This window comes from Leuciscus leuciscus (assembly GCF_965113295.1).
Source record: "Leuciscus leuciscus genome assembly, chromosome: 5".
NCBI lineage: Eukaryota > Metazoa > Chordata > Actinopteri > Cypriniformes > Leuciscidae > Leuciscus > Leuciscus leuciscus.
In genome coordinates this window covers 39,853,741-39,925,829 of record NC_138729.1, presented here as the reverse complement: position 1 = coordinate 39,925,829, position 72,089 = coordinate 39,853,741, and the positions used below count along the sequence as shown (strand labels likewise).

Sequence of the window (72,089 nt, the reverse complement as noted above, 5' to 3'; positions counted from 1 at the left end):
CATGCATCTCTTTTGTTTTGTTTTAAATTAATCAAATAATGCAAAACTATGCATGATGTAAAATGTTGGGAAACCACAGATTTACCTGTACTTCATTAATAGAAAGGCAGTTAACATAAATTATTTTTCTAATTATAATTTTAATAGTATTTTTGCGTAGTGACCATGGTGTGGAATCATTTATGACGAAGCCATGTGCACTTAGACTGTCTCATTCTTGCATTTAATGCTGTGGACTCTAATGTACAAGCCTCTGAAGGACTGGACTAAGGACACAGCCTCACTATGGGTGCAGCCTTTTGTTTGAGAAGCACCCAACATTCCTCCTCAAAGATGGGCTTTTGTTGATCTGCTTAGACAGTGTCCGTGCAGTCTGAGATGTGTGTGCATTAACAGACACATGCATATTTGTCAAAGTTCTGTTAATGAATCATTAGCTGAGACAAATGATAAGTAGCTGAGATTTTGAACACTTCTCACATTTAACACTGCCCCCTACTATTGCTCAAAAGCTGTGTGTATGTTAATGTTTTTATTATGTGTAAGTTATTCATATGTGGTTTTCTCCTGATATTCCTCATTAGTCTACTGTATAATCCAAAGCAACAGAAAGTGGGGAGTTGCAAAGGTAACAGCAGGTGAAGAGCAAATCAATCTACACACTAATTCTTTCAACAGTCTTTATAAATGTTTTTTTTTTTTTTTTTTTTTTACCTAATTCAAGACTGATAAAAAGTATATCACGTGTTCTTTTTCTGGGTGGTTTTCATGTATTTAAACAAGTTATTGTGCTTTCATTTGTTTTGTAAATGTAAACACCATTATTACAGATTGTATATTTAAAAACACAATGTGTGTATTGTGCTCTGCTACAGTTGTAACCTTTTACAGGTAGGATATATATATACATACATACATAGGCTATATATAGGCTATATATGTATGTGTGTATATACAATAACTACTTGATCAAACATGTACACGTGTTAAAATAAATTCTAAAATCCATGTTATAGCTGGTTTTAAGATCTAGAGCTCATTTTCTTTAGTTTTTTTCTTTTCTTTATTCAAACAAGAACCAAATGGGCTTTTAAAAAAAATAAAATATTTTTTTATATTTTTTTAAAGAAAATGTAAAAACATCATCTGAAAGACAAAATGTTCAGAAAAATTTGATGTGTTTAAGAGACCTCTGTAAATAGATTGCAGGATGTGCTTAAAAACATCTTTGGTTAGCATTTATGTCCATAAATGGCAGAATGACACTTTTTCTGACAATTTGTTTTAAAAACCTTCCTATAGCGCAAACAATATATAGCACATGGCACTAGCAACACCAAGTTTATGGGTTCGTTTCCCAGGGAATGCATGAACTGATTTAAAAAAAACTAAAAAAAAACTGTATACCTTGAATGTGATGTAAGTCAAAAGCATCAACCAAGTGCATGTAAAGTTAAAATAAATGTAACATTAAAGAAGATAGTACATACTGGCTTTATCATAAGCATGAGATTATGACTCAGACATTGCGTGGAGCTCCCCCTTAATTCGTAATTATGGCTGGGAAGCTCTGAGATCATTTTGATTACCAAGTTGATAGAATCCTTATCTTTAAAACATGGTTGTATGGTTTCTGTACTTAATGCAAAGTTTTATAAATGTTTTCATGCACAGATATCTTGTTAGCATTTGCTGTTTCGGTCATATACATTTTTATATCTTAACAACTATTTGATGCATATTGAATTTTTCTTTCCTATTAACAAAAATAAAATAAATAAATAAACAGGACTCAAAGGGTGATTTCGACTGCAGAAGTGGGAAGCAGGGTTGTTCTAAAAGCACATGATGGCAGAATATTTATTCTCTACATTGCACATATGACAAAATATATGGTTTCATGTGATTTTCCCATTAATTACAGTATTTATTATTTAAACCATTTTTAAACAATGTAATGCCAATATCAATTCCTATGAGTGCGCAATTTATTTGTGAACAAATGTGAAGAGTATGGGATTACTCGTGTTTCCAAGGGTCATTCACTCCATTTAAAATCTAATTTGAGTAAAGTAAGAGGTAACCACTGATCTATATAATGACTGGATAGCTCATGACGTTCTAAACTGCCAGCAGGCAGTGAAGCCACCGGAAGTGTTCGAGCGGCCATCTTACGATTCCTTACCAGCAGAGGGCTCCAACGGCCGTTATCAGAGATTGGTAGCTCCAACGGCACTTTTAAGATTTTTTTTTATTATTATTTTTTATTGAACAATATCAATTTACAAAACCAAACAGGGAACAATAAAATGCCTATTACAAAATATACACTTTTCCAATCATAACTCCATCATAAATGTCGATGTGTGTATATATATCACATACAATAACAAACAAAACAAACATTCTTTAACCATTTTAGAGGGGGTGCAAGGAAAGAAAAATAAAAAAATAATTGCAGGTATAAAATCTTACCAAACTTAAAAGGAAAGAGACTCATACATGGATTTATACAATTGTCCAAGGGAGATTATCTATTTGATTATCTTTGGATAAGTGTTTTAAAGATTCTAAGTATTTTTTACATTCATTTTTAAAGTAATTTAAAGAGGGTTTACTATTATTCCACTTACTTTTGTGTACATGATATTTACCCATTGTAATAATAATGTTTAAAATGTATGACAACTTTTCCGAAAGACCATCTGCATAAACCAAAACCTGAAACAAATTTAGTTATGGATTATCAGTGTTGATATCAATATTTAACCACCTGAAAAGATCCTGCCAGAAGTTCAATATTACTGGGCAAGAAAAAAATAAATGATCAATAGTTTCAGGCTCTTCTAAACAAAAAACACAAGGATCTACCTCAAAACGGAATCTTTTTCGTAAAGCCTCAGCAGCGGGATACACATTATTAATAATCCAAAACTGAATATCCTTCATTTTAGGTAGAATTGGCTAGTAAAGGTAATTACAGAATTTGTTTTTAAATATTTCATTTTCAAATTGTTTTAATTTTGAAGGTTTATTGAAAACTGAAAATAACTTACATTTTAATACATTCCCTATTACTTTGTTATTACATTTTTATCTCCAATATATACTTCTCCAATCTTTAACTCGGGCAGTTTAACAGCTACCTTTGAATATGTAAGAGTGTTTTGTATTAGTTGTTTTAAAGCAAGAGGGATGGCTTTGCACAATGTATTAAATTCTCTAAAGGAACATTTTATCAAATTTCTCCATGAATGCATTATGCTGAATAGTTTGACCTGTTTCATCTAAAAGATCAACAACATATAAAACATTTTTTTCATACCACTCTTTTTTGAATAGTGTTTTTCTGTTTATTATAATGGTTCTGTTATTCACGGCACTTTTAAGATGATCCGCTGTGCAGCATACAAGAGTAAAACGGATGTAGAAAAACTGCCCACAGGTTGTAATTCAAGCCCTGTAAGTAGTAATTTATATGCACAATTGTCGCTATTCCCGTGTTGTTTTCTCCGAGGCAAGAGTAGGCCTAATTCTTCTTCTTAAAAAACAAACAAACAAAAAACACGATAAAACAGTCAACAGTAGCCTATAAGAAACCTCAGAGCAGCAATAATCACAATTAAGTGTCCATTAGCGACACCATTTGACAGCTTCAAAAGAGCTTCGTGCAGAGTCCGTTTACCATTACTTACATTAACCCATACAATTTGTATTTTCCATTTCCTGAACATGTACTTGCTAACTAATCAAACACTTTATTTGAACAAACTTGGTCTCTCTCTCTGCTCGTTCTTATATGCGCCCTGTCCACTGATCTAAATAATTTGTTGTTACGACGACTTGTTCCCTCGTTTTAAAGGGGTGGTAAAACACGATTTCACTTTTCTAACTTTAGTTAGTGTGTAATGTTGCTGTTTGAGCATAAACAACATCTGCAAAGTTACAACTTTCAAAGTTTAAAGCAAAGGGAGAAATTTGCTTTTAAAGAAATCAATTTCTAAGAACTACAAAAAACGGCCAGTAGGGACTACATGACATTCCTGCGGGCTTGCTGACATCACTAAGCCCAATATTTACATAAACCCCTCCTCCGATGAAGGATTCGCACAAAGGCTAGTCCTGAAAGATGGAGCAGTTCCAACTTTAAAAACAGAAACTGTTTACGGGCCACAACCTGTAAGTATGATTTATTTTTCGTCGTTGTGTTTTCCTGTAATAGTTCGTATTGTTAATTGTACGTTGTAGCAAGGAAGTAAACGAAGGACAACGCTGTTTGGCTCCACAAACCAGTTTGTTAAATGCTAACGTTAATTCATACTTATCCGACAAACATATCACCAGCGCAGCGATCTTGGAATGTTCGTGGTTGTTGTCGTTTATGTGATCAGTGTAAATTATTCTTTGATTATAGCTTATGTATTGTTTATCTACATGCTTGTTTATCTACAGGCATGCTAAACATGGTTTTGTGTTTGATTTGGCTACTGTTGTAAAGCCAATGTTTAGTGTTCGTATTGGATTAATAGTTCAGGCGACAGATATTTAGCTAAAATCGTTCTAAATATACAAAAGTAACAGTGTCATATAGCGATATGCAGTCTTAAAAAACATACCTTTCTGAAACCTCCTTTAATAGCCGTTCTTGAACAGTTTCTGCTCGATCCTCTCCACTAACATTCTCTGGGTCTGATTCGGGCTCAAACTGGCAATATTGACGCCGTTGTTTACTGAAGCACAAACTACCGGTAAAGATAAGGGGGCGTGACGTTTCCGAACAACGTGCACTTGGCGGTTAGCGAATCACAACACACTGGGCCAGCTAACCAATCTGAGCCCATTGCGTATTTTGAAGGGGGGGGGCTTCATAGAACGCGGAAATCATCCGACCGTTTTTACAAGGAGGGACAGAGCAGTGTAGAATAATGGTTAAATATGTGAAAAATAATGCAAATTTTTAAAAACGAGGCATGAACACATGTTACAGTGCACCCCACAAACACAATCAAGCCTTCGAAAAAAGGCGTTTTACCACCCCTTTAATAAATCTTGGACACGTTTAACTAATTCCATCCCTCATTTTGATTTAACTTATTACAACGTGGCCACAATATAGTAAAACGAGGGAACAAATTAGTAAAACGTGCTGAGGTAGCCTATTATTAATTCGTGGCCACAAAACAATATTGACCTGAATATTCACCAATTCACAAAAATATAAGTCTTTAGCATTCACTATCTAATTAATAGTATCAAATAGTTTTTCTTACTTGTGAAGATAGCTCTTCAGTGAAGGCCGACTAGTGTTCTAGTACAGCTTTTTATTCCTTTTGCAAAGAAATTGGCGTTTTTTAATTTTTTAATGAGCAGGAAAAATTACCGACTTTAAACAAATACCCATTTAAATGCTTAGGATGTTTGCGTTGTAAGAATGTACAGGGAGACTTTAGATTTTAAAACGGTGTCTCGTTAGGCAATGTTTTCTCAGTCAAATCATAAAATTTCCTATTGATTCAATAGAACGCATGAGCTCACTAGGGAATACCAATATGGCGGCGAGGTGGCTTCACTGTTTATGACGTAATGAGCTATCCAGTCATTCTATATAGATCAGTAGAGGTAACACTTTATTTTAATGGTCCAGAATTCTACTTACCATGAGTAACTTTGCAAGTTAACTTATTCTAACACCTAAAAACCTTGAGAAATTGACATTGTGGTTTTTGTATCATTCTATTATTATTATTTTTTTAAACCAGTGAATGAATCCCAATTTAAATCTCTGCATTACAAAGTGCCTCTTAAATTTTCTGATAGATGTAAAATAATAATAATAATAATAATATAGGGGGACAAGGGTTAACTGTCACTCCCGTTTGATTATTTCTCATTTTATTTTTGAAAGTCATTTTGACATACTTTCCTGCTGTTAAAAAGCTTATTAGATTATTTTCAGTAACATTTAAAACATAAAGAATGTAATACATAAATACATACATTCAAATAATAATAACAGTTTTTGTTCAAAAGATTTTGTTCAAAAGAAGACAAAAAGAAAAAAAGAAAAAGAGGAGATTAAGGCGTCTTTATTAAGCCCCTGAGGAGGAGAGAGATAGACAGACGAGATCCCCTGAGAGACAGCTGAGGAGGAGAGAGACAGACAGGAAGGAAACATTAACATGTATGTGTATGTGCGTTTGTGTATGAATAATGGAAGAATCTGATTTATAGAGGTGAGGCAGTATTTGCTTGCATATGCCAGTGAGATACACTACACAGGGAAATGATACTGATATCTTGATATTTGATATCTTGATATTGTTGACTACAAAACATTGTGCCCAGGGGCATCTGAATTCTTAATCCGCTGCGTCCCTAGAGGGCGCTATGAGGAACAGAAAACCCACGCCGCCATGCTGTAGGGATGAGTGCCCTATTGACTGAGCTAAGTCGAAGGACTCAAAGGAGTCCTCATCCCTAAGGTGCACACCCGCAATGTGATCCCAATTCCGACAGTATGGAAAATGCAAAAAAACAAACAAAAAGAGTCATTTGAAAATTCAATTCACCCTGTACTATATTGAAAACACATTATTTGATGTTTTACTTTGTGAATTTTATTTATTTTTTAAAATAAACACTCATTTAAAATCTGATGACTGCAACACGTTGCAAAGAAGTTGGGACAGGGGCAATTTAGGACTAATAGCGATGTGACAAGTTGAAATAAGGTGAAGTGAAACAGGTGAGGCAATTGTGTAATCATATATAAGGAACCTCCAAAAAAAGGCCTAGTCCTTCAAGAGCAAGAATGGGTTGAGGGTCGCCAATCTGTCAACAGATGCGTCAGCAAATAATCAAACACTTTGAGAACAACATTCCCCAAAGACAAATCGGTAGGATTTGGGGCATTTCACTACGAATACACTACGTCCTACGCCTGTCAAGGAAGCTACATAACAGGGCTAGCAGCCTGACACAATGGGTGGTGCTCAGAGGAGCGGAGGTCTCTAGGGCCTCGTTTACACTGTCAGTGAAATGTGACCCAATTCCGATTTTTTTGCTCATATGTGACACAGATCTGATGTGTTCTATGTGTAAACAGGAAAAAAACGCATGCATTCGGATATTTCGATATCGGTTTCAGGCCTCATTCATATGTGGAAATAAATCGGATATGTGCCAATGCGACTGTCATGTAAACAGGCAGATTGGATTTTCTGAGGCATTAGGCAACGTCTCCGCGGTTTAATGACGAGAGAAACCCCAACGTGCATCTGCAAAGGTACGGATGGCCCGACGAAACGTTGTGTCGTCGTAGGAGAGGAATGTAAACAAACATTGACACAACATATTGTTGTACACAACAAAATTTCGGACCCACTGCTCCTTGTTAAAGCCAATATTTAAACACAATATGCTCCCACCAGTCCTGAGATCTCTCTCACACACAATAACTGAAGCATAGCCTATGTGCAATGATGGCACTTTTCGTCCTCCTTCGCCTAAAAATCATCGTGATGTTTGGGGAAGTTCGCATATATCGCAGAGCTAGCATCAAGCATATTTCGCGTCCGCCCATCTGTGCAAGAGAATTTAACCCTTTAAGCATGCACAATGTTTCAGATAGTATGGCAAGTGTAAACACATGAATTGGATATGGGTTGAAAGAACGTGTAAACAGACGGTCAAAAAAAATCGGATAAAGGTAACAAATCAGAATTGGGCATCAAGACCTGCAGTGTAAACAAGGCCTAATAGAACAACTCTCTTTAGAGCTCTGAGGATGGAGGCCTTATGATAACAACTCTTCCGAGAAAGAGGAGGCCTATCTACATTCAGCTTCTGTCAGGGAGGCCTAAAGAAGGCCTAGCAACTTGACACAGATATAACAGATGGAGCTGAGGGGAGGGAACAAACAATGGTTAAAAAAGTACTCCCAACCTAGATGCAGGAAAAGAGTGCTATTACAACTCAGTGCTACTGCCCAATTCTGGCTCCTAACAGAGGCCTCAATATGCTGACTCTCTAAAACGAGAGGAGGCCTAACTACGTTCTATACTCAGGGCAGCTCAAAGGAGGCTCAAAGAGAGCCTACAACTTGGAATTGAGTATAGGGTGGAGCTCTGGAGGAGCAGAGGCCTAAATGTACAATTCTCTTAGAAAAGAAAAGGCCTTGCAACTTGTTATCAAAAGAGCAGCCAAGGGGGCTTAAAGGGAGCCTAACAACTCAGCAAAGTTACCACATCAAGGAGGCACGTAGTGCACCTAACAACTTGATACTGCTCCAGGGGGAGCAATGAGAAGCAGTGTCAAAAAAAGCTGTTACCAAGGAAGCTCAAAAGGAGCCTAACAACTTGACAACACTACCTACTACAAAGCAGGGGCCCCACAGGAAGATTCTCATAACAAGAAGAAGCCTAGCAACACTCCAGACCGAAGCAATAGCTAAGGAGGCTCAGAGTGCCCAAAACAGCTTCCAGAGGAGGCTTGATGGAGCTTAATCAACTCTTAAAAAAAAAAGAAGCCCTAACTCGGACCCGCTATTCAGGCAGAGTTCTAGGGAGCGGAGGCCTGAAAAAAGTGACTCTCTATAATGACAGGAGGCCTAACAACGCTCAACTACTGTAAAGGCAGTAGCCAAGGAGGCTCACAGAGAGCCTAACAACCTAGCATACTGCCTAGCTGAGCTCTGAGGACAGAGACCTCAGCATAACTCTCTAAAGCGAGAAACGGCCTTACAAAGTCCAACGCTCAGGACAGTTTAACAAGGAGGCTTACAGAAAGCCTAATGACTCAATACTGCTATCCAGGCGGAGCTCTGTTATTTACAGGAGGGGGGCAGTTATGTCCACACAAATATGTTTTTCATAAAGTCTGTCTCACAATGTACAAACCAGATCTAATCTGTCATTGGTACAGGCATAACTTTCCATAACTCCTAATTGTAATAATAATAACAATTACTACACTCTTCTGTCTCTAATTCCTCAGGATTAGAAACATAGATAGTTGACAATAGTATAATTTGAGCCAAGAAGAGGAGTCAAAAAAGGAAACTTCCGGTTCGACTCATCCCTGCTCAACCTACAACGCCCACACTCAATCCCACCTCACCGTAATGGCGACCACGGGGCCCGAACCGCAGAGTGCAGGTGCTCAACTCTCATCCCTCAGGAGAGAATCAAGCCCAGGTGGAACAATTACTGCAACTGCATTGTCATAGTCAATCGCACTAGTTCAAACATCAGATTCTATCACTCCGAAAGGAATCATACGAGAACAGACACGAATGCATCGCTATGAGTGCCTTAAACTCCCTTCAGATGAGAGCTGAACGCACTCGTGCAAACGCTTAATAGCCTACTATCTCTCTGGAGAGAGCAGAAAGGAAAAAGCTCCTTACCTGTCTCTTGTTGTCAGTTTTTGAATGCATCATACCTAGCACATCCACCTTAGGAGAGTCGACAGAATTCCCCTTGAGAAAAGGGAAGGCGTGAACGGAACTTTTCATTGAGAAATCCTCACAATGCTCGCATTCAGCTCCCTCAGGAGCTAAACGCATGTGCTCCTCATTCATATACAAACAAACAGTCTCCTGAAAACAAGAAAGAGGATCAAGTATTTCACAGGTGCCCTTTTATACTCTCGGTCGCACCAGTGGTGACATCATAGGCTGCCGCCTGCCAATGTCAAGTTCATTGTCGTGTTAAGACTCGCGGTGCGTCCCAATTCGCATACTATCCGTCCTAAATAGTATTCGAAAACAGAATTAGTATGTCCCAAATCGTAGTGTGTTGAAATGAGTGTTCCAAAGAAACCCGGATGGTCTACTATTTCCGGTCAGAATCCAAAGTACAGATCAATGCGCACTCTAACGGCTAATATTGCCCACAACCCATCGTGCGTTGGACGAGGATTCGGTTAGAACTACAAACACGAGTGAAAAGTGTTAAAAAACTACAGACACGGAGGACACGCGAGTCCGGCGGTTGTAGCTCTAGAGGTTTAGATAAAGGGGTTTGGGTGATTAATTATCAGTATCTAACCTGACGAAAATGTATTTATTCAATGTTGTTTACATTATATTGCATCTGCAGCAGCATTGTGAACTTTTGTAAAGATACGTTTAGCCATTAACTTTTAAATGCATCATTATATTCAAATTGCAAACACACGAGGAGTGTCCGCAATCTCCGCATGAAAGACCCATGACTGGCAGATGAACGTGCTACTACATTTCTCTCCGAAACGGTAGGAAATTAAATTAGATTGAATGGAGGATTTGAACTGTGACAAGATGATTGACGGCAGTTTACGGTGACAGGATGCACGCGACAGATCTGTCCGTTAAAGATGACGAAGTAGTATGTCTCAAAGCTTGCCTACTTTTTTTGCTACACTCTCAAAAGTATATACTTTTTCTTCACAAAAAGAGTAAATACTTTTAGGGCGTAGTACAAGTAGGCGAATTGGGACGATTGGGATGCAGCATCAGACACTGCTTCAGACACTATCACACTGGAGGTATTCCCCATAGTGCCCTCTAGGGGACGCAGCACGAGTTCCCTTTCGAAAGAGAACCTAGTGTACATAACTGATTACAAAAAAGTAAAACTAAAAAGAACCAGTTATTTCAACAAAATACATCAAATGTGAGGTGTCACGCAGGGAATTCTGGGAATGTAATTTTATGGTTTTCACTGTAAATTATTCAGTGACTTGTTCTTTTTCACTACATTAAATGTATGGTTAGATCTATTAGTTATTCGCTGTATGTAGTACGGAAACTTTCTGTTAACCAAGTAACTGTTTTTCAATGTAGCATTAGGTCTTTTACCATTAAAATCACGATAATTTTTTACAGTGTCGAGTATTTGTAGACTGTCTGCTTTATATCTGCTAAAACTTTAATGTGATGGCCCCCCAGCAGACATGCTACTGACTATATAACTTTGCAACTACATGTCATCTTATTCTTATAAGATTAACCCTAACAATTAACCCTAACCTATCAGTCTACTAACAGTCTATTAATACTCTAATGAGTTTAGTTGATATGTAGTTGCAAAGTTACTTATAGTTAGTAGAATGAATAAAGTGGACCATTGAAATAAAGTGTAACCTTTCATTTTCCGGACAGAATTAGCATATGAATTAAAGCACATACTAGCACACATTTTGGGGGGATTGGAATGAACTCTGATTAATTGAAACCTCCTTAAGTACACACTCCAAAACATGCTGTCCCTCTTATCTGAATACCAAACAGTGAAGAGCTACTCTTTCATAAGGATGTCATTTGAGGTTATGTCATGAAAGGCTCGAAAAATAGAATGTTAAAAGAAATCTTTAAAAGACCCAGATTTTATATTATTTAATACAGAAGTCAAGTATCATCATGGGGTCAAAGCTATTTGAACAGATTTAATGCTTTTATGAGCATATATTCTGTGATTGTATAAATAAATAAATCACGGAAATGGGGCACGACAGGGCATAAGTGACTGAATTTAAGGCTTAGATCAAACCAGCAGTTGGAGATGAGAGCTTGTGTGTATTGTTTTTTTTTGTTTTTTTGGTCTGATTTGCCTCCTGGGGTGTTTCCCAAAAGCATTGTTAGCCAACTGTGGTCACTGTCATTACTAACTGTGGTTCTGTCGTAACCAACATAGTTGAATGATTTGGCATTTCCTGAAACCATAGTTTCAATAACCATTCGCAAACACTGTTGCAAACATACGTGGTTAGAACTGTTAGAAGCATCGTTTCTTGTTAAAATGACATGTGATCTTAAATAGATCATGCTCTTGAGCACAATAAGCAAGCTAACATTCAGTACATTGTATATCTTTCATCCCATTTAAATATACACATTTTAAAGGCACAATATGTATTTTTTTTTATTTAAAAATATAAAAAATCACTATATCTATGTTATATATTTTTTAAAGTTGTGTATTTACATTATCCCGACAGTTCCAATTAACTTCTAAATCCAGAGAAATTAATATTTTAATTCGAAGACACGGACCGTGTCTTTATTTCCGTTTTGTCGCCGTCAATGCCGTCATATCCGTGTTGTCTCTGGTTTCCGCTCGTGCTGCCATGGCAACCAGAGCTATGAACCAGAGCCCTCTGATAGTAACCAAACTGACGCGGACAACTGTGTAGTTCGCAATGTCTATTTGCACGCTGTTGTTGTTTCGTTCAAACATTATGGACCATGGCAAGCAGTGTTGGGCAAGTTACTTAAAAAAAGTAATTAGTTATAGTTACTAGTTACTTCTCACAAAAAGTAACTGCGTTAGTAACTGAATTACATCATTACAAAAGTAACTAATTACCAGGGAAAGTAACTATTGCGTTACTTAAAAAAAAAAAAAAAAAGTTTAAATATAAGAAATTTCTTGGATACCCCCAATATGAAATGTTAAATGAATGAAATTGACATTAAATAGAACATCTTATTATTATAAAACATTGTACACTAATATACACTATTTTAATGTTGCTGTGGGACAATGTGAGAGACACCTATTAACTTAAATATTAAAATATTATCATTACTATAGTGCAACAATAAAACAATAGATGGTTTAGAACTTTTAATATTTATTGCACAGACCACAACTGGCCAACAAATAAGTCTAAAAATAAATTATGCTTCTTAAGAAATGTACCAAAAATAAATAAATAGTAGCCTAATAAAAATATACATACACATACACTAGTGCATATAATTAAAATGATAAAACTCACACCTTTACAACTGGTAGACATTCTGTATAGCCTACTTGAAGTATTTTCTTCCTCACAATAGTAAGTTTAACAAAAAGTGCTTTCAATATAATACTGAACAATGTATCAACATACATAATAATAATACAATATAATCTTTTGGGGGTTTATTTTTATAACCTACAGAGAATGTCATCATTAGAGGTTATTTTAGCCAAATTCTAGTCGTGTTTGCCGCACGTGCACACAACCGTCAAACAAATATGTTTGAACGTTCCCTGCAGGCTATTTTGGAGTTTATGTTATATAAACTAATTAAAACATTGCATATGATACCAATATGCTACAGAGATTATTCAAATGCTGATATGTGTAATTTATTTATAAATAAAGTATTTGCTCGGACACATTCGGTCACTGTCGCGCACTGTCGAGCGCGTTCTCGGACATACTCGGTCTCTCTCGCGCACTGTCGAGCGCGTTCTCGGACGCACTCGGTCTCTCTCGCGCACTGTCGAGCGCGTTCTCGGACACACTCGGTCTCTCTCGTGCACTGTCGAGCACGCTCGCGGCATTCGCCTCGTTTTTGTCGAGTCCCGCGCCTCATAAACACTCACACACCAGAGAAAAAACGTTGCAGTTCCTATGGCTGAGAGAGAGCCTACTCGGATGAAAACCGCTTCAGTGAGCTCAATTAAAGTAACGCCGCATTTTTATTGACAGTAACGGTAACGGCGTTGTAATGGAGGAAGCAGTAATTAGTTAGATTACTCGTTACTGAAAAAAATAACGCCGTTAGTAACGCCGTTTATTTATAACGCCGTTATTCCCATCACTGATGGCAAGCATACTTTGGAAAAAAAAGGAGAACTAAACCGAGAATCAATATCAGCGCGGTGTTTTCGAGATGTCGAGAGCTCCCATGGACACTATATAAACGAGAGCTCCACGTCCGAGACTTCGACAACTCCTACATGTACTTTATTAAACAGGTGAGCACATTTACATAAAACTAATCAAGGTTATATAGTTCAACAATGATAAAATGTTAGAATATGATCTGTATGTTATTCTAATGTTGATCTAGCTAGCTTACTGCTAGTCTCATACAGACAAACTAACGTTAACACATACATTTCAACACATTCAAATGCAGTTTAGAGTGATAGTGTAATGTTAGACCAAGTGAAACAGCGTTGCGTTACCTCTCAAGTTTAATTTGTCTAATAAACTGACCTGTGAGTAGTAATTCTGCGTGTAGTTCGGTAGAATGAAATGTCCATATTCCTTTTATATCTGCGGGACTCGCATCGCGTTTGGAGCTGATAGCTGTCTCTTAGCAATCCCGAACTGCTTCATATCACAGTCATGATAAAAGCATCGATGTATTCAGTAATCCATATACATTATTAGATCAGTCGGCTTGACGTTGACGACAAAATCCATAATTCATAGCAAATGTTGCGTCATCAATCTACGCCTTTGTTATTGTAAATAGGTTAGCGACCCCTAGTGGAGAAAAAATCCCATACTGTACGTTTAATCTATATATTTTAGCATGTCATTAATCATCGTTTTTGAGGACTGCATGTAGCATGTGCATACATGTTTAAAGGAACCCCGGAGTATGATGTAGGAGGGAGTCCGTGATGAATCAAACATCAAATAAAGCAAAATGACACAGAACAAAACATTGAAGTAGTCTTCAGTTCATGCAACAGCATGTCAGAAAAAGTACATTACTTGGAGAAAGCAGCTGAGGGAGTAAAGTGTCCGCCAAATTCTGCATGATGTATACGGGAGTAAAGTGTACACTAAATACTGCATGTCAATGTGAATTAAATACAAAGATCTGTCATTAAACTCCAGATGGTGCGGGCTGATAAGTCCTTAACCCAATCTGCTTGCAATCACATCATTCTCTATAGGGCAGAGCTGATTGATTCCTTCTGTATCATTAGCCAATGCACTTGCTGCTGAACATTCAGATACTTCCTTATAGTTTGCTGTAGAAGTTTGCAGTGTGCTTTCAGAAACCCTACATCTTCCCCAGCTCCACCTGTATAGATCTGCTAAAGGGGTGATTCGTGCATGCTTGTACAGCAGCAGCATGTCGTGTGTGTATTGGCAGTGGCAAGTTCCATACTTGCTCTGCAGCAGCAGCAGTTATAATCAATAGTAGCAGCAATAAAAGCAGAAGCAGCAGCAGCGTAGCATATTCATTACCATGCCAAACTCTCAGAGAGTTGTCATGACAGAACTATTGTAAGACTGAAAATACTGGTTGAGGCCTGATTTATGGGACAAAAGGGCCCGGCTGGCTAATTAACATTTGAACTCACAGAAGCACATGAACTAACAACAAAGAACTCACACAAGAACATGGTTTAATGTGAATGTTTATCATTGACTGTTTTGCTTTTGGTGTCATTTGAAATGTCTCAAAGTGAGTGGTACAGATATCTCATATCCAGATAGATAAAATAAAAGGAAATAAGGTTTATAGAAGTTCATAGAAAACTGGTTTAGAGATAAGGCCAGATAAGGCAACCCCCCTTCTGTGGGATAGAAGCCATTTGAGGGTGGTCTCACCCCATCCCCCTTGTCACCTGGTCAGAGGATAAAGGAAGGTGTTCTGGCTCTCTCTGTCTCTTCTTCTTGGCTGGACGTGGAATTGGATAGGTGGTTTCTCTCTCTCTCTCTCTCTCTCTCTCTCTCTCTCTCCCTCTCTCTTTCTCTCTCTCTCTCTCTCAGGTCAAGCTGGGTAAGACTATTTGATGTAACCAATGTATAACCATGTTTTAGATATTTGAATTGATTGTGGAATTGATCTCTGATATCTGAAATATTAAATTGTTACATATGATTATTATAACTGATTTTGACATTGTTCATTTAATGGTTAAAGGAATAGTCAAACATTCGTTCACTTTTAGTGAGGCAGATTATTAAAACCTTTCATTTATGGAGTCAGATGAATTAACGAGTGAGTACATGATTAATGTATTGCAAATTTAACCAACCAATACTTTGCATGAGTGAGGACAGAACACGTGACAACCTTCCCCGTGTATTGGCGAACCGGCAGATTGGGCCAATATAGCGGGCCTTACACTATTATAATGTTAAATACATTAACTGCAATCTCAAAATGAATAATTAGCAGAAGTTATTTCTCCACCACCAGCACATGACGTCATTAACGACAATTTTCAACAAACTACACTAAGCTAAATTAATGTTAAACTAATGACAATGTTGAACTACCATGGTTCAAACGCTAGTGGTATTTTTAAATGACATGACCCTAATATGTCCTAAATTGAATATGGTTCACATGAATATGGTTAACATAAAAATCTTGTCTATACACTGTAAAAACTAAAGGTGCCTCAAATATCCTGTCGGATACTCAAGGAACTTCAAAATGTATTTTAAGTGCCTCAAAGCTCTTTCTCCTATAGGGTTACTGGTCGAACCATTGACTGTCTTTGCGGTTCTTTCAGGAACTTATCTGATTCTTTAAGCACTTTGTATTCAGTTTTGAGGTTCTGGAGGCACCTTTTCATTACCGTGAGACGTCGAAGTGCTTTGGGGGATAGTTAGAGGAACTCATATTCTATGAAAGGGTTCTTGTAAGACCTGTAACATTTAAGTGGTTCCTGGAGGATCTGTTTTGTAAAAGCCAGCATCTGGAGGAACCCAAAAGTTCTGTGAGGCCACGATAAGATGTAGTAGCCTACAGCCTTTCAGATGCACAGTTTATGCCTATTATTATTATTGTTGTTGTTATCAATTGTTGTTAATAATTATTAATTAACACACACACACAGACACCCTCAGAGAGAGAGAGAGAGAGAGAGAGAGAGAGAGAGAGAGAGAGAGAGAGGGAGAGAGAGATTGTTTACCAGTTAGCCAGAAGACATGAGGTTGAGATCAGATCACACATTTTTGTTCATTTTTGTTACATTTTTATTGAATAGATTATGGGTAACATAAAAAACAAAAAAGCAACTAGGAATTTTACAACCCAGTAGATTTATATTAATATAGCCTAGACATCTAGTGGTTAGCTATCATGCCCACAAAATACGTCAATAATAAAAAATAATTTTTTTTATTTATTATTTTTAACATTTCATATTGAAATAAACAGTGCATTATTAAAAGTGAAATTTGGTTTACCATGAAATGAAATATAAATTGTACATTCATTTAATAGCTTAATAATAATAATTATTATTATTTTATGCATTTAACCAACAAAGAATAGCCTACAATTGTGACCCTCAAACGAACAGCAGTAGCCTATATGAAATTTTTCATATAACAGGCTATGCTTAAACTGCTGCTCAACAATTAATACAATTAGTTATCTTTATGTTGTTATTGCCATAATGAAACCTATTACAATCTTTGAAAAAATAATTTATTATTATTAATATAATTATTAATCGGAAGAAGAAGAAGAAGAAGAAGAAGACGTCCTGCTCGCGCGCAACGCAAGAAGCGGCGATTTCAAATTTAAAAAAAATAACGGCTCATGTCATTTAATCAAAATAACTCCTTCATGTGACCTCCCCATTAAAGGTGAGTAAAGTCGCCAAAATTAGTATTTAAAATATATACTATGTGCAGGGGCGTAGCACCAAATTTTGGGCCCTGGGTACAAACCATCTTGCTGGGCCCCCATACCAAATACCATAGTGATACCAATGGGTGGGGTATTGCATTTTTATCATAAAAACACTTAAAATGTAAACAAAATAAGCCACACTCTTATTAATATATTTTTGTTTTATTGTCAAAAGTACAAGATAATTGATGATTATTTGTCTGTTTAAAATAAATGCAGACTATAGAATCACAGGGTACACTAACCGCCAAACTAGACATTCAGTCTTTGGATTACGTTTTTAAAATAAGTCATTTTCAATCATTAAGATGTGCATTAAACTGAGAACAATCCTGTACTGTAAGAGCGTGCGCGAGCTAATTTGCATAACATTGCGGTAAAATAGGCGCTAACAATCTGTGTTTTCGCGGGTGTTAGATTTTGACAATGGAGGGAAATATACCGTGTTTTCATGTAAACTTCTGACTCTGGGGAGAACTGCAGCAGAAGAGGAGACAAGCTGCGCAGCTGCCTGGAGTGGCAGTGTGTTGAGCTCCCAGCTCCGCCTCCGTCTGCTTCTCACTCCATTATTTACCCAGAAACATTGTTTGCTCGCTATGTAGGTTGTGATACTATAAAGTATTGATATATAATTCAAATAGAGTACGAACATAAATGTATGCTATTCTACCTGGAGTAGATATTTATGTTAAAACAATGTCAATGCTCGATGATGCATTTGGAGCTCACCTTTCTTTTCAAAAAACTGAGTGAGCAACTGCTTGCCCTCATTTGCCTTTCTCTCTTTAATCTTCTTTTCTTTTCGTTTTTGAGCCCCTGATTTTCCTTTCTTAAGGAAAGACATGACTCTTCCCCTGTCTTCCTAGTTCCTATCACGGCTCACTCCAGCTCCTGTCTCATCAACTGATTCACCGACCGACCGCAGGTCCGCAGCAGAAGCACCTGAACTGCGGGTCGTACCATTTACATTGATTCGAGAGGGGTGGTGGGGCCCTGCACAGCATAAAAATGACTTTTTTTATACCAAACCAGTGCCTAACTACAAGTTTAGTTTTGCACAGGAACTTTTTTATTTGTACATAAATGCTATACAAATGTTAGTGCATATATATGTATGTATAGAAAACTGACTTCTAAGGCCCCCCCCCCCCCTGCCTCGGGCCCTGGGTACTCGGTACCCTTTACCCCCCCTTTACGACGCCCCTGACTATAGCTGTGTCCCAATGTGAAGACTGCATCCTTCGAAGGCTGCGGACTTCAAACGATGCAGCCAGAGCCGATCAGCCCTATACGCACACTACGCAAGGTGCGTAGGGCCCCGCAAATTACTCAAGGCCCCGCCTCCCCTCGTGTCAAAGCGCGTCAATCAATGTTTACAATATCGATGAGAAAATGAAGCGGAACTATCTTTCTGGTCACGAAAAGAGAGAGAAAAAAACACCATGAGAGTTAATTGCGGCAACAGTTATCAGGTAGACTTGTGTGCTCTCCTCTCAAAGTTTGATGTCAGCAAAGAACAGTAGGCTAAAGTTAAGTTGATGTGCGTTGATTTATTATGTTTAATAAACGACAAAGGACAACGGTGTTTGTTTATAAACTGCAGCTCGGAAAAGATAACCGCGTCGCGCGTTAACATGCGATCATATGCGCGTGCATGAAATGAAACGCGCACTTTCCAGCAGAAACATCTGTTGTGAGTTGGGACCAGTACAATATGGGCGTGATGGCACTCCTCATTATAGTTTTAAAACAAGACGATGATTATCTAGTCGCTAAGTCAAGGTTTAGTTACAACTCTGCACTAATGCAATATGGAAAGCAATGTATTGACATTGACTATTGATAGGCTCCATTGAATTTAAAATGTTGATTGGCTGGAGATTCTGGTCAATATGGATGCACATCCCTCAGTAAATAATAACCATCAAGAATCAAGAGTATCAAGAATTACTTTTATCATTTAAAAACACAGTGACATGCTATGGCGCCATTTTAGCTTTTATTCATTCACATGATATGCATTTTTGATATCAATAATTCAATTTGTACTATTTAAAATGTGAATTCTTGATATTAAGAATTAACTTTTTACTAGTAACAATGTCTTCTGATATCAGGAATTACATTTTCACTAGAACTAGTTAAAGGAGGGATTGTAGTGGGAACACTTGGGTGTCAGGTGTGACTGTGTGGCAATGGCAAATAGTTCATGGCTCACGGGTCAGGTATGAGGGCCCCTAAACAGAATTTTGCTTAGGGCCCCAGGGAGGTCAGGATCGGCTCTGGATGCAGCCTATGCGTCCTCCGAACGACACACCATGTAGCCTTCGTAGGATTTCCTAATTGTGCAGCCAGGTGTTCCCGATTACCGCTCCAGGCGCCAAGCAACGGTGCGAGAGTATGCTGCCATCCTGACAATTCATTTGATATAATTAAGTAAACAGCTATGGAGCCAGAATTGGCTATTGTCATTTTTATGTTTTATATTTTACTGGAGGACCAGGTCATGTAGGCCTACTTTCGGCTTAGCCGAAGATTCAAATGTTCATTTATATCTTACCTTGATGCGATTTTGTAGGCTAGTGTATTCTTTTTATTATGCACATAAATGGACCATGGTAAATATATTTACACAGGTTTTCAACCCTATTTGAATATAAAACTCAGTTGAATATAAAAAGTCCAGTGCGAATGTTACTCCCACTCGTCATCGGCAGCTGTCAGTCACTGTTGCTAGGCGACAAGAACAATCCTCCTTCGCTAGACCGGTCCGAGCGCTTCAGATGCGCCCTTTGAAATGGGACGGTGCTGTAGTTAGCAACAATTTGTTAATATTGTGACAATAGGCCTACATTTTGTTAGTTTAATTTTCAAAATAACCAGTGGTGGTATGTAAGGAACTACATCGTTAATACTCGAAGTGATTTTCCCACACAGGACAGCAACACTACAAAATTATTTTACAATATGATGCATTGTTTTACAATAAACTACACAAAAGTATATAGTTTAAATGTATCAACCTTGAAAATATTCAGAAGTAAAATGCAACATATGCAGTAATATAAAAGCAGAACCATCATAAAAACCCTGACAAGGTTTTTTTTCCTCCAGAATTCCTTTACTTTAATGTACTTAAGGTATCAAGAGTAAGAGTATGCAAGATAAGTTTGCTTAACTAAGGTTTGAAATATATGACTAGTAGTTTTTCCCCAAAGCGGTATTAGTGGTTATTTAAAGTACTTCAGTGTAATAAAGTATCTCAATATTTATTCCATGAGTCAGCCCTGCAAACCTGTTGGTAGACGTGGATAGTGTAAATATGCAGTCAAACACTCTGGAGAGCATCCCAGATGATGTCCCACCAGCAGGAGGCCTTACCAGGGTCTCTATTGTGGAGCCCATCCCGGTCCAGCAACAAACCAGGGTCTCCCACTCAGCTGAATAAAAGTCTACATCATTTTTTCTTATTTTATGTACTGTAATTTAAATGTTTATGTTGATTTTGATATGTTTAAAATATGTTGTAAATAGTTGGGGGAAAAAAGTTATAGAAGAATTTGTTTCATGTAGAAATTATGACTGTCATTACAAAAATAAACAATGTCCCGAGCAAAGAATTCTCTTTTATTTACACATTTAAAGTTGCATAATTTTTTTTTCCTTTTAAAAAATATAAGTGAAAAAAAGTTAAACAAGAATATATATATATATATATATATATATATATATATATATATATATATATATATATTTCTCAATGATTCTATCAAGAGGAGAAAACAGTCTGTCCATTCTCTCTTGTGCTCTCCTCGCCTCTGCAGTCCCATGTCTTCTCTAATCAAGTCCAAAAACTCGTCCTCTCTGTCTTGCCTTCATCGTGGTGCTGGTGCTGATGCTGCTGGTCCTGGTGCTGATGCTGATGCTGCTGCCTCTGGCTCTTCCTCTTCTTGGTCACACACTGCTGAACTCGGCCCTGGTGTGTCCTCAGGGATTGAGGCAATGAGGGTGCAATGCCTCTGTCCCAACATCTCATCCATGAGGACAAACCAGGGCCAAGTTTCAGCAGTGGGTTTCCCACTCACACCCTCTCCTGTCCCAGGACACGTGCAATCCTAAGGCAGAGCAAATTAACCATGGCTTGTTAATAACAACAGCACAATACATTTCAGCAAAGATGTGATCTCAACTTTCTTACTTTGTATTTTTAAAATCATATTCATGAATACTCAAATTTGGTTAAGCACAGCACTACAAAAACACATAAAAGTGAAACCCCAATGCCTTATCTACTGCTTTTCTTATTGTTGTGGGCTTTATAGGGTGAGTGATATTTCTTATTTACACAAGTTAGACAGACTAGTGCATATATTACAATAAAATTTAATTTAATTTATTTCGTTTATTTATTTTTTTAATTGCAGTTTAATAAATTGAGCTGTCTGCTCCTTGCTCCCTGAAACAATTATTAAACTAATATTAGCACAAGTTTTGCCTCAGACCACCTGACAAATGAAGCCACGCAATGGTGATTTAAGTTAAGATGAAGTTTATAAGAAAGAAAAACTTGTGGCTTTTAACTGTGGTTTCACTAGCTATTTGAGTAAATGAAAACATAATACTTACATTTAAATGTGAATTTGCCGTCCACCAGCGAACTCTCGGCCGTCATTTTTTTTTTTTTTTTTTTAAATGCTGTCGTCACCGACGCGCGATGACTTATGGGGTAGGATAGTCCGCTAAGTGTCCATTTATGTATCCTTCCTTTCACGGGGAAACGAAGGGTGCATTTGGCGTCGCTTTAGCCTTCGTCGCGCCGCGATTACGCAACCGGCCTTCGAATACGGACTTCGGAGGATGCAGAATTGAATTGGGACAGCCTTCATCGCGCCGCGGTGACGCAATCGGCCTTCAAATGCGACCTCCGAAGTGTGCAGCCTTTGAATTGGGACATCCTTCGTCGCTCCGCTGTGACGTTTCGACGCGCCGCTGTGACGCAATCGGCCTTCAAATACGGCCTTCGGAGGATGCAGACTTCACATTGGGACACAGCTAATGTGTACACACATTAACACACTAACACGCTTAATTGTATGGATGTTTAAAAATGTCTGTTTTAAGCTTTTTAACCGCTTAATATTAGGCTAAAGTTACACATTGACAGTAGGCTTATAGCAGAATAGGACTGTTGTTTTAGCTGCGATGCTAACGAAAGAACTTTGTGGGACGAAATGAGCACTGCACTGTTCAATTACAAACAATGATTTTAGTTATTATGTTAACTTTTAGACAATGCAGCACGCTCTTTTTTATTGAACTATTTGTTGTCATTGGTATTTGTGTTAATTCGTTGTCCATAGGCTACAAACATGTTTTAAGGATACTTTCCATAACGTTACTCTTACGAAAATGAACCAAGGGTTTATTATAGTAGAAGTCTAGTGACGTTAAACATTGTTTTCTGTCGGATTGATCAGCATTTGTATAACTACAGTTTTACTACAAATACCATGGTAAAATCATGGTTAGTGTAGCAAAAGCATGGTTAATTTGTGGTTACCATGGTATAACTATAATAACCATGTTTTTGTTTTATTTGTAGTAAAACCATGGTTAATTTTCGTTATGGTAGACATACTGATTTTTATACTGTACAAACTGTATATTATTATTTACCCTAACCATTTCCTTTGATCTTTTTCTGTCCTCAGAACATCCCGTATACTTTATTCCTATGAAATCGGGGTTTCACTGAGCTGCAACAAATGTAAGTAGGCCTATATTTCTGGACTTCAAAATAACTGAAATGGTTCTTGTCAATCAGGCCTTATTCATTAAAACACTAGCAATTTATTAGCAAATACATCAATTTATGTGCCTCTTATGACTATTATTCCTATATGTTTTGTGCACAAAGTCCAAACTTCTCAAAACTCTGCACATATGGAGAACAAGTCATTTTGAGCAAACATGCTAAGTTTCATTAATTTTTTTTGATGTTCGGGAGGCTAACAGCAAATTTGAAACTATCAGTCTATAACTAAACTAAAACTATACATTTCAATTGAATCACTATTTGTCCACACGGGCCATTGCTGCTTGGTCCCCAATGATTGCCGTTTGCGGCGATATTTTTTATTAATTTATTCTAATCAGCATATTAGAATAATTTCTAAAGGATCATGAGCCACTGAAGACTGCAGTAATGATGCTGCAAATTCAGCTTTGACAGCATAGGAATAATATATACTTTTTAATATATTAAAATAGAAAACATTTTAAATTTGTTTTAATATTTTACAATATTACTGTTTTTATTGTATTTTTCATCAAATAAATATATTCTTGATGACCTGAAGAATTGACTCATGAATTGGCTTTTATAGGGACATCTCTAATGTGAGGCAGTGGACAGTTTCTGATGTCATTTGCTGGCTGACAAAAAATGACCTCTCTGCACTTGCCCCGTCTTTTGAAGGTGTGTAAATAGTTCAACAATGACTGTTTATAATTGCCCACTGTGCAACAAGAAGACATTCTATCTTACCCATTTACTCAAACACATTGGACTATACCATCAACATGAGCCTCATTTCCACATAACTTGTGGACTTAATGGGTGCAGCCATAACAGTAGTTGTTTTACTTCCTACCGTTCTCATGTTTATCGAAAACACAAGGAACTGTTAAAACGCAATCATACAGTGAACAGCCATCAACACGCTGATCCTGATTTAGGATCGAGCATAGTACAAGAAGATGAGCATGATTTAGAATCAGATATCCCAGAAGAAGACTGTGACCTTGTACAGACTGATCAAAAGTCTTGCAACCTTACTCACGAACAATTAATTGAAGGTTTAAAAAAAAGCCTTTGCTTGTTTGTTTTAAAAATACGTGAAAAACACACAGTGCCAGCAGTTGTACAGAAAAGTGTTGTTGAAGATCTCAGAACAGTATGCGACACATTTATCACACATTACACAGAAGCCATCCGTTTTCATCTGACAAATAAGCAAATAAACATTGAAGATGACCATGAGCTCCAGGCTTTGCTAAGTAATGGCTTGTTTTTTGAGCAGTGCATTAAGAGCATCAGTTCTGAATGGATGCTGGAACAATACTACATCAAAGAGCTGGATATGATACAACCCATTGAGATATGCCTCAATAAACAAGAGAATGAAAAAATCATTTCATTCCAGTACATTCCTCTGCTTGCTTTGCTGCAAAAGGTTGCAAAGAACAAAGATGCTTGGGCTGCTCTTAATAGAGCCCAATCTGTAAATGATGAAATTCTCACAGATTTCACAGATGGTGAAATGTTTAAATCAAACAGACACATGACCTTTCACAGCTTACGTCTCCATTTTTATGTGGATGAATTTGAAGTGGTCAATCCACTTGGCTCAAAAAGAGGAAGACACAAACTAACTGCTGTCTATTTTAAGCTTGGAAATCTGGACCACAAGGATACATCCAAGCTACAAAACATTTATTTGTCAACACTGGTCCACCATCGGTTCCTCAAAAATGAACTAACATCTTATGCTGAAGTACTTCAGCCTCTTATTACTGATCTTGCAATGTTGGAAACTACTGGGCTTATGTTGTCATGTGACGGAGAAAGTAGGTTATTTAATGGTACAGTGGCATCTGTATCAGCAGATAACCTTTCTGCTCATGCCTTAGCAGGACTCACCAGAAGTTTTTCAACTGGAAGAGTTTGCCGCTTTTGTCTGGCAAATGCAAAAGACATCAAGACTAAATTCACAGAGGATGAGTTCATCATGAGGAATGCTGCCAATTACAGGTATCATCTTGATGCTGTTGAAGAAGATTCAGCAAACTCATCAGTCTATGGGATCACTAATGCCTGTTGCCTTTCAAAGTTGGAGCATGTGCCCTCTCCAATATTACACCTCTTTCCACCGGACATTATGCATGATTTCTTTGAAGGGATCATACCAATGGTCCTTAGTCTAAGTATCTCCCAGTGGCTAAAATCTAAATTCTTTGCACTAAGTGACTTAAACTATGAGATTGAGAACTTTCCATATAGCAAAAATGATGTGTCATCAAAACCTGTACCACTCTCAGACAGAGCTCTCAAAAGTGGCCGTTTGGGAGGAAGTGCTATGGAGAATCTTACTCTTTTTCGACTACTGCCATTCATGATTGCAGAACAAATTCCAGAAACCGACTGTCTATGGAGTCTTTACCTCCTTCTTCGAGAGATAGTGGACATTGTCATTGCTCCTGTAATAAGGAGATCCTGGATTCCATATCTTTCAGAGAAAATAGTTGAGTTTTTGTCCACTTTCCATCAACATTTTCCTGGTAAAATCACCCCGAAGATGCATTACATGATCCATTATCCAAGGTTAATCCTATCTTATGGTCCTCTGGTGCATCTGTCATGTCTCCGCTTTGAAGCGAAACACCAGTATTTTAAAAGAGTGGCCACAGTTCTTGGGAACTTTAAAAACATTTCAAAGACTCTTGCCAGACGACATCAATTTAGACAGTGCTGGGAACAATCAGATACTTATTGCCTAGGTATCAATACTGAAACTGCAGACACACGAAATATTCCTGTGGAGGCTCTGCCAATTGACGCACGCAAAGCCTTAATGTCTCAAACAACCTCTGTGCCTGTGACTGTCAGTAAAACAAAATACATCTATGTAAACAATGTTGCTTACCATGTGGGAGACTACATCATTGTCAACACAGTGCATGCAGAGGAGATACCAGTGTTTATGGAGATCCGGGGAATATACTGTGTCAATCAGACTTGGCTTCTGTGTGGGAAAATGTTCATTCCCTCCTACTTCGACAATCATTTCAGCTCATATGTTGTTGAGGAGAAGCATCAATGGACTGTTGTGAAACCTGGCGAGGAGATTGGCTACCACTGCCTTGATGGTTACAGGAAGTCAGATGGGCAGATATCATTACCACTTAGACACTGGATTACAGTCAGTCCCTTTTGTTAATATTTTCCCCCCCTCCATTTTCCCACTTTTTTCATTTTCATCTCAAAAAGTTAAAAATGTTAATTATTTAAGTTCTTGATATAACAATTTAGTATTCTCTCTTTTAGAACACCAAATAGATGGAGATACATTGTTGGCACTAAATGAGAGGATGGTGGAGCAATTGGTGCCAATAATAAAACAAAGAATTAAATTCAATCGAATGATGGACAACCTGAATATAGTCAAGAATATGGACAAGAATCATGAGTAAGTCAATTTAATTAAATCTGAAGTTTTCTGTTTTTCTCAACTTTAGTTCAGCATCAATCCAATTGAACATTTTGAAATATATTAAGAAATAACGATAATCATGATGATAATGGTTATTTTGCCCTGTAGCTTAGTGCTCACTTCATCTGGTGGAAATGGACCATCATCTAATATAGTTCATGAGACAAATTCAGGACAAACTTGGCCAACCATTTTCAAATTACCAGAGTTTCCAGCTCTGTTGAAACAAAAAATGGAAAACAACATGGCTGAATTGCACCATCCAACATTCCGTTCTAAATGGAGGTCGCAGATTGTGCAGGTGTTGTTTGACTATATATGCACCCTAACTTGGTAAGTCACACATATTATTACTAATAGGAAACATAACATGTTTACATTTTGAATAGACATCTGTGTAAATATTAGTTGATCTGCTTTTCAATGTACACAATGACACTGCATTTACTTTATAACCACAAATGTATAATTTTGTCTAAGGTATCCTACACAGCAGCAGTATAAAGAAGTGTGTACTGCACTTATTGAGATGTATCCAAACTTGAGGGACCAAACAGGCATTGGACATGTAAGATGATTTTTTATGATAAAAATTGCATTGTATCACTGTCCTAAGTTTGTGTTTAAGTCCTTTCCACCTTTGATGGAATTCATGAAATAAATAACATGTCCCCATGTTTTGACTTGAAGCAGTGAATTAGTAGTATTAATTCTACATTAGTTCGAACATTATTTCAATAGTTTCTGTTATTTAAATGGTTCATGATTATTTAAATGGTTCAAAATTAGTTAGTGATGTCAGAAGTTTCATTTGTGAATAAACTTTTCCTTTAATACCTGTACTACTATTAAATTGTTTGCAGGAATCCTGGCATGGAATGCTGAGAAACAAATTCAAGAAGGAAAGGAAACCTCTTGTAGATCTGAATTTAATTAATGTGCCAGGACAATACATCAGAAAAGGCAAAAAAAGAAGCCTGGCTGAAAATGAAAATGATCCTGCTTCAATTGCTGATGTACGTTTAATACACTTGCATTTAAATGTTCTGCATCATTCCAGTTTTGTCTTAGTTTTGTATTTGTCTGAGAGTGTTGCTCTTTTGGTCACTTCACTTTTGTTAACTTTAAACTATTGACTTTAAACTATTACAACTATTGTTTTTCCATTACTCAGATGACTACAGAGGATGAATTTAGTATAAGACAGCACATAAGCAAGATGAAGACAGAATGTGAGAAAAAGAAACCTAACATCTCCATGCTGAAGGATAAAATGAAGAGAACCGAGAGAGAGAGAGAGAGAGATGCCTTCATAAAAGAGAGAACCACTCACGAAATACTGATTCAGTACCCTGCCTTGCGCTTACCTGCAATTGTAAGATTGACATATTTTATTTAAATACAAACAATAATGTGCTTCAAAAAGTATTTAAAGTGACATTAATATCTATGGTAATGTAATTCCTAAAGAGATCTTTGTCAAATCAGATTTTTTCAGAAATGAAAACAACATATAATATTGATGTGGACAGAAGAATTTTGACTGGATTTGGGACCGCTGCAGAGAAAATACTGACTGAGGCACAGAGAAGATGTGTGGCTAAGGACCTTCTGGCTATGTACACCACTGCAGTTCAATCACATGCTGAAGAAGCACACAAAGGTGAATATTTTGTATTGCTTTTATTAGCAATAAAAAATTAAGCAATTAAAGTTTAAATAAGTAAACTATCTGTTGTAGGGGTTGATTGGGACCCTTTTTCATCTCAATGACAAAAAAGTGTCCTAATCAATGTGAATTCACCCTATTAGATTTTTCTGTGTTTGTGAACCCCTATCACACTCAGCATAATAATCTATTCAACAAGTAATTTGTTCAGTAATAATACTTTGTGCACAACAACTACTATATATGATAAAGGGTGTATTCTATAACTGTATTTTTCATATTTGTATATGTATTGTTAAAATACATTGTGCTTATACTGATCACATTTATTGTACATATTGTAATAATTCTAACCAAAAGTTATTGGAGAAATCACATTTCTTTTATGGAGCCCTGTTGCAGAGAAACATCAGTAACCTTTAAAAAAAAAAAAAAAAAAAAAGTTTTTATAGTTTATTAAACCGTTATTTTCTCCATATTTGTAGGACTAATGGTCATTGCAGGAATCCTTGTCTTGCCGTACCTGTTACATGATGATCCTGCTGGACTGTACATGATAAACAAGATCAGTTTTTATATATACATGCAAATGTTTTGGGCCATTGACAATTAAAATAATCAACTTAAAATTTTGCCAGTTAATGCTAGTGATTTTGTGCATTTAACTGCTCCACAACCATAAAAGGCTTTACTACAACAATAAAATGACATTGTATATTATGTATATTGTTAGCTCTGTGACCAGTTGCATTTGATGGTCCTAATTTTTAAGACACTTTGAATAAATGTTTGTGGAAAATTAATGAATGTAAATGTTTTGTAATAAAAATGTATCTTATTCCTTTTTTTTTTCAACCAACAGCCTCCACAGAACCTCACACCAACTATGGTGATTACAGGAGACCCATTTGGTGAAAGCAGCATTGCCGTTTTTCTTGATGGCGAAGAACTGCTTGCTGATGAACCTGATGACATAACAATGGGTGTAGGCCTTACTATGAGTGCCTACTTTCTGTTCAACATTAAGTACAGGAAACCAACTAAAAATACATTGACTTTTCTGCAGTATCTGTTGGGCATTCAGAAGGAGAGCATCAAGCTACCTACAGTTGTGTTGAGGCTTATCAATTACTTAAATGCCCTGTGTGAATTTTCCCAGAGTGAAAATGTTAACATTGACTGCATTATAAATTGAATTGTTGTACATTTGAATGGTACTGTTTCTGAGGAACCTGGAATATATTTTAAAGTTATTAGATTTTTTTTTATATATCTATATTCTATTTGAGTCATATTTATCTTTTACAGTTTTGTCAAGATTTAAACTCTTAATGTATAACAATATTAACATTATACATTTGCTTCCATGAATTAGATGTTGTGTATTGACTATTCTGAATGAATTTACTTGACTATAAGGTGATTATTTATTGAACTTTTTATTTTTATGGATGTTATTGTTGTTTATCAATAAACAAGGTTTGTTTTGTATTTGGTTTCAGTTTTTCATTTTGTTTATAAAAATAATAAATGTAAATAAATAAATACATTTTATTTATTAGTAAACAAAAGGGGAGGGGGAGGGGGGGCAATAAATAAAGTTCAAATTGGGAAATGGTGCTTTGAAGCACCAGAGGTGGTTCCTGATCATTCTTAATAAAAGGGTTCCTCAAGAAGCCCTTAAGGTTTCTCAGAGAACTGCCCCTTTTGAAAGAGTGCCTAGAGGTTCTATAAACAATCAGAATCAGAAAGAGCTTTATTGCCAAGTATGCTTGCGCATACGAGGAATTTGTCTTGGTGACAGTAGCTTCCAGTACACATACAATATAAAGTGACAAGTAACATAGGTATAAATAAAAAATAGAAAAAATAAAAATAAAAGATTATAAATTATAAATATATATAAAGTTATAAGGTGCTATAATGAAATGTCTGAGGGAAGTATTGCACATGTTTGTTCCACAGTAGGGGAACATTTAAGTGTTCATGAGGTAGATGGCCTGGGGAAAGAAACTTTTCCTGTGTCTGGTTGTTTTTGTGCTCGGTGCTCTGTAGCGTCGACCAGACGGTAACAGTTCAAACAGAAAGTGTGCTGGGTGTGACGGGTCCAGAGTGATTTTGCGAGCCCTTTTACTCACTCTGGATGAGTGCAGTACTTTGAGTGTGGGAAGGGTAGTGCCAGTGATTCGCTCAGCAGTCCGAACTATCCGCTGTAGTCTACGGAGGTCGGTTTTGGTAGCAGAGCCGAACCAGACGGTGATGGAAGTGCAGAGGATGGACTGGATGACAGCTGAGTAGAACTGTACGAGCAGCTCCTGTGGCAGGTTGAATTTCCTCAGCTGACACAGGAAGTACAGTTTCTGTAAAGGGTTCCGCCGGTGTGGCAAAGTGAAGAACCCCAAAAGGTTCCTCCAGGATCCTTTAGTTTTTACAGTGTAGATTAAAAACGTTCACTAACTTTTTACCCCAAACCGTTATAGGTGTTATGTTCCTCTGGTTATTTAGCATACACTGTAAAAATAAAAGGTGCCTGGAGGAACCTTTTGGGGTTCTTCACTTTGCCACACCGGCGGAACCGTCTGTAGATCCTCTAGGCACCCTTTAAAAAGGGGCGGTTCTCTGAGGAACCACACAGGTTTCCTGAGGAACTCTTATATAAGGCACTGTGTGGAACCAGTGGGTGCCTCCATGAACCAAATTTCAATTTTATTTTATTTGTATTAAATTAATTTCATGTTGTTACTATGGTTACCACCATTAACTTCTATTATAATAAACAAACTGAACCAAATACAAAATAAGAATTGTTTATTACATATTTTAGATCCATTTTAATACATACACTTCCATGCACTTGAAAAAAAAAGCTAGTAATAGATTAATATCAATGAATACACACACACACAAAAAAAAATAGTATAATATAAGGAACATGAATAATCAACCATGTGTATACAATAGGCTACACAAGAAAAGACATCTCAACAAAATGCATGGAAAACACATGTTCCATGTAATAAATCAATGTAAAAAATTACAATTTTGACTAATTAAAAATGTCCATCTTCACTTAATTTTAAAACGTGTTTCAGTCCGCTTGTTAAGTCTGACGTCACTGTTTCCAAGTCCAAAAGCTCTATCAGATGCCAAAAACAAACAACAAACAGTGCTAATATACACTCATTGTGCTGTAATATTCCTGAAAATTAGGATCCTAACCTTTATCTCTATTCCGAAATCTCAGATGGTTAGTTATTCAGCTATTTTGAATCATAAAATGTTGAAGTCTGGGATGCCGTGAGACTGGAGACTGAAATGTACACTATGCCTTTTGAAAAGCTTAAATGTGTGACTTGAATCAACAGTTCCCATAAATGGTTGTTGAGTATTCTCAATATCTAGAAACAAGATAGAGAAAGTAGAAGTAGAGGCTTCGACCCGGAAACAGTATTCCTTATGTCACAACAAGCAGAAAACATTTTCCATTTTAACAGAGTTAAGGTGCAGTAAAATGATCTGTTGTTCTGTGAATGTTCACTGGTGAATTCAGTCATTTCAATAAGAATCCACACGATCAGCAATTTTGTCTTTTTGCCTGTGTAATTTCACGACATTCACAAATGTGATGCACCTTTACTCGCTGCAACATAAAATGCAATCAATTATAAAATCTTCACAAGGGACACGTGAGGTACTTAACGAGTTAGAAAAGTGAAAAGGTGCATCAGCTTCATTTTCTGTTTGCTTTTCCTCTTTTCTGGTTGATGGTCCAGGCACTTCAGTGATTTTCAGGTCTACAGGAGGATTTTTATTCTTGATCAAACTTGTATTTCAGCTTACCGAGATCCCTGCAAAGTACAAAATTTACTGTTAGTAAGGTTATTAAAGTTATTAAATAATTTCCTCAGCCTTGTGACGTTCCAAACCTGTTTGACTTTCTGTCTGTGGAACCCGAAAGCAGATCTCAGGCATAATGCAACCCGTCACCATTCAATATCACTGCATGAAACACAAGCATACATTTTTTTTGTAATTCATTCAAACTATTCTTATGTACACTTGTCTAGTTCAATTCAATGCAACAATTTATGTAAAAAATAGTTAAGCTCCAAAAATGTCCCAGAAAAGATCCTAAAAATAGTCAATGAGTTCACAACTCATGTGTTATGGGTTGTGTTGTAAGTCTTCTGAAGTCATATAATAGCTTTTTCCTTTTTTTTTTTTTTGAAAAAGACTAAACTTTAAGTTAAAATTCAGGGTTCAAATGTCTTATATTCAAATGCATATGATTAAGGTATAGCCTATAAAAAATGCATAGCATTTTTAGCTCCAAACCTGTGATATTATTTTTCTGAGTAACATGAATGAGATTTGAGAGCATGAGGGAAGATTTTCAGAGAATAACTTATTAAAAAAGTACACAGTCAAACAATACAATTTCACACAGAGAAAGTTCATAGTAATAAAGTACTTGCATGTGGTGTATAGGTAACTTACTGTAATTCAATGTTGCCTCTGAAATGTTCAGATTATTTTAGAAATGTACTGGTTGTTCTGGGGAAACAAAAGAACAAAGCTGATTATTCACAATCATATTTATTGACCAGTAAATGGCTTTAAAATGGTATTTGAGAGAATGAGGGCACCTGTAGTAAGTAAAGTTAGGCTAAACAAAAACAGACCAAACTACATTAACCGGCTTTTGTTATTCATAACAAACGCCAATGACGACAGCAGGAATCAGCTACATTAGTTAGGCTATCTCAGCAATTTGAAGACACAGTTTTACAGAATATGTTGAATTGAATGACTAAATCAATCTAAGACAATAAGTCAATAATTTCAATTTGTTCATTAGCTTACGTTAGATCAACGTAGTTAGCATCGCGGCTAAAACCTTCATAGATACTGTGCAATAAACGAGTGGTAAACACTGTAAAAAAGTAGTAATGTATAATCAATTTAGTTTATATATATTTTACAAACCTTGTAACGGAGAGCCGATCAAACGGCGGAAGCTTTGATGAGAGGACGGAGCCGTTACCCGATGACGTCGATCAGCCGAGCTTTGTTGCGCGCGAGCAGCGCGAGGATCACTGAAGCGACGACAGCAGAGGAATAGCAGCAGTTTCGTGACAGAATAAAACTTTTCTCCTCCTAGTTCTTCTTCTTCAAATAATAATTTATGAAGAAGTAGGTAAAAATTATTATTTTATTACTATTATTTATTCAATAATAATTAATGAATTCTTCTTATTAATATTATTATAATTTAGTGTTGTTGTTTAAGGTTTAAATTAATCAACAAAATAGGCCTATAGATACTAAATAAATGTAAGCTACAGGTGAAAAAGACGTAGGCTACTGTTAAATGTATTAAAAATGCATTAAAGTATATTTGTATTGTAGGCCTACTAAAAACACACTCAAGTACATTTTTAATAGTACGTCTTTTTTCACCTGGGTATGTTGGCTATACTGAATCAAACTTAAGTAGCCTATAATAATAATAATAGGATAATAATATTCTCATTCTGGCCTCACAGAACCATTGGGTTCCTCCAGATGTTGGCTTTAACATAAGAGATCTTCCAGGAACCACTTAAATGTTAAAAGATCTTCCAATAACCCTTTTATCGCATTCAAGTTCCTCTATTTTCCCCCAAAGCACTTCGAGGTCTCATGGTAATGAAAAGGTGACTCCAGAACCTCTGAACTAAATACAAAGTGCTTAAAGGATCCCATAAGTTCCAGCAAGAACCTCAAAGAATGTCAATGCTCCTCCAGTAACCCTACTATAGGAGAAAGAGCTTTGAGGCACTTAAATTACATTTTGAAGTTCCTTGAGTATCCGACAGGATATTTGAGGCTCCTTTAGTTTTTACAGTATACTTGAATAAGATCTGTTTTGATCAAAGATGGCCTGTGTAGAATGCGCAATGTCCCTGGTCATTCACTAGCAACTATCCTGAATTGTTACAATACCATTTTCCAATTTTAAGTACCCTGAAAAAAAAAAACACAAAAAAGCAAAAGCACATAAATCACGTAATCCCAACATGAACTTTATAATATGTTATAACGTATATTATAATGTTATAACATCTATTTTATAAATGTACGTGGGTTGCAAACAAAATTTTGCAAGAATTAAGTATCTTTCTATAATATTTGTGTTGAATTAGCTAATTTTAGTGAGTTACATCATCTCCTTCACAAATATTTGATTAATGCTGTAACAACTGCATGTGCAAATAGTGCATCGTCAAACACTTACTAAAAATATATTTTCAGACAGCCTGGTCTCATTGTTAATATGTAGGTATTAATATGTAATTTTCAAAGATAGAAAACATACTTTTTGTACGTTTGGATAGATGCTGAAACGTATGATACGGACGTATCTGTAACATTTAAACATAACATTATTACGATTTTACAGCTACAAAACGTTAACTATTTACGAATCTTTCATATCACAAAGATATCTGTATAATTTCCCTTTTACCGTTTTATAGATAAATGTAAGATCCCTTAACCCTACTCCCAAACCTAAACATACCCATTTTATCCAGAATATAAAAAGGATAAAATGTAGGCTAATGGACAGAAATGTGTAGGGAAATGGCAGTTTTATTAAAGGCACAATATGTAACTTTTTTGCTTTAAAAATAGCAAAAATCACTATATCTATGTTATATATTTTTTTTAGTTGTGTACTTACATTATCCCGACTGTTTCCAACAACTTTCAAACCAGGAGAAATTTGTAATTTAATTCGAGAAACGTCCCGTTTCTTTATTTCCGTTTTGTCGCCGTCAATGGCGTCATATCCGCGTTGTCCCTGGTTTCCGCTCGTACTGCCATAGCAACCAGAGCTATGAACCAGAGCCCTCTGATAGTAACCAAAGCGACTGACGGTAGTTCGCAATGTCTATTTGCACGCTGTTGTTGTTTCGTTCAAACATTATGGACCATGGCAAGCAGACTTTGGATAAAAAAGGAGAACTAAAACGAGAATCAATATCAGCGCGGTGTTTTCGAGCTGCCTAGCTCCCATAGACAGTATATAAACGAGAGCTCCACGTCCGAGACTTCGACCGCTTCTACATGTACTTTATTAAACAGGTGAGCACATTTACATAAAACTAATCAATGTTATATAGCTCAACATGATGAAATGTTAGAATATGATCTGTATGTTATTCTAATGTTGATCTAGCTTACTGCTAGTCTCATACAGACAAACTAACACATACATTTCAACACATTCAAATGCAGTTTAGTGTGATAGTGTAATGTTAGACCAAGTGAAACAACGCTGCGTTACCTCACAAGTTTAATTTGTCTAATAAACTGACCTGTGACTGTGAGTAGTAATTCGGCACTCGCGTGTAGTTCGGTAGAATGAAATGTCCATATTCCTTATGCGGGACTGGCGTCGCGTGTGGACCTGATAGCTGTCCCTTAGCAATCCCGAACTGCTTCATATCACAGTCATGATAAAAGCATCGATGTATTCAGTCATCCATAAACATTATTAGATCCATAGATTAGATCGGTCGGCTTGACGTTGACGACAAGATCCATAAATCTTAGCAAATGTTGCGTCATCAAACTACGCCTTTGTTATTGTAAATAGGTTAGCGACCCCTAGTGGCAAAAAATTCCATACTATACGTTTAACAATATACCATTAAAATATATTTTGAGCCACTAATCCTACTCCTACCCCTAAACCGTTACCTACCCTTAACAATTTCTTAAAACTACGTAGGCTACAATTATGAAGAAAAACAACACGTGTAATCAATCATTTATTTATTGCGAAAATGTCAAAACCGGTACCAAAAATCATTCACATGACGATGTGTTGCAGTCGCAGTCCTCTCTGGCAGTATACAGAGCAGAATTTAAATTATTAATCCATGAAAATGTTAATCCGGTTTCGCTCTGTGTGAAGGCGCGCACGCTTCTCCATTTCAAATGTAGTTCATCGACTGAAACACGGCATGTCGCAATCTGTGATGAAGTAGGCGAGAGCCAAAGAGCGTTTGATATCACTGCCGTAAAACATGTCGTAACGCTTCTTGAGGGCGCAATTTTTGAATTTGAATTCATCACGAGGGCGGGATTTGACGTTTACGGTCGCTGCTGAGAATGGAGATGAAGATCGCTGGATAAAGTACTGAATTTGGATCTCTTACTTGCAAACGTATGGATTATGTAAGCAATAAGGCACGAGAGGCTGTGCTGTATCGTGAATAAGTAACGGCTGAAGGGCGTTGTTAGGCACGACGCGAAGCGGAGTGCCTGCAACCCCTTCAGCCGTTACTTATTCACGATACAGCACTTGCCTCGAGTACCTTATTGCTTTTATAAAACGGTTGCCACACAATACAAATATTAAAGCCGAAAAATATTTATCTATGCAACTTTCATGAAGTAAAATCACTAAAAGCATTCCTTCCGCTGGAAAAAATAGTCCCTGACCGTGAACAGCAACAGAAGTTACATAAATTATTTCGCCAATAGATGGCGGCAAAGACTGTCTTATGAATGAGTCTTATGAAATATAAAAGATGTAGGAGAACTTGTAAAAGTAGGTACACAGATAGAACGAGATTTTTTTGAGTCCATGAGATGAGGAAAAGAAGAGAAATCCTTCAGATCACGATTCACACCGCAAACCAGCAGCAGCCAATACCAGAGTTGTCCAGACTTGCCAAAATTCTATGCAACATGACATCAGAAACCTTATCATTCCCATAACTCTACAAGACACGCATGTAACTGCTATGGTGGACACTGGCAGTACTTTGTCACTAATCCAAAAGTCATGTTGGAAACAGTTAAGCCGTCAAGAACTATACCTACCTGGTGGGGGACAAACTTTCCTATTAGCCAACGGACAACGCCAAACCGCTGTTGGAAAGGTGGTGTGGAAGAGTGAAGTGCAGGGTCGTCCAATAGAGCTTACCCTGTAATGAATGACACTGACTTAACAGTACCCATCATACTGGGCATGGATTTTCTGTTGAAATCAGGAATGGTCTTGAATTTCAATAATGCTCAGTATGGTTTTTCCCCAACAGAAGGTGCTGAAACACCAGTCTTCTTTCCATTCCTTCATCAGGACATTCATTCTACCATTAACTTTTACCTTGCCATACCTTTACAGCCTTGCAGTGATGAAGTACTCCATTCTATACACCAACTATCGGAAAAAGCAGACACCGACATGCAGACACAGCAAGAGCTGGAAAATCTCATGTTAAGCTGGCCCACTGTTTGCAACCAGGAAATTGGATATACCAATTTGGTCAAGCACCGTATCATCACCACAGATGAACTACCTGTTAGAAAGAGAGCATACAAGGTTTCCATCGAAAAACAGAGTTTTGTTGAAGGTCAAATCAAGGAGTTGCTTGATAAGAAAATCATTCGACCATCTTGCTCTCCATGGGCATCGCCAGTGGTGGTGGTACAGAAAAAAGACAGTGAAGTGAAATCCTTGTAGTCTTATGGTCCATCTGATGAGACGTGATGATGGTTTGGGGTGTTGAAATGCCCATGTCAATGCGGCATGATCAGTTAATACTTCAAATAGTCGTCCTTCGAGATATGGCCTCCATTTCTCCACTGCCCACACCACTGCTAGGCACTCTTTCTCAGATACTGAGTATGATCTTTCTGCCCCTCTCAGTAGTCTGGATGCATATGCAATAACGTGTTCTTTCCCTGCACATTCTTGTGTAAGAACGGCTCCCAATCCAACTTCACTGGCGTCCGTTTGAACTCGGAATGGTTGAGTGAAGTCAGGGGAGGTTAAAACGGGAGCTTGCATTAAGTCTTGCTGTCAAAAATACAAACCATCCATGTCAAAATTATCTGGTTATCTACAGTCTACACCCATTGTTGAACCTGGCTACATGATGGGCATCGATCTCATGGGGCCTTTTCCAAAAAGTGTCAAACAAAACGAGTATCTACTTGTTATCGTGGATTATTGTTCTAAGTGGGTGGAGATGTTTCCCCTGAGGTCTGCTAAAACCCCTCAGATAGCCCGAATTCTGGTAGAGGAGATATTTACCAGATGGGGAACGCCAGCCTACCTGGTCTCAGATTGTGGTGCACAATTCACCTCTCAACTCCTCGGTCAGGTGTGCAAGCAGTGGGGAGTCATTCAAAAACTGACCACAGCCTACCATCCCCAAACTAATCTGACAGAGAGAGTCAATCGAAACTTGAAGACCATGATTGCCTCTTACGTCGGAGACCACCATAAGCTTTGGGATAAATGGATTGCCGAATTCAGGTTTGCTATTAACACAGCCTACCACGAAAGCACAGGTTTTACACCTGCTGAAGTAGCGCTTGGACGTAAATTAAAAGGTCCAATGGAGAGAGCTCTACATAAACCGCCTGACCCTAATAACCCTGCATATTCCATCCTTGACAGACAACAAGAACTCCTTACTATTGTGAAGGAGAATGTGAACCGAGCCCAAGCTAAGCAAAAGCGATACTATGATCAGCATCGTAAGCCAGTGCATTTCCAAGAGGAGGATGTGGTTTGGGTACGGACACATCCTTTATCTAAAGCCAATGAAGGGTTCATGGCTAAGCTGTCTGCTAAGTGGAAAGGGCCAGCAAAAATTAACAAAAAGTTAGGGCCAGTTAATTATTCTGTTTCTTTTATTTCTGATCCAGACAGTACTGAAACGTATCACGTGCAAAATCTTAAGATTTGTTATGGTTATGACAAATCTCCTTCTGATGAGAGGGGTATGTAACAGTATTAGCTGTTACTTTGGTATTTCTTTTTCATACTCACCACTAGGGGGCGCATGGGCGTTAGAACCTCTTGTATTTAAAAGGGAAGTAGTATAGAAGAAGTCAGTTTACATCAGCCCTACAGTGGCATATCCAGTAGTGCCTCCTTGGATGTTGGAAGAATTGAGGGTTGATTTAGGACTGTTGGAGGAAAGAAAGAAAGATGGAGTGGATAAGTATGGGGTAAGAAATTATATAACAGGAAAATACAAAGAGTGTGTAAAGGTTTTTACAGATGCGTCTAAAAATATTGAAAAGAGAGTAGGGGTAGCTTATGTAATCCCTGAGATGGGAATAGCAAAGGCAAAAAGGATAAATGATGACCTATCAGTGTATACTGCTGAACTGGTTGCCATATGGTTAGCACTCGTGTGGATAGAGTCTAACAATTGTCTGCAGGCAGTGATTGCCTCTGATTCAAGTTCAGCAATGTTTAGTGGTCAGAATTATCGGTCTGATTCAAGGGAAGATATTTTAATCGAAATTTTACAGCTGGCAAGTGGAATACAAGCATCAGGAAGGAGGGTGACATTCTTATGGGTTCCAGCCCATATAGGAGTAGAGGGTAACGAACTGGCCGATGAGCATGCAAAGAGAGCAACAGACAAAAGCAATATAGATGTAGATGTAAAGTACAGTAAAGCAGAAATAAAAAGTATAGTAAAGGCGAAAACGATTAAAAAGTGGCAACATATTTGGGATAATGGGTACACAGGAAGACATCTTTATAGGATACAAGGGAAAGTGGGAAAAGACACACAAATAACCAGATCAAGACAGGAAGAAATTTTACTAACAAGGATGAGGTTGGGTCATACAAAGTTGAATAGTACAATGTTCTTAATAAAAAAGCATGGAGATGGAAATTGTGAGTATTGCCAGAACAATATACCTGAAACAGTAGAGCATGTAATAATGTACTGTCATAAATACAATGAGGCAAGGCAGAGGCTTGTTTATGAGTTGAAAACAAAGAAAATGTCTTTAGAAATTAAAACACTATTGAAAAGAAGCTCAAGGGAAAATTTTGATTTATTATTTCTTTTTTTGAAAAGTACAGGCCTGTTAAAAAGGATATAAGTGGTTTTTTTTTTGTTTTGTTTTTTTAAGTTTAACGTGCTGGTATATTTAGTTTGGGAATAGCTAGTAACTCCCGTGCCTACTCCAGTCCAGTGGTGGCGGTAATGCACAAGAAATAGTTGCAAACCGCCAATCAAGAAGAAGAAGAAGAAGAAGAAGAAGAGTTTGTTTGGAAGAGGGAAGTGTGGTTTTCTCCAAGCACCTCCTGCAACACTCATTGGAGTCCTGATTGAGAAACTTTGTTTCCAGTTCAATCATGTAAGTTTTGTTGTTCCTAATGTTGTGCAGTTGTTTTCATTTGATGTATGTAATATATGATAGATATCTTTTCTTTTTGTAGATGGACTCTTTATACGTTACTTTATATTTTGAGACTGTATAAGGCTCAACTGAAATGGACATCAAGTGGTTTCTAACCAATGGATTGATCTCACTGCATTACCTTGTGGATTATCAAATATCCTAAGTACAAGACTGTGACTCTGTGGGCTATCTAGTGTTTTTTGTGGATTTCCTTGGATTACTGGAAGAACACTTGAAGGTTTTTTTTTGGACTTGGACATCATCCTAAAAATGGACTAATTCATCTTTCTGTGTAGTGATTCCATTAATTACTCAAAGAATCACTCAACTACAAGATTGAACTGATTGGATAGTTTTATTTATTTTCATTTGTCATTCTTTTTCTATGTATTTTCATGTGTCATTCTTTTTCTGTGCAGGTAAGCTATAGTGTCATTGGTTCTGAATTTGGAAGTGCATACTGTAGTGCTGTGCATGGGCCTGATGTGTTGCATTTGTTTTGTCTTGTCCAGAGAGTGATGGAACTAGAAGCAGATGCCATGGGACATGAGCTACTTTTTGTAGATGAGGCCGGTTTTAACCTCAGTAAAACCAGGAGACGTGGCAGGAACATTATTGGACACCGTGCCATCATCAATGTCCCAGGACAACGTGGTGGTAACATAACCATGTGTGCAGCTATAAGCCAAAATGGTGTTGTTCACCATCATGCAACCATAGGTCCATACAACACTGCACACATTATTGCATTCCTGGACACCTTACATGACATGCTCACTGTTCAGAGACCAGAGCATACCCGATATGTCATCATATGGGACAATGTTAGTTTCCATAGGGCTGCTTTGGTCCGCAACTGGTTTACAGACCACCCATTCTTCATGGCACTCAACCTCCCTCCATACTCTCCATTCTTAAATCCCATCGAGGAGTTCTTCTCTGCCTGGCGCTGGAAAGTGTACGACCGTCATCCTCATCAACAGGTAGCCCTTTTACAGGCAATGGAGGAGGCATGTGGAGATATTGACCAGGCATCATGTCAGGCCTGGATACGGCATTCAAGGAGATATTTTCCCTTGGACTGGAGGATATCGCATGCGATGTGGACGAAATTTTGTGGCCGGACCCAGAAAGACGACATGAGGTAGGCTGATTGTCTTTTTTTTTTTGTATTACTATTTTGTGTTCTGACTTTGTCTTGGTTTTGATGAGTGTGAATAAACACCAATACTTGAAGTTTGGATCCTTGTATGTTTACATGACACTATGACAAAAGTATGACCTCAAATTGACATCTGTACACAGAGAAAGCAAAAGCCAGATGTGTTTTGTATTCATACCATCAGTGTGTAGTTGGCACATTGTGTGCTTAGTAGATGATGGCTTGTGTTTACTGTTTGATACGAAAACACAATTTTTACGAAGGTGTGAAGAGTTAATCTAGCTGTGTTCGCTTTTTCAAGAGAACTACAATGTTTTGATAATTGGGTGAAAGGTTTTCTTATTTGTGTGTAGAGTTTTGCAAAAATAGCCAATAGTTACAAAAAATGTGCTTAAGCAATCAGAAAAAACTGTAATACAGTGCAAATAGTTCCGTCTCTTTGGATAAAAGGGAAGTGGAAATAAAAATTAATAATAGGCTGAACTGTACCATGAATGATACAGTAACTGTATACTGTCCGTAACATTTAGGCTACCACTCTCGCCTTTTATTTACACCAAAAGGCAGGTAGGCGTGTGTGACATATGTAGGCTATAAATCATTTAGAAAATTTAATAGAAACAAAATTTATATTTATGAATGTAAGCATGTGTAGCCTACTCAGTTCACATGAAAAAAAAAAAAAGAGAGAGAAGCTAGAATCAGTGAACGTACATTAAAACTGACAAAATTACCAGGTTTTGGATTAATTAAAATCATGAATCAATTTTATTACATACTGAATTGGTCGATGTTTCTCTGAGTTTTCTTTATTATGTTGGCTTAAGAAAGCCAGCATATATTTAAACATTATAATTAATTATTATTATTTTTAATTATTATCATTTTTATTATTATGAGAAATTGACTCCGCCTAGAACTTTAATGCTTCACCAAATTCAGCTCAGACCTTCAGACTGGTCTGACTCACTTATATCTTTTCTAACTGGTCAGACTTACTTTCCCAAAAAATCCATTGACTTGCGATGAAGGCCGTACTACTTAATCCTGTCCACTAGAGGGGGCGACAGGATAATAAGTGTTTTCTACTCTTTCCCTGTTTGCATCAGTTTAAATGACAAATAAATGCATGAATTTAATTCATAAATAGGCCATATCTGTGTATCCACTCTCTAGTATATTTTAAGATATTGTTATTCACACTGATTTTTACAATTTAATGTTTGTCCATCTGGAACTTTTATTTGTCATGAGCTCTAGCCTATATTTTAAGATGTAGCCTACTAGAAAAAAATATGATTCAACAACACAAACTCAGTTTTTACTCGGCAAATTTGTTTTCCTTTCAAGTAGGCTATAGCCTACAAGTTATCCTGCTTTTTGCCATGGCTTGCCATACTGCCCAGAATAAACAATATTTTCTCCACACAAGATGTTTAAAAACCCTGCATGTAGTTTTTGTGAAGACAAGCACATATCTTACAAAGGTTCCAGTTCTGTTTAGGCTATTGTAGTTTGTAATGCTTGTTATGTTCCTAAATTGATATAGGCCTAACACATTTAAACATCTATCTATCTGTCGGTCTGTCTATCTATCTGACTGACTGACTGACTGACTGAGCTTTCTTTGTGAAAAATAGCAGACCACCTTTTTTAAACTGTTATTTAAAACGGTGGTCTGCTATATTTCACAAAGGAAGCCCATTTGTGCGGTCGTTGGCGTTAAACGAGAAGGACATTCTGAATATGAGCCTACTGTAAAATTAGCTGGCTTAAAAATGTGGATTGATCAGTGCAGTTATTCCAGACGCCTCCTGATGCTATTCGTATTGGAATTGTGTAATCAGATTATGAACAGATGTTTTCAGAGGTGGACAAAGAAGGCTACACAACTTCCTTACTTGAGTGAAAGTACAGATACTACTGGTCAAATATTACTCTGTTACAAGTAAAAGTTGTAAAGACAGATTTTTACTTAAGTAAAAGTACAGAAGTACTTGTTTTTAAAAGTACTTAAGTATCAAAAGTAAATGTCAATGCATTGTTTTATTATTGATGCATTGTTGTGTGTAATACTTACAGTACCTTATGCCTCTGAATCTATGCCTGCCTACCTACCCTCATATCAATATCAAATTTATTTCTAGAACACAGTTCCAGGATTGAATGTGAGATTGAATAAGTGCACTCAATAACGTCCACAATGGTTTCAGACACCCAAATGGCTGTTCCCTCAAATAGTGCCCTATTTAAAGTTTTTTGGCTTTTTGTATGAATATGTTTGCCTTACTGTTATCTATAAGCTAGTGTGCACCAAAACAATGACAAAATTTGCATTTAGAAGACCAAACCCAACACTGAAAATGAATATCAGGTTGATGTCAGAATCCAACGCCAGATTGACATTAATCTCCAACATTGGACAGACGTTGTATTGTGGTTGAAAACGTCTCAGGTTACGACTGTAACCTATGTTCCCTGAGAACAGGGAACGAGACACTACGTCATTGACACTTTGGGGAACACCTCAGGCGTGACAGGTGTCTGAAATCAATATCAACTCACGGCAATCATGTTGACCGGCGACAGCCCGTGAATCATTAGCGTGAATGATTAACGCGCGACCTGGATGTATATAAGGGCGCCTTGCAAACATGACAATATCCTTTCGTCTGAAGGGACTGTTTGGTAGGCAGGCCCCGATGCATGGCAGGGAGACGTAGTGTCTCGTTCCCTGTTCTCAGGGAACATAGGTTACAGTCGTAACCTGAGACGTTCCCTTTCGAAGGGAACTGGACACTACGTCATTGACGCTTTGGGGAACGATATACCCACGCCGCCATGCTAAGGGGAGTGCATGCCCAAAGGCAGTGACAACTGTCAGAACCGGCAATTCAAATGAACGCTAGAACCACTCACCCTCAGGTCACACTGGGCTGTCAGTGACAGCACTCCCTACGGTCATAGCCCAAGCTATATGATACCACAGAAAACCTCCATAAACATAGTTTAGTGAAAGGTCTACCTGGGCCTGCTCAAGGGCCTAGGACCACAACTTCAACTTCTTAGAAGGGGTCCCTTCTAGGGAATGTGGCTAGGGAACCAGAGGGAACCCCAGGCAGTCACTATTCAGGGGAACGTGCCACCTGAAATGCCACCAGGCAGGCCTGACCTGGTGTCACTACATAAGACACTAGAGTGGCAGTGAACCACTCGGCCCGGATCTCAGAGACGGGATATCCTGGAGAGTATGACTCAGTATAGTGTTTCTCTACTCGATCCACGGATCTACCCAGTGTTTGTGGTTCCAGTTAACTCTTTGGTTACTGACATTCTTCAAAATATCTTCTTTTGTGTTCAGCAGAAGATAGAAATTCATACAGGTTTGAAACAACTTGAGGGTGAGTAAATGATGACAGAATTTTCATTTTAAAGTGAAGTATCCCTTTAAAAGACCATTCAGCTCACCTGCGGCATGCGGAGTGAAGACTCCACCAGAAGTTTCAATAAACCTGGGGTCCACCGCTTTTACATGCCTAAAAGAGGCGCTCACACTAACCAAGCCAAAGCGGGCCATCAGAACATAGTTCTCATCATGGGCCCAGCCCCAGGCCTGGTGTAGCAAGAACGCCTGGTGAGTCAGGAAGAGAGAGAGGGCTGGAAGAAAAGGCCCTCCAGGGAGATCAACCCTTACTTACGCTGTGCGTGTTTGTGCTGGATGACCTCCCTTAGATCCCTCTTCTTGAGGGGAGGCTCGCCTTCTCTGTGTCCTACTCCTCCATGGAGGGGGCGCACGAGAGGCGACACTGGACCTCTGGTCCTGTCTACGGTCCTCGGATCGAGAGGGACCAGGGCCTCCCACCTGCCTGGGCTTGGACCCGGATCTCAGCGGTAAACATGTTTTAAAAGCAGCTGAGCGTGCCTTCGCCTCTCTAAATTTTCCAACCACCGCCCCCACGGAGGTACCAAAATGTTTAGATGGCGAAACTGGTGAATCGAGGAGAAAGAATTTTTCTTTCTCCCCGATATCAGCCATGTTAAGCCACAGATGCCTCTCCGTGGCCACCATCGCCGTCATCGATCGACCGATCGCGGCAGCAGTCTGTTTAGTGGCCCGGAGAGACGGATCTGTGGTTCGGCGCAGCTCAGCAACCGCCTCAGGGGACAGCCCCGTCCCCTGGTCGAGATCCCGCAGCAGGTCGGCCTGGTATGCTTGCAGCACTGCCATGGTATGGAGAGCAGCGTCGGCCTGACCTGCTGCCGTGTATGCTCTGCCATTCAAACGAGCTGTTACTTTGAGCGGTTTGGATGGCAGGGTTGGAGCTTTCAGTGTCGACACCCAGCCAGACACGAGATAGTTAGCAAACGTCTCGTCAAATGTCTCGTCAATCGGCGGTATCGACACATACCCATGCTCCCCGATCCCCTCAACATCAGCGAAATTACCCCGCTGATGTCGGTGAATACGGGCAGAGTATGGGTTCTTCCAAGCCCTCTCGATCTCAGTGTGGAGATCAGGAAGGAATGGAAGGCTCACCAGAGCTGGTGGCCTATGTTCAGGGAGAAAACGATCGTCAAGCCTGCCGCGAGCGATCTCTCCCCGAGCGCGCTGCCATGGCAACTGAAGTTTGTCGGCGGCGCGCCCCATAACGTCCACCAGCTAAGCATACACAGGGCAGGATGGCGAGCCTCTGGATCTAATTCATCCTCATCAGCCATCTCTTGCCCGTCCTGAAGAGCACTTGCTGCAGTACCAGTAGCAGAATCGTCTCCATCCACCTGCAGCTCGCTCTCGCCAGTCGATGACGCGTCTGAGAGGTTTACACACCTCTCAAGACTGTCAACGAGCTCCAACTGGGAGCCCCATGAAGCGAGTCGCCGCTCTGCCTCGGCACCCGAACCACGAGGTCCAGATGCTGAGCTCTCTTCCCTCGAGAAGAGAGCCAGACGAGAACGGAGCGTTCTCAGAGAAACACTCACAGTTTGCACAGGATCGACGCTCCCTCGAGAGCGTCCCGTGCGTGCTCTTCACCCAGACAGAAAACGCACATTTCATGTGTGTCACCCGGCGACAAAAACCTTGGGCACGGGTCAACACATTTAAGGAAATTATTTACCTTTTGTGTGTGCTTCATTTTCTCTCTTAACTGCCGTTAACTCGCTTGACGTTAAACCAGACAAAACAGTCCCTGAAGACGAAAAGATATTGTCATGTTTGCAAGGCGCCCATATACATCCAGGTCGCGCGTTAATCATTCACGCTAATGATTCACGGGCTGTCGCCGGTCAACATGATTGCCGTGAGTTGATATTGATTTCAGACACCTGTCACGCCTGAGGGGTCATCGACAGGGGTGACCCACATACCACCCACGATCATCGACAGGGGTGGGTGTTGTGAGGTTTTCGCGTGCAGCCATCATAGGCAGCCGTGCACGAGCGCAAAACCTCACAACACCCTCCCCCTGTCGGTGATTGGTCGGAACACTATTTGTTTTGGTTTTGAGTGGTTGGTGAAACCAGTTGTTTTTGTGTGCAGATCTCAGAGCCTAGGCTCCCTACAGAGACGCGTTTTTTTGACGGCATGCTTATGGGGCGGCCAGCTAGCGGATCGTTAGGAAAGATTAGATGAATGTGATCATTTATGTTTGGGCCTGAAATCGCTGATACAACCTTTAAATAGACCCAACATATATAAATGGTAGTTTACACTACTATTCAAAAGTTTGGGTTCAATATATATATATATATATATATATATATATATATATATATATATATATATATATATATATATATATATATATATTATTTTTTTATTTTTTTTACCAACAACATTAGAGTATGTTTGAAGTTTTAGTTTAGTTCCATTGTCCACAAGTGGAAATTTGTCTTTGGCTTGGTTTTACTTACTAGTCATATGGTTGATAGTGCCTCAGAGATGATGATCAGCTAAACTCTGCTACGGTGCAGGACATCAGCATGGAAGGATCTAGGAACACAACAAACCATTTGTCACAGAGCCAACAATATTATTATACAATGACAGGTTTATTAAAAGCAATGAAGCTACAGCAGAGGTGAAATGCAGAAAAGAGAAAGAATATACAGAAAATTATTTCTTAATTAGGCTAACAGAATTTATGTTTTTAGGTTTACTTTTTAATTGTGTTGTGTTCAAAACCCTATAACACTTGTGGTGTTCCCGGTCAAAAATGACTGGCCTATACAAAATAGCTTATAAATAACTTGTTATGCTATATTATCACCCAATATTGGATTCTATCTTTTTGTCAACTTGTTTTCTTTCAATTAGGACTGGTTTTATATTTCTAATTTGCATCTGATTAATTGTAGGCCTCATTTATCTGAGAGTAGGCATTTATGAATAATTTTGGAAATATTAAGTAAAATATGAACATTATGTTCATGTACACATATGCATGTGTGCTTGCAAACATCGAGCCCTTGGACCTGTGCATGTGTCGATACATGCATACACACGCTACCCAAATGCATACACAGGCTATACCCAAACACACACACACACACACACACACACACACACACACACACACACACACACACACACACACACACACACACACACACACACACACACACACGTTAAAACACACAAACTATTTTGAGTATTACACACATTCTTTTTCACAGAGAGAAACTTGATCCTACCCTGAACTGCATCTAATATTAATTCATCCATCTGACATTGATACACACACAAAACAAATCAAACTTACATTAACATTAAAGTAGACTAGTTTGATCAACAGTGCAATTTTTTTCATAAATGCCTACTCTCAGTTAAATGAGGCCTACGACTAATCAGATGCAAATAGATATTTAAAACCAGTCCTAATTGAAAGAGAACAAGTTGACAAAAATATTGAATCCAAAATTGGGTGATAATATAGCATAACAAGTGATTTAGGCTAACTTACAGCTTCCTCACTCACTTGTTTCCCACTTCTCTGGCAGCAGCTTTCTTCAGAAATGTTGAAGTCGTGGAGCTTCCCTCTGTTGTAACATTAGAGGGATTATTTTGTTGCTGCTGAAATCACAGAACAATTTTTATCAATATTTGTTAACCATTGAGCTAGTTTTAAGCTAATTTTAGCACTCCATGTAAGTGACGTCACCGATTAACAATAAGTTGCGTTTATGTTTAATTAATTAGCTCACTTCCAAGCAAAATCTTTACAAAACTATCAAAACCTCTCATCTACACATAAAATGTGATTAAAGGCCCAAACTTTCATAAACAAAAGCTCAAGCTAACTTATAAAGTTAGCCTAACGTTTAACAGCGACCTCTTCTGAAAACGGTTGAGATGCTAATGGACTTTTTCGAAGACACTAAACCATTTCTATAAAGTAAATATTCAACAGAAGCGTGTCAATTACAAGTAAGAGAAGTGTCAAGAAAAGTTATGTGTATTATTTGTGTGATTTTTTTTTTTTTTTTTTTTTTTTAGGCTAAACTCATCTGAAAGCAGTGAAAACAACAGCGAGAGACGGGGTTTTGCTGACAGTTGCAGTAGCCTAGTGCAGTCCCCATGGCAACTCATCTCCGCTCCAGTGTTTGAAGGCGACTCGGAATGTTCACGCGGACGCACATTAAAACGCGTCAAAGTCACACAGCATTTACAAACATAAACATCTAGAATTAGAACCTTACTTGAATAAAAATCTCATTATTACATCATGGATTTAAAACTCAATTTGAAGTTCTATTACCCATTCATAGGAGCAAATTACCACTCCTGCACGTGATAGTGGGACAATTGTGGCTTTTTTTTATAATTAAAAAAAAATTTTTTGTTGTTTTTACGAACACTCAAGCCCCATATTTCATTTGAACGCGTGCTAAAAATGCTCATTGGCAGTATTTTTTATACCACCAACACTTTGCTTTTGATATTGCTACAGCTATAGGTCAGTTTCACCATTTTTTAATTCTGTGCTTTCAGATTCTTTTGAACTGTAACAATAAATTAAAACAAATGTATAAATTAAAGATGCCCTGTAAGCGCTCAGAAACACGTGGACCGACCATCGGCTTGCCACTGGTGTGCCGACGGTGGCCCAGCAGCGGAAAAACGCTGGTGGCGTGCCACCCAAAAAACGCTGGCAGACCGACGGGGTTTTCAGATTGGTCAGGTTGCCGATGGTGTGCCGCCGGAGGTCCGACCGTGTCAAGCCGCTGACTTTGTGCCGCCCAAAAAACGCTGGTGGACCGCCAGGTCATTGTTAACTGGCAATAATTAACATTGTTAGCATTGTTAATTAACGCAATTGTTAGCGTTAATTAACGCGTTTATTGCAACTTTTTCATATTTTTTCCATCAACAAGACTAACGAATGGCTCGACACAACCCGTACTGGGGATAAGACTAGACAGGGCTTTCTTCTTTGTAGACCAGAGTTCTCAAGTGCCAGGGGTTTGCTATTTTCCTTTTTTCCGAACTGTAAAGTCAAGTTTTTTTTTATTTATTTTTTTATCATGAACCACGCTGTGTTTTATTCATAGTGACTATATAATGCATTTTCCTTCAAATAATCTAAATGTTGACTTTCAAAAGTAGGCGCGTCAGAAGGCTATATTCACTCTATTTTGGTTCATTTTTGGTGTGCGCCAGAAAGATGTTCAAGGAGACTGAGACGCGCTAAAGCAGCGCATCATGTTGTTTTCTTTATTTTTCAAAGGCATGACAGTTTGTAGTCATTTTGAATGTACACAAATAAAAATATAAATTTTACTGTTTCGAATGACAGAGTATTAAACGACAGAATATTAAGTTATTTCCCCTGCTGAGCAACAAATCCAAGTGATAGCGCCGGCGCATCGCTCGCTCACACAACATCTAGGCTATTATCAGTTCAGTTCTGGCATTGCTAACTTGACATCACAGCCTGTTCATTATTAAAATAAAACACAGTCAACTAAATATATAAAAAGTTATTCTGCTTAATTTAATTGGTCTTTTGTACAATATAAAGGCTGTGCCGCACAGTCGTACTTGCTGTTATTCCAAACTCATTTCCCTTGCTGTGAAGATGATGATTTAGCCTACGTGTATATTGGGACTCGACTGAAGTATGAAGCCTTCTTTACATTACTAGTTAGCATCCAAATGTTACATTGCAAATATGGAAACTTTGGACCGAATGAGAGATGCGCGAAACCAATGTCCGTACAGTTTCAGTTTCGATTCAAATAAATTTGTTTAGGCTTGGCGTTTAAAATAGGCTAAATGTTGTTTATAATAAAGGACACAATAGGCTATTATTATAAGCTATTAGGTTATATTTTTATTATACGTGGCTACTTATTTTTCATTCTTGTTGTTTTCTGAATACCATTCATTTAAGGATTTGACATAGGCTACAGTAAGGGGAAGTAAAATACGCATAGACATAGCCTATATGTTATTAATAGTGTTTATAATGTTAATGTTGTATTTTATTTCCGGTCTTTTACACTATTTCTGACTAGGCTAATAATAAAATGCGCACATCTTTGAGATATAAATTAATACATTTTAATAAAACACAAGGCCTACATCATAAAACTCAGAAGAGTATGTATTTTAATATCTCTGTTGTTCTCTGTTCTCTGGTTGTTAAAGGAACACTCCACCGTTTTTTTAAATAGGGCTTATTCACCTTCTTTCCTACATTTAGGTAGGTGGGCAAATGCATTTTTGTCTCAGTGCATGCATTGTTTTAGTTTGACAGGGTCGGCGCTAGCTTAGCTTAGCATAATGAATGGAATCCTTTGTTGCCAGCTAGCATGTCCTGAGTAAAAGTGATATAAATTTTTTTTAAAACCCACCTAATTACTTCTTGTGGCCTGCGTATTCACAACAAGTACAAATAGCGATGCAGATTAACACTAGACGATTTCCTATGCAGATATTGACTTGGGACTATATTAGGGGGAAGCACAGGTGAAGCACTGCTACTTGGGCGCAGAGATATCACGCCCAAGTAGCAGTGCTTCGCCTGTGCTTCCCCCTAATATAGTCCTTAATATATAAGTCAATATCTGCCTAGGAAATCGCCTAGTGTTAATCTGCATCACTATTTGTACTTGTTGTGAATACGCAGGCCACAAGAAGTAATTAGGTGGGTTTTTTAAATTTTTTATATCACTTTTACTCAGGACATGCTAGCTGGCAACAAAGGATTCCATTCATTGTGCTAAGCTAAGCTAGCGCCGACCCTGTCAAACTAAAACAATGCATGCACTGAGACAAAAATGCATTTGCCCACCTATCTAAATGTAGGAAAGAAAGTGAATAAGTCCTATTTCAAAAAACGGTGGAGTGTTCCTTTAAGTCAGTCTGAATGACAGTTCATGCGTTTAGGCTTATTATATAGTCAATGCATTATTCTTTTCTTTTTGTATTAGTGTTAAAAATATTTAATTTACAACTAATTATATTGATTTATATCTTTTTTTTTTTTTTTTATAAAAAATTATTACTGGGCGAGGGCGACCATGGTAGCGTAGGTGAATTTATATCTACACAGAAGAAAGCCCTGTCTAGTCTATTCCCCAGTACGGGTTGTGTCGAACCATTCGTTAGTTTGATGAAAAAAAGATGAAATGTTGTTGCAATAAACGCGTTAAGAATCCGCACAACGGAGGACTCTTATTCTGCAGTGCAGAACTGAGGAAGAACTGATGACGGGACAGTTTGATCTTCGGCTGACAAATCAGAGGAAAGGGGCGTTTCATTCCCGCCCACGTGTAGAAATCGAATATTCAAGTTGTTGAATATTCTACCTCAGAACGAAAAACGAAAAATCAAGCTGAATTCTTGTTTTTCTTTTTTTGGAAAAAAAATGAAAAATCGAAAAAGGAACTGTTTTCTACGGTGGCCGAGAGAGCTCAACGCGCTGCAACTGAAGAAAACACATGCAAATAGAAAAAACACCCGCAAATTAAGAAAACATCTTCATCAGTTTCACAACACATGTTTGCTCCAAATACTCACAACACAACCAAATACAGAAACGCGCTGCAAAAGTTCACAACACAACCAAATACAGAAACGCGCTGCAAAAGTTCACAACACAACCAAATACAGAAACGCGCTGCAAATAGGACAGAACACAACGGAAATGTTTCCGGGGAACCCAATAAGTGACGGACGGACGGCTGGGACATGGTTATCTCGTGAGCTTTACCTATGCCCTACTCTCTTAAAAGGGCAGACGGCAGAGCCCTTGAATTGGGCACTTTGGAGGGAGCGGGGCACTTGTGTGCCATTATGTTGATGAAGGGAGCAACGAAAGACAACGTAATTTCCTCATTATTTTCACCTGGGATGTTCCCATGACCACGCAGCGCGTGTCCATCAGCTGAATAGCTGTTCTTACCAGAAATATAGTATTATTGCTGTTAACATAACTGTTGCAAATAAATATACATTTTATACAACAAAGTTTTTAAAATATGCGTTATATCTGTGTGTGAGTGTCTCAACTTTAAAACTTGCCGTCTCATATTTGGACCCTAGCTGCATTCTAACATTTCTTATGAAACTTATTTTAACATAACATGATAAAATGTGTACAATGTAACTGATGTATAGATTAATGTCTTTCCCTCTTTCTCTCTATCTTTTTTTATTTATTTATTTATTTTCGTCTTCAGCTCATTGTTCTTTTTAGTATTCGTATGACATTGAACCGTCTATGCATTGAACATATTGTAAATACATTTTGTATATTGTATACAAAGTTGTATGTCATAAACGTGTCATCTCTTTTTTTTGCAAAAAAAATTTATAATAATAAAAGTAGACAGCTGTAAGCACGTCCCAGCCGGGTCCGTCACTTATTGGGTTCCCCGGAAACATTTCCGTTGTGTTCTGTCCTATTTGCAGCGCGTTTCTGTATTTGTTTGTGTTGTGAACTTTTGCAGCGCGTTTCTGTATTTGGTTGTGTTGTGAGTATTTGGAGCACACATGTTTTGTGAAACTGATGAAGATGTTTTCTTAATTTGCAGGTGTTTTTCTATTTGCATGTGTTTTCTTCAGTTGCAGCGCGTTGAGCTCTCTCGGCCACCGTAGTTTTCTCATTTTTCTACGTTCAATATTAAATAAAAAACGACTGAACGAATGATACACGGATTGTTTTCATTTCTCGCTATTCCATTCCAAACAGGAAATGAAATGATCAAAAAGTACACGGACCTTTCTTAAATGAGTAAGTTAAACTGCATTCCATAAATGCGACTGAAAACGTAATTGATAAGACAATTGAATGCAAGAGTCAAAACATTAATGCCACGATTTTAACATGCATAAATAGGAATACGTACAAATGTGTACGTCGGTAGAGTTATTCATATGTAAATAATTTACATTTTTGTGCTGTCAATACGTAAATATCATACGTTTTAGTGCTGTAAATACGTCAGTATTATACGTTTCTGTACGTGTGATAGAACTACACTTTACGTAAAAGCACACACGTATTCTCATGAGATCACCCACTTTACCACTTTGAGAACAGAGTAAAAAAAAGCCTTTATAGATTACCCCACAAAAAAAAGTATTACCTTTAAACCTTTTTATTTCAGAATTGATCTCATTCAATTGTGTCTATTTCTCTCCAATTTAATCAATTAATCTGTCTTTCACAAATGGATAGTCTAACAGAACAACAGATTTTCAACATCAGCAAAGAGTGCTTGATAGATTGATATATTCTTAATATTTTTTGACAATAACTCATGACAAAATATATTTTAGTTTGCAGCTCATGTTACAAAAATAGAAACATCTCCAAGACCACCTGACGTATAACATTTTTAATAGTTTATGTATTTAAATTACAAGCAAACATAACATTTTTGGGTTCATTTATCATCTTTGAAATATATACATTGAATTCACAGGCACAGGCTTAACATTTTACAGTATCATCTCTCAAATAAGTTTCACCCATATCGTTTCAATTAGTATTTCATTTAAGACCTATAACGGCTTCACAAATAAAAATTACAACAATTAATTCTTGCAGAACTATGAAAAATCCAAATAGACATTTATATCTACACACGGTGTGGACAAACACCCTCACACGCACTAATGTCACACAAGATCAAATAGCAACATAGGAATTTATTTTATGCATTAAAATAACTATGCATAACAGTTAACTATACATTCAGTTCTTCTGTGGCTGGATTTAATGGTATGTGTAAAATCCTCTTTTTGCAGCAGTTCAAAGCAAAATACCCACCCACTGGGCGAGGGTATCCTATAAGGATGATACAATACAACAGTCACCTCTGTGTTAGCTTGGTTTAAACAGTTGGCGCCCTTGACAAATCTCTCTGCAGACTAAATGTGCTTTTAGTGTATTTTTTACAATCCTATCACACCATGTCCAGTGCAAATAATTTCCCCTAATTTCCCCAAGCTGGGGCCACTGCAGCAGCCGCTGGGTTAAGTGCCTTGCTTAAGGGCACAGTATCTGCAGTAATCAAGCCAGTTTTCCTTCTAATTATCACCTCCATTACTGTAGCTGTATCACTGTATTACTGTAGACCTACATTAAAGTCAGGTCCAAGTAGGTAAATTATATTTGATTTATAGGTTTTGTTCACTAAGTATTTTTTTTTATTCTTTGCATATGCACATAAGAAAAGCCCCAGAAAGAGTTTTTGCACAATTTCAAGACTTTGTCCACTGCATGTCATAAGCGGCAAAAAATACTGACAATAATTAACACTGTCAGATAAAGGCTACGGTCTCATTAAACTGCACCAGTTATTCATACTCGTCGTTGCTAGAGCAATGGGAGTTCAGTTCATACATACTTAATGGCGCAAGAATAATTCAGCAAGGTGTGAATGAAAGCTCACCCCAGAGACCTGGCCAACCTATTATTTTTTACAATAAATACCAACACAGGTAGCATTATAAAAATATAATTGTCATATATTTACATTTTATTTATTAAGCTCAGATTGCTTAGATTGGGTACTCTGGGTTCGAGCAAAAATTCCGAGCTTGGAGCCCTCCCCTGGACTGCACGCCAAATACGCATAATCTTTACTCGGTTTAATTTGATGTAAGTGTGAACTTGTGAAAAGCCCCTTTAAATCCTACCAAAGGTAGAAATACACTGTATGACTTTTGCCCCTGTTTACAGTCTGGACAAGTCGAAGCTTGAAGTCAGGAGACAATCAGCAGATTTTGGAGCCTCAAATATCCTGTCGGATACTCAAGGAACTTCAAAATGTAATTTAAGTGCCTCAAAGCTCTTTCTCCTAGTAGGGTTACTGGAGGAGCATTGACATACTTTGAGGTTCTTGCTGGAACTTATGGGATCCTTTAAGCACTTTGTATTTAGTTCAGAGGTTCTGGAGTCACCTTTTCATTACCATGAGACCTCGAAGTGCTTTGGGGGAAAGTAGAGGAACTTGAATGCGATAAAAGGGTTATTGGAAGATCTTTTAACATTTAAGTGGTTCCTGGAAGATCTCTTATGTTAAAGCCAGCATCTGGAGGAACCCAATGGTTCTGTGAGGCCAGAATGAGAATATTATTATCCTATTATTATTATTATAGGCTACTTAAGTTTGATTCAGTATAGTACATACCCAGGTGGAAAAAAAAGACGTACTATTAAAAATGTACTTGAGTGTGTTTTTAGTAGGCCTACAATACAAATATACTTTAATGCATTTTTAATACATTTAACAGTAGCCTACGTCTTTTTCACCTGTAGCTTACATTTATTTAGTATCTATAGGCCTATTTTGTTGATTAATTTAAACCTTAAACAACAACACTAAATTATAATAATATTAATAAGAAGAATTCATTAATTATTATTGAATAAATAATAGTAATAAAATAATAATTTTTACCTACTTCTTCATAAATTATTATTTGAAGAAGAAGAACTAGGAGGAGAAAAGTTTTATTCTGTCACGAAACTGCTGCTATTCCTCTGCTGTCGTCGCTTCAGTGATCCTCGCGCTGCTCGCGCGCAACAAAGCTCAGCTGATCGACGTCATCGGGTAACGGCTCCGTCCTCTCATCAAAGCTTCCGCCGTTTGATCGGCTCTCCGTTACAAGGTTTGTAAACTCGCCAAATAAATATAAATACAGAGTCTACTCACTATAATATATTCAAACACACATATAAACTAAATTGATTATACATTACTACTTTTTTACAGTGTTTACCACTCGTTTATTGCACAGTATCTGGTATGAAGGTTTTAGCCGCGATGCTAACTACGTTGATCTAACGTAAGTTAATGAACAAATGGAAATTATTGACTTATTGTCTTAGATTGATTTAGTCATTCAATTCAACATATTCTGTAAAACTGTGTCTTCAAATTGCTGAGATAGCCTAACTAATGTAGCTGATTCCTGCTGTCGTCATTGGCGTTTGTTATAAATAACAAAAGCAGGTTAATATAGTTTGGTCTGTTTTTGTTTAGCCTAACTTTACTTACTACAGGTGCCCTCATTCTCTCAAATACCATTTTAAAGCCATTTACTGGTCAATAAATATTATGTTGTGAATAATCAGCTTTGTTCTTTTGTTTCCCCAGAACAACCAGTACATTTCTAAAATAATCTGAACATTTCAGAGGCAACATTGAATTACAGTGAGTTACCTATACACCACATGCAAGTACTTTATTACTATGAACTTTCTCTGTGTGAAATTGTATTGTTTGACTGTGTACTTTTTTAATAAGTTATTCTCTGAAAATCTTCCCTCATGCTCTCAAATCTCATTCATGTTACTCAGAAAAATAATATCACAGGTTTGGAGCTAATAATGCTATGCATTTTTTATAGGCTATACCTTAATCATATGCATTTGAATATAAGACATTTGAACCCTGAATTATAACTTAAAGTTTAGTCTTTTTTGACAAAAAAAAGGAAAAAGCTATTATATGACTTAAGAAGACTTACAACACAACCCATAACACATGAGTTGTGAACTCATTGACTATTTTTAGGATCTTTTCTGGGACATTTTTGGAGCTTAACCATTTTTACATAAATTGTTGCATTGAATTGAGCTAGACAAGTGTACATAAGAATAGTTTGAATGAATTACAAAAAAAATGTATGCTTGTGTTTCATGCAGTGATATTGAATGGTGACGGGTTGCATTATGCCTGAGATCTGCTTCCGGGTTCCACAGACAGAAAGTCAAACAGGTTTGGAACGTCACAAGGCTGAGGAAATTATTTAATAACTTTAATAACCTTACTAACAGTACATTTTGTACTTTGCAGGGATCTCGGTAAGCTGAAATACAAGTTTGATCAAGAATAAAAATCCTCCTGTAGACCTGAAAATCACTGAAGTGCCTGGACCATCCACCAGAAAAGAGGAAAAGCAAACAGAAAATGAAGCTGATGCACCTTTTCACTTTTCTAACTCGTTAAGAACCTCACGTGTCCCTTGTGAAGATTTTATAATTGATTGCATTTTATGTTGCAGCGAGTAAAGGTGCATCACATTTGTGAATTTCGTGAAATTACACAGGCAAAAAGGTCCATTGACCGTTGTCAGCAGTGTAGCGATGTAATGTATGAAGCACCACACAAAATTGCTGATCGTGTGGATTCTTATTGAAATGACTGAATTCACCAGTGAACATTCACAGAACAACAGATCATTTTACTGCACCTTAACTCTGTTAAAATGGAAAATGTTTTCTGCTTGTTGTGACATAAGGAATACTGTTTCCGGGTCGAAGCCTCTACTTCTACTTTCTCTATCTTGTTTCTAGATATTGAGAATACTCAACAACCATTTATGGGAACTGTTGATTCAAGTCACACATTTAAGCTTTTCAAAAGGCATAGTGTACATTTCAGTCTCTAGTCTCACGGACTCCAGACTTCAACATTTTATGATTCAAAATAGCTGAATAACTAACCATCTGAGATTTCGGAATAGAGATAAAGGTTAGGATCCTAATTTTCAGGAATATTACAGCACAATGAGTGTATATTAGCACTGTTTGTTGTTTGTTTTTGGCATCTGATAGAGCTTTTGGACTTGGAAACAGTGACGTCAGACTTAACAAGCGGACTGAAACACGTTTTAAAATTAAGTGAAGATGGACATTTTTAATTAGTCAAAATTTTAATTTTTTACATTGATTTATTACATGGAACATGTGTTTTCCATGCATTTTGTTGAGATGTCTTTTCTTGTGTAGCCTATTGTATACACATGGTTGATTATTCATGTTACTTATGTATTATACTATTTTTTGTGTGTGTGTGTGTATTCATTGATATTAATCTATTACTAGCTTTTTTTTTCAAGTGCATGGAAGTGTATGTATTAAAATGGATCTAAAATATGTAATAAACAATTCTTATTTTGTATTTGGTTCAGTTTGTTTATTATAATAGAAGTTAATGGTGGTAACCATGGTAACAACATGAAATTAATTTAATACAAATAAAATAAAATTGAAATTTGGTTCCTGGAGGCACCCACAGTGGTTCCACACAGTGCCTTATATAAGAGTTCCTCAGGAAACCTGTGTGGTTCCTCAGAGAACCGCCCCTTTTTAAAGGGTGCCTAGAGGATCTACAGACGGTTCCGCCGGTGTGGCAAAGTGAAGAACCCCAAAAGGTTCCTCCAGGCACCTTTTATTTTTACAGTGTAGACAGATTTCACAGAAAATCACGTAGTGTATGATGTGCACAGACTCCAAATTTTTCAGCTTCAGTCTACGATCCCATCCATTAGTAGAAAATCAAACAATTTTTAAATTTTGAGCCAATTTTAGAACACGTTTTTTATTTGTCACGTATCTCCTAGCAACAAGACACATGTTTCTGAGTGAGTTTGTTGTGTTCAGAATAAATTGAAAGTCTATTAGTGTGTGATCCTCAGTTGTGTATGATGCCCAGTTTTTCAGCAAGTGTATGATGTCAACGTCTTAAAATCTGTTCTAATTTTAAAAGTCATGTAGTGTGTTCCACTATGGAGTTTATTTGATTTTCTAGCTGTTACACTGTAAAAATAAAAGGTGCCTGGAGGAACCTTTTGGGGTTCTTCACTTTGCCACACCGGCGGAACCGTCTGTAGATCCTCTAGGCACCCTTTAAAAAGGGGCGGTTCTCTGAGGAACCACACAGGTTTCCTGAGGAACTCTTATATAAGGCACTGTGTGGAACCACTGTGGGTGCCTCCAGGAACCAAATTTCAATTTTATTTTATTTGTATTAAATTAATTTCATGTTGTTACCATGGTTACCACCATTAACTTCTATTATAATAAACAAACTGAACCAAATACAAAATAAGAATTGTTTATTACATATTTTAGATCCATTTTAATACATACACTTCCATGCACTTGAAAAAAAAAGCTAGTAATAGATTAATATCAATGAATACACACACACACACAAAAAATAGTATAATACATAAGTAACATGAATAATCAACCATGTGTATACAATAGGCTACACAAGAAAAGACATCTCAACAAAATGCATGGAAAACACATGTTCCATGTAATAAATCAATGTAAAAAATTAAAATTTTGACTAATTAAAAATGTCCATCTTCACTTAATTTTAAAACGTGTTTCAGTCCGCTTGTTAAGTCTGACGTCACTGTTTCCAAGTCCAAAAGCTCTATCAGATGCCAAAAACAAACAACAAACAGTGCTAATATACACTCATTGTGCTGTAATATTCCTGAAAATTAGGATCCTAACCTTTATCTCTATTCCGAAATCTCAGATGGTTAGTTATTCAGCTATTTTGAATCATAAAATGTTGAAGTCTGGAGTCCGTGAGACTAGAGACTGAAATGTACACTATGCCTTTTGAAAAGCTTAAATGTGTGACTTGAATCAACAGTTCCCATAAATGGTTGTTGAGTATTCTCAATATCTAGAAACAAGATAGAGAAAGTAGAAGTAGAGGCTTCGACCCGGAAACAGTATTCCTTATGTCACAACAAGCAGAAAACATTTTCCATTTTAACAGAGTTAAGGTGCAGTAAAATGATCTGTTGTTCTGTGAATGTTCACTGGTGAATTCAGTCATTTCAATAAGAATCCACACGATCAGCAATTTTGTGTGGTGCTTCATACATTACATCGCTACACTGCTGACAACGGTCAATGGACCTTTTTGCCTGTGTAATTTCACGAAATTCACAAATGTGATGCACCTTTACTCGCTGCAACATAAAATGCAATCAATTATAAAATCTTCACAAGGGACACGTGAGGTTCTTAACGAGTTAGAAAAGTGAAAAGGTGCATCAGCTTCATTTTCTGTTTGCTTTTCCTCTTTTCTGGTGGATGGTCCAGGCACTTCAGTGATTTTCAGGTCTACAGGAGGATTTTTATTCTTGATCAAACTTGTATTTCAGCTTACCGAGATCCCTGCAAAGTACAAAATGTACTGTTAGTAAGGTTATTAAAGTTATTAAATAATTTCCTCAGCCTTGTGACGTTCCAAACCTGTTTGACTTTCTGTCTGTGGAACCCGGAAGCAGATCTCAGGCATAATGCAACCCGTCACCATTCAATATCACTGCATGAAACACAAGCATACATTTTTTTTGTAATTCATTCAAACTATTCTTATGTACACTTGTCTAGCTCAATTCAATGCAACAATTTATGTAAAAATGGTTAAGCTCCAAAAATGTCCCAGAAAAGATCCTAAAAATAGTCAATGAGTTCACAACTCATGTGTTATGGGTTGTGTTGTAAGTCTTCTTAAGTCATATAATAGCTTTTTCCTTTTTTTTGTCAAAAAAGACTAAACTTTAAGTTATAATTCAGGGTTCAAATGTCTTATATTCAAATGCATATGATTAAGGTATAGCCTATAAAAAATGCATAGCATTATTAGCTCCAAACCTGTGATATTATTTTTCTGAGTAACATGAATGAGATTTGAGAGCATGAGGGAAGATTTTCAGAGAATAACTTATTAAAAAAGTACACAGTCAAACAATACAATTTCACACAGAGAAAGTTCATAGTAATAAAGTACTTGCATGTGGTGTATAGGTAACTCACTGTAATTCAATGTTGCCTCTGAAATGTTCAGATTATTTTAGAAATGTACTGGTTGTTCTGGGGAAACAAAAGAACAAAGCTGATTATTCACAACATAATATTTATTGACCAGTAAATGGCTTTAAAATGGTATTTGAGAGAATGAGGGCACCTGTAGTAAGTAAAGTTAGGCTAAACAAAAACAGACCAAACTATATTAACCTGCTTTTGTTATTTATAACAAACGCCAATGACGACAGCAGGAATCAGCTACATTAGTTAGGCTATCTCAGCAATTTGAAGACACAGTTTTACAGAATATGTTGAATTGAATGACTAAATCAATCTAAGACAATAAGTCAATAATTTCCATTTGTTCATTAACTTACGTTAGATCAACGTAGTTAGCATCGCGGCTAAAACCTTCATACCAGATACTGTGCAATAAACGAGTGGTAAACACTGTAAAAAAGTAGTAATGTATAATCAATTTAGTTTATATGTGTGTTTGAATATATTATAGTGAGTAGACTCTGTATTTATATTTATTTGGCGAGTTTACAAACCTTGTAACGGAGAGCCGATCAAACGGCGGAAGCTTTGATGAGAGGACGGAGCCGTTACCCGATGACGTCGATCAGCTGAGCTTTGTTGCGCGCGAGCAGCGCGAGGATCACTGAAGCGACGACAGCAGAGGAATAGCAGCAGTTTCGTGACAGAATAAAACTTTTCTCCTCCTAGTTCTTCTTCTTCAAATAATAATTTATGAAGAAGTAGGTAAAAATTATTATTTTATTACTATTATTTATTCAATAATAATGAATGAATTCTTCTTATTAATATTATTATAATTTAGTGTTGTTGTTTAAGGTTTAAATTAATCAACAAAATAGGCCTATAGATACTAAATAAATGTAAGCTACAGGTGAAAAAGACGTAGGCTACTGTTAAATGTATTAAAAATGCATTAAAGTATATTTGTATTGTAGGCCTACTAAAAACACACTCAAGTACATTTTTAATAGTACGTCTTTTTTCACCTGGGTATGTACTATACTGAATCATAATAGGATAATAATATTCTCATTCTGGCCTCACAGAACCATTGGGTTCCTCCAGATGCTGGCTTTAACATAAGAGATCTTCCAGGAACCACTTAAATGTTAAAAGATCTTCCAATAACCCTTTTATCGCACTCAAGTTCCTCTATTTTCCCCCAAAGCACTTCGAGGTCTCATGGTAATGAAAAGGTGACTCCAGAACCTCTGAACTAAATACAAAGTGCTTAAAGGATCCCATAAGTTCCAGCAAGAACCTCAAAGAATGTCAATGCTCCTCCAGTAACCCTACTATAGGAGAAAGAGCTTTGAGGCACTTAAATTACATTTTGAAGTTCCTTGAGTATCCGACAGAATATTTGAGGCTCCTTTAGTTTTTACAGTGTAGGTAAACTTTTTTTCTTGAAAAATGGAACAGAGTTTCTATTTAACATCTTATACTTCCTGTATTTATGTCATCTCTTCCATGCAACACAGTTTTTTCGAAAGAGATGGTTTTAAGTGTCATTTTCAATAAGATGGAGAGGACTAAATGACAGCCGTGGGTGAGATAAAAATGATAAACCGCATCACCAGGATGGGAGACTGTTATACTGCTTTCATATGCAAATATGTGTTTATAAAAAATATGATATTCTAAAAGAGAAAATAGAATGGTGAAATCTTGGGTGCTTCCTTAGGATTGCTGGATGGCATTGCCCTTCACAATACGGCCAATTAGAGGCAGGGCTCTGAGTTCCGCACGGAAGCTGTGATTGAGCCAACAGTATATAAAGGGGTTATAGCAGGTAGAGCTCATGGCCAACCAGTGGAAAGTAAAGTACAAGGCATTATTAGCCTGGATCATTTTACTTGACAGCAGCACAACGTAACAGTTTAGAGGAAACCAGCAGACAGCAAACACAGCCACCACTGCGATCAGCATTTTCAAAGTCGTCTTCTTCCTCCTGCGATGAGCGGCCGATTGAGCCAGTGTGACATCACCGACGGCATTCCGGAACCAAACCTTCTTGGCCACCACGAGGTATGATAAGGAAATAATCGCTAAAGGCAACACGTAGAGGAGGACAAAGGAGGCAAGATCCAGATATTTCCAGAAGAGATCGGAGGGATGAGGGAAGCTGGGCAGACATACCATCCGTACTCTGTTATTGCTAAAAGAGTCAAGAAGAGAAATCTTTCAAATGGATAGTTCACTCACAAAATGAAAATTCTATCATCAATTACTCGCCCTCATTTTCTGCAAAACCCAAAAGATTTGGCTTAATCTTCTAAAAAGCCTGGTTTCTCCTAAGTTTATTTTATTTTATTTTTTTATCCTGTCACCTGATGAAGTTACAGTTCCTTGCAACTGTAGTCTTCGGCTTGCTTAGTTGGGGACACTTAATATTCAGCAATATTATTGACTTGACTGCACTGAAAAAAATCTGTATTGTATAAAGCGCTATATAAATAAAGGGGACTTGACTTGACTTAAAACACTGAGAGGTTTTTGTCCAAAGTCTTGTGAAGAGATATGATCACTTTATATGATTAACAGATTTAATTTAGGCTTTTATTTACATCTAAACATTGATCAACATAAATAAACAAGGCACACTGGTAAACATGGAAGCTCAAACATACATGTGTGATGCACAAGAACCACTGAGGTTTGTTCTAGCATATGATGCACAAGCTTCTGTGTTTGTCAAATCTGATGTGTGCTATGTCCAAGACCTGGATTAAACAGCTTGATTTATATGGATTCGTTTTACGAAGCCTTTGTGACCTTCATGACCTTTCAGATCTTTTAAGTTTTGGTTACCTGCACATTCAATAGAGGGACAGAAACCTCTCAGGTTTCGTTAAATATATCTTAATTTGTGTTTCGAAGTTTAACCAAAGTCTTATGTGTTTGAAATGACAGAGTGAGTAAATGATGTCAGAATTTTCATTTTTGGGTGAACTAACCTTATAACATCACACTATTGTTAATGAAGAAAAGCCTATTATTTTTTCATTGTTTTAAGCAATTTCATGTAAAATAATTAATTAACCATGATAAACTAAATTGCATTTTTCAAGCTCATAACTAAAACTCATACAGTACAATCAAGGATGACAGATCAAATACAATGAGAGGCTTCACTGGGCAAAAAAAACGTATCTCTCTGAAGCACTTATCTCTCTATTCAGGCATGACTTTGAATGCAGATTTTTTATATTTTTAAATTTAACAGTGATTTCTTGTGCCCCTGCACTGTAAAAATGTTTTCACCATGACATTATAACATTCTTATTATTTCATCTAATTAAATTGTCACAAAGTAATTTTTACTTGATTTTCAAAATAAATAAGAAAGATTAGGAGAAAATTCATACATAAATTCAAAGCGCAGCAGTTTCTGGTAGATGGCATGAGGTAGAGAGAAGCAGGACCCCATCAGCCAGATGACACCGATCCAGGCTACGCCCTGAAGCCGAGACATCCGCTGTTTCATTGGATGCATCACCACCTGATGGACAGCAACAATCCCCAATCATGACTGCACATTGGTATTCACTGATTCACTAAGTTTTGATAAGAGGTGTGAAAAAGCTATTCACTCTAAAGGTTTCATTGATAATATTTTACAAAAGGCTGTTTGTGAGAACATTTACCTGGTGTCTATCAATGGCGATGGCAACCAGTGTAAGAACAGAGACATGGACAGAACAATACTGTGCAAAGCGGCTCACATGGCACATCACTTTCCCGAACACCCATGTACTGTAAACAAACCGAACCTGAGAGATCCAGATACATGAAAGAATTAAAAAGCATGCATGCACATGTTCACCCCCACCCAATCACAGAGAGATGAATCATGCACATTCTCTAGTCTTTGCTAAACAATTAACAATGTTATAGAGACAACACACCAAAACTCTAGAGGAATTATGCAGCATTATCCTACTCTTTTGCAAACGCTCTGTTTTGTTTGGAGACACCACCACCAAACACCAGTACATTATTAAACTGCTTCAGCTATTAATTGGCTCAGTGACAAATAAAGATGTCCAAGAAGATAACAGTGAGAAATCTTTTATAAATCCTGTTTTAAACCCATGTGTCAAGTTCTTAAACATTCTTATTCATGTTGGATGTATAATTTTAAGAACATTATTGTTTGTTTGCTTTTACAAATATTATGACTTCATGTGTCTAAAATTGTCAAGTGCTGTAAGAATAAAGTATTACATACTTAATAATTATTCACGAGTGTACAACAAACATTTTCAAAAATATTTTTTACATTTATTTTTAAAGTAATTAATATCAACTCCAAAAGACAAAAAACTGTCACAAAGGTGTAATATTTAATTGTTTTCTTGTCACATGATAAATAATGGCTTTTGTTGGTAAGCCCACACATAGATTTGGCAAAAACATATTAAGAAAAAATAATAAATAACCAACTTAGGCTATAGGCTACTAAGATTTCAAGAATTTCAGCCTTTATATTTTCCAATCTAAGGACAGTTACACATTCAATTTATGTTTTCTTTTTTGAGCGAATTGTATTGTTTAATGCATTTTTAATAGCTAAATCCAAGATTAGGACTATGAGCGATTGACCTGTTACAAAATTGCCAAGATTTTGAACTGCATAAAAAGGAACGAATAGCCTAATAATTGTATTTTAATAAAATAATATAAACTTACCAGTGTAAAAGGCGTGTTGAGGAGAGTTATAAGGATGTCAGCAATGGCTAAATTCATGATGAACAAACTTGTCACTGAATGCATTCTTTTATTCTTAATAACAACGTGACAAACCACCACGTTTCCGAAAAGCGAGATGACGATAATAACGGAATATGAGACGATGAGAAGCGCTCTAATCGTCGGTCTGTGAGATTCAGACTCGTAATTCGCTCCTCTCTCGTACATCGCGTCCAAAGAGAAATTAAAAAACGTGGAGAAATTCTGAAAGATATAAAACTGCGAGAATACATCCAAGGAGGTGTTTCTGAATGTCATCGTAACGAGATTATCCGGAGCAGGTGCTGTGTCAAAAACACCAAGGCGCAGTTCTGAGTCACTTTTGGACACAGTTCGGTGATGTTTGAGTCAGCCTGCTGCGCGAGCGTCAAGTGAAGCGGATTGGATGAAAGCCAGGGTCAGTGATGCGTCTCAACCCCTGGCATGATTCTAATCACAGTCTTCGCTGCCACTTCACAGACTCACACACACCATCACCACTTCTCAGTAGTAGCCTATGCGCCTCACTGAAGAAGGTCACTTTTAATTGAATTGAAACCCTCAATAAACCCATAAATCAAAAGGGGCTTTTAAAATTAATTTAAACGTATCCAAAAAAGAAATCAATTTAAGGGCTTCTTATTTTTAACAATTTTTAAAGATTTGCACAAGAGATTAACCTCATTCATACACTGATTAAAGTTGGGTTTAGATTTAAACCATCTGCATTTATGAATGAAAAACTTTCCAAAACATTACAATAAATTAATAACAAAATCACACTCTTTATTTTCCAGACATACACCAAACCTAATTTACTTCACCGTGGGTGGGAGCTCAATCCTCCTAGATCTTAACCAATTCTGCACCTCAATCCAAAAGGGTTGCACCATATCACAACAAAAGAAAACGTTCTCTATTTTCAATATTTGTTTCACAAAAAAACACAATTATTCACATCAAAATTAAATTTCAATCTTAAAAATTGATTAGTAGGAAAAATCTCATTTAAAATTTTGACCTCTTAAATTTAAAATTCACCTCCTTTAATGGCTCGTCCCTGCCACTTGTCGCCTGTTGTAAGACTGAAAATACTGGTTGAGGCCTGATTTATGGGACAAAAGGGCCCGGCTGGCTAATTAACATTTGAACTCACACAAGCACATGAACTAACAACAAAGAACTCACACAAGAACATAGTTTAATGCGAATGTTTATCATTGACTGTTATGCTTTTAGAATTTTAATTTGAAATGTCTCAAAGTGAGTGGTACAGATATCTCATATCCAGATAGATAAAATAAAAGGAAATAAGGTTTATAGAAGTTCATAGAAAACTGGTTTAGAGATAAGGCCAGATAAGGCAACCCCCCTTCTGTGGGATAGAAGCCATTTGAGGGTGGTCTCACCCCATCCCCCATATCACCTGGTCAGGAGAGAATAAAGGAAGGTGTTCTGACTCTCTCGGTCTCTTCTTCTTGGCTGGTCACGAATGGAATAGGGAGTTGCTGTCTCTCTCTCTCTCGCTCTCTCTCTCTCTCTCTCTCTCTCTCTCTCTCTCTCTCTCTCTCCCTCTTTCTCTCTCTCTCTCTCTCTCTCTCTCACAGGTCAAGCTGGGTAAGACTATTTGATGTAACCAATGTATAACCATGTTTTAGATATTTGAATTGATTGTGGAATTGATCTCTGATATCTGAAATATTAAATGGTTACATATGATTATTATAACTGATTTTGACATTGTTCATTTAATGGTTAAAGGAATAGTCAAACATTCGTTCACTTTTAGTGAGGCAGATTATTAAAACCTTTCATTTATGGAGTCAGATGAATTAACGAGTGAGTACATGATTAATGTATTGCAAATTTAACCAACCAATACTTTGCATGAGTGAGGACAGAACACGTGACAACCTTCCCCGTGTATTGGCGAACCGGCAGATTGGGCCAATATAGCGGGCCTTACAAAATGGTGACCTCGGACGTGATCTCAAAACAGATCAAAACAGTTTCACGAGAAATGTCCTTTTCAGCAAGTATTTGGGATTTTAAAATCAACAAGAGGTTTGGTCCGTGTACTTTTTGGTCATTTCATTTCCTGTTTGGAATGGAATAACGAGAAATGAAAACCAGCTCGTTTATTCGTTTTTTAGTTTAGTTTAAAAAAAGAAAAATGAGATTTTGGCTCGATTTTTCATTTTTTGTTTGTGGTTTACAAATCGGTTTATGGGTTCAATATTTCATTTGCACACGTGGGCGGCGCTGAAACGGCCCTTTCATCTGATTGGTCAAACCGCTCCGCCTTCAGTAAGCTACGAGCTTTTCTTTCTGTCAGGCAGAATAAGAGTCAGTACGAGTGCGGCACTGACAAATCATAGGCTACACTATAATAAAATGATGTCTGAAACCACCACTCACTGACAATGCACAATATTTGAAGCACACTATGTTGCTGCTCACGTAATTCGTGCTGCAAGCGACCCCATTAATGTGAGCCACAGTATATGACAGATTATTTTAGCATGATATATTTCCCATTGATAAATACAGTGCAAATAGTTACGTCTCTTTGGATAAAAGGGAAGTGGAAATAAAAATCAATAATAGGCTGAACTGTACCTTGATAATATGTCCGTAACATTTACCACTCTCGTCTTTTATTTACATCAGAAGGCCGGTGTAGGCGTGTGTGACGTATACATAATTTTGAAAATTGAATAGAAATAAAGATTATATTTATGAATGTATGCATGTGTAGCCTCAGTTCACATGAAAAGAAAGAGACAGAAAAGAGAGAAACTGCAAGTGAACGTACATTAGTACTGACAAAATTACCAGGTTTGGGATTAATTAAATCATGTCGGTTGAAGAGCACGGCATACCTTTAAAATGTTATTAGTTTTATTATAAAACAAATACAATTTTATTACATACTGAATTGGTCGATGTTTCTCTGAGTTTTCTTTATTATGTTGGCTTGAAAAAGCTAGCATATCAGAAAAAAAGGTACAAAAGCTGTCACTGTGGCGGTACCTTTTCAAAAGGTACACCTTTGTACCTAAAGAGTGCATATAAGTCCCTCAAAGTTATATATTGGTACCAAACGTGTACATATTGGTACCTAAATGGTACATATTAGAACCCTTTTGAAGGGTACTGTCCCAGTGACAGCTTTTGTACCTTTTTTTCTGAGAGTGTATGTTTAAACATTATTATTATGTATTATTATTATGAGAAATTGACTCCGCCTAGAACTTAAATGCATCACCAAACTCAGCTCAGACCTTCACACTGGTCTGACTCGCTAATATCTTTTCTAACTAGTGGTCTGGTCAGACTGACTTCCCCAAAAAAATCCATTGACTTGCCTGCGTTATTATCTGAGCAATGAAGGCAGTAATACTTAATGCTGTCCACTAGAGGGGGCGACAGGATAATACGTCTTTTCTACTCTTTCCCTGTTTGCATCAGTTTAAATGACAAATAAACGCATGAATTTCATTCATAAATAGGCATTATCTGTGTGTGTATGAGAACCAGCTTTACACTTCAAGATCTATCTATCTATCTATCTATCTATCTATCTATCTATCTATCTATCTATCTATCTATCTATCTATCTATCTATCTATCTATCTATCTATCTATCTATCTATTTATCTATCTATCTATCTATCTATCTATCTATCTATCTATCTATCTATCTATCTATCTATCTATCTATCTATCTATCTGTTTGTCTGACGGACTATAACAAACCATCTTTTTTAAACTGTTATTTAAAACGGTGGTCTGCTATATTTCACAAAGGAAGCCCATTTGTGCGGTCGTTGGCGTTATACGAGAAGGTCGACATTCTGAATATGAGCCTACTGTAAAATTAGATGTCTTAAAAATGCGGATTGATCATTGCAGAGTTATTCCAGACGCCTCCCGGTGCTATTCGCATTGGAATTGTGTAATCACAGATTATGAACAGATGTTTTACACAACAAGGATATATTCCCATTGGGTTGTCGGGTTTTCAACTTTAGACATAATTTTTTAACTTTTATAGCTACTGTACAAACTGTGTTAAACTTAGCTAACTCTAATGTAACAGTTATGGGTAGGTCATCTACGCACATGTTACGGACATATTATGGTACAGTTCAGCCTATTATTGATTTTTATTTCCACTTCCCTTTTATCCAAAGAGATATTTGAACTATTTGCACTGTATTTATCAATGGGAAATACATCATGCTAAAATAATCTGTCATTTACTGTGGCTCACATTAATGGAGTCACACTTGCAAGTCGCAGCAGCACGAATTACGTGACCAGCAACATAGTCTGCTTCAAATATTGTGCGTAGTTAACAGTGAGTGGTGGTTTCAGACATTATTTTATTAAAGTGCGTTTGTATTGACTCTTATTCTGCCTGACAGAAAGAAAAGCTCGCTTACTGAAGGCGGAGCGGTTTGATATAGTATGACCAATCAGATGAAAGGGGCGTTTCAGCACCGCCCACGTGTGCAAATGAAATATTGAACCCATAAACCGATTTGTAAACCACAAACGAAAAATGAAAAATCGAGCCAAAATCTAATTTTTCGTTTTTTAAACTAAACTAAAAAACGAATAAACGAGCTGGTTTTCATTTCTCGTTATTCCATTCCAAACAGGAAATGAAATGACCAAAAAGTACACGGACCAGGTTTGAACATCTTCTCTTTCTTCCGCCGCGATGGTAAGTAAACTTATTCTGCCCTTTATAGAAGTGTTGAAGAAATGTTTGCATTGTTTACGGGTCGGAATTAAAGCCCTTTGTTTAGAACGTGATGCGGTAGCCAGATGAAGAATGAAAACCCTTGTGCATTAGATTTTAAAGATCTCCTTATTTTGCCTAAGCAACAGGAAACGAAACAAGTGAGAATAACATCTTCCAAATAATTTATAACTCGATGAAGAGCTGAAAAAGTAAAGCCTAAAAGTTTTAAAATCAGGCGCATGTTTTCCGGCCATTGTTGAAACCAGCAACACGTGAAGAGAATGAGCAAACTAACAGAAAACAGAGAAAGAAAAATCTAAGTTTGTAAACGATCGGAAAACACGTGATTTTATAAATAAAAAGGCAGATCGATGCATTGTTTATGAAAAGAACATTTTGGGAAAACAGGATGATATTATGTAGCCTACAGGCTAAGACTCAAATATTAAGGCTATTGCTAAATGCTATTGGCATGCTGTTTTCAATCAAAACGCTCAAGGCTATGCTAAATGCTAAAGCCATGCTGCGTCCAAGATTAATGCTAAATGCTAAATGCTGGCTGACTGGTAGGCCCAAAAGCCACATTGAAAACATTAATATCCTATACTAAACCTTAACTAATCTTGACAGACTCTATTTTAAACAAAAAGACAAGTCGATGCATTTGTTTAAAAGCAAGTTTGAGAAAAACAGGATGATGTGATACATATTCATGTTTGCAATGATTCTGTTTGGATTTTCAAATTTGAAGTTGTGCTTAACACATTGTGCACATAG

General features: G+C 37.3%; 3 protein-coding genes and 4 long non-coding RNA genes across 12 annotated transcripts in view; 4 read left to right on the top strand and 3 right to left on the bottom strand.

Moving 5' to 3' along the window:
* The window catches only part of arhgap20b (Rho GTPase activating protein 20b), a 55,441-nt gene extending 53,655 nt beyond the window's left edge, over window positions 1–1,786 (top strand). For both annotated transcript variants that reach the window (XM_082169883.1, XM_082169884.1), the window contains exon 15: window positions 1–1,786. This exon is cut by the window's left edge and continues 5,846 nt beyond it. The gene's annotated coding sequence lies outside the window, so the exon portion shown is untranslated.
* A 13,222-nt stretch (window positions 1,787–15,008) lies between these two features.
* LOC309500019 lies at window positions 15,009–71,829 on the top strand. The gene is made up of 3 exons (XR_014206445.1): window positions 15,009–15,371; window positions 68,010–68,628; window positions 71,610–71,829. It is a non-coding gene; the product is annotated as an uncharacterized lncRNA (long non-coding RNA).
* Window positions 23,018–29,581, top strand: LOC309499287 (sterile alpha motif domain-containing protein 3-like). Its single transcript, XM_082170435.1, has 9 exons — window positions 23,018–23,144; window positions 23,764–23,855; window positions 26,484–26,625; window positions 26,758–26,982; window positions 27,130–27,217; window positions 27,513–27,665; window positions 27,824–28,024; window positions 28,138–28,312; window positions 29,181–29,581. Coding segments are annotated over exons 1-9 (1,131 nt in total). The 5' UTR covers window positions 23,018–23,142; the 3' UTR covers window positions 29,234–29,581.
* Window positions 31,110–33,801, bottom strand: LOC309498757. 2 transcript variants are annotated; one of them, XR_014206029.1, is made up of 5 exons: window positions 33,305–33,801; window positions 33,182–33,251; window positions 32,816–32,872; window positions 32,245–32,317; window positions 31,110–32,166 (listed from the first exon to the last, which is right to left on the bottom strand). It is a non-coding gene; the product is annotated as an uncharacterized lncRNA (long non-coding RNA). The 2 variants fall into 2 exon arrangements; XR_014206028.1 differs by having other exon boundaries at window positions 31,110–32,317.
* On the top strand, window positions 39,235–59,123 carry LOC309498798. 3 transcript variants are annotated; one of them, XR_014206045.1, is made up of 5 exons: window positions 39,235–40,492; window positions 40,575–40,956; window positions 41,050–41,681; window positions 57,315–57,371; window positions 57,866–59,123. It is a non-coding gene; the product is annotated as an uncharacterized lncRNA (long non-coding RNA). The 3 variants fall into 3 exon arrangements; XR_014206046.1 differs by lacking the exons at window positions 39,235–40,492; window positions 40,575–40,956; window positions 41,050–41,681 and adding an exon at window positions 56,377–56,826 and having other exon boundaries at window positions 56,931–57,371; window positions 57,866–57,938; window positions 58,017–59,123; XR_014206047.1 differs by lacking the exons at window positions 39,235–40,492; window positions 40,575–40,956; window positions 41,050–41,681 and adding an exon at window positions 56,377–56,826 and having other exon boundaries at window positions 56,931–57,371.
* On the bottom strand, window positions 60,044–63,204 carry LOC309498797. Of its 2 annotated transcripts, XR_014206044.1 has the most exons (4): window positions 62,341–63,204; window positions 61,796–62,236; window positions 61,229–61,301; window positions 60,044–61,150 (listed from the first exon to the last, which is right to left on the bottom strand). It is a non-coding gene; the product is annotated as an uncharacterized lncRNA (long non-coding RNA). The 2 variants fall into 2 exon arrangements; XR_014206043.1 differs by having other exon boundaries at window positions 60,044–61,301.
* On the bottom strand, window positions 63,509–66,956 carry gpr83 (G protein-coupled receptor 83; the record flags this gene model as incomplete). The annotated part of the gene is made up of 4 exons (XM_082169705.1): window positions 66,521–66,956; window positions 65,476–65,601; window positions 65,197–65,330; window positions 63,509–63,986 (listed from the first exon to the last, which is right to left on the bottom strand). Exons 1-4 carry the CDS (start codon window positions 66,836–66,838, stop codon window positions 63,509–63,511), a joined length of 1,056 nt encoding a protein of 351 aa, XP_082025831.1. The 5' UTR covers window positions 66,839–66,956.
* Window positions 71,830–72,089: the final 260 nt, after the last annotated feature.

What these genes read in the sequence shown, in the direction of transcription:
- LOC309499287 (XM_082170435.1), top strand. An exon ending in TATATATGCACCCTAACTTG is followed by an intron (nt 26,983 to 27,129) that starts GTAAGTCACACA and finishes ATTTTGTCTAAG; the next exon opens with GTATCCTACACAGCAGCAGT. An exon ending in ATCCTGCTTCAATTGCTGAT is followed by an intron (nt 27,666 to 27,823) that starts GTACGTTTAATA and finishes TCCATTACTCAG; the next exon opens with ATGACTACAGAGGATGAATT.